Here is a 72,089-nt window from a genome sequence, read left to right as displayed (position 1 = left end):
CCTCTTTCATGATGGTCAGGTCTATGGCCAACCAGAGGAACAAGTACATGCTTGAAATGCATATGTGAATCGGTCTAACTGTTTTTCCCATTAACAAAGGCTACAATGTCCCTTTGAGTTCCTGAATGAAGTTTAGTGATTGATGTTAAGTGTCATATATTTTGGTCCTTACTTAGGACAGTAATGTTCAGGATTTGTAAGCGCCTTACAATGTTAACAAACAACAACATTTATTTGTGGTATGATTTGAAGGCCCTAGAATCCATTTGGTGTGTGTGTAGAGATATATCTATGTATATGTTGGATTTACTTGTGATACATTGAAAACTCACATCATGGAAATTAGAAAACATATTATACTCTAAACAACTGTACATAAATATGTATTCTGTATAAACTAAATGAAAATAATGTTAGCCATGAGTATCATTCCACAAATCCTTCAGACTAGATCAGAGCTCCCCAGACAGTTGTGTGGGAGCTACCAGTATCTCCCAGACCCCTGTGGAGTAGCACACAGCCCTGAGGTCAGTTATTAGATGAGCTCAAGGTCATTTTCTTTAATGGAAAAGTTAAGGGTAGGCTATGTTCATGTGACATCATGATCTTCAGGCTGTAGATAGCAGTGTCAGGCTCAGTCAGAATCTTGGGCCAATGTGGGGTTGAGTCTCAGAGACAAACAACTGAAGCACTGAGGTATTTCTGTCATAAATGTATAGCCTTGGCAGGTCAATATTGTCATTAAAAATATGCCCCTGAATGCTTTTAAATAAACAATAATTGAAAGGGAAAGTTACTTAACTCCTTGAGGTAACACTTCATTTCATTCTACTCCCATTTCAAAGTGTGTTATGCCCAAACTGCAGGCCCCTTACTCCCAGTGGCCATTATTAACAGTGCCTTAAGTATTTATGTCTAGTCTTCAGTAGTTCACAATGTTTTCCACTGATCAGAAGTAGGTTACTTCACAGATTATGTAGGAGCTCCTGGGCTAGACGAGTGTAGTCAAATGAGTGTATTAAGATATTTGTTTTGGTCATCATGTGGAAATACACATATTGTATGGTAACTCATGAGTCATGCTTGTGATAGCTGTAGAAACATTGTATTGCTGTAAAACAGACAAACATAAAGTCACAAGAAGCTTGTTTTTTCTTTCATTTCTTGTATCCCGTATGGCCCGCATTCTGGTGGTGGCCTATCAAGAGCTTGCTGGGCAGTTGAAGGCCAAACAGCAGCAACAAATGAGTAAGTTCTTGTCAGAGTTTCATGTTGCATGACCCATTTTTGATACAGCCAGGATTTTTCCCATCAACATTAAGGGTGACCCGTGTTCAGTGTGCAAGAGGAGTTCTTTAAGGTGTAAGTTTAGCACAATGAGTATGATGATGTGCTCTGTCTATTAATTGGTTAGAAAGGAACCCATCTGATTCCTGTTCACAACCAAAGGACTGTTCTGAGAAGACACGTGGCTGCCTAAACTCCACATATACTTCAGGTTCTTCGATGTCATGATGGACAATTGTACCAAACATGCCAATAGTCTTTGCTTTAGAATAGAGTAGAAAACTGAAAATGCTAGCCCTCAACCACTTATCTCACAATTTTTGTGAATACAAACAGACAAAAATGTTTTGTTTGTATGGGTGAATTTATTTTACCCTTTTCATAAATAAAAGGGTAAAATAAATTCACCCATACAAACAAAACATTTTTGTCTGTTTGTATTCACAAAAATTGTGAGATAAGTGGTTGAGGGCTAGCATTTTCAGTTTTCTACTTTAATTAGGTCCAGCTGCCCCTCTGTCCCAGGACAAAACTCCGTTTTGTTTACAAAAAAAAAAAAAAAAAAAAAAATAGTCTTTGCTTTGCCAGGGGTGTTACTCCTTCACTTTTATGTATAATGTCATGGTAGACCAATTACATGTGACATTGAATACTATGCAGCTATGACATAGAGGATGTTCCCAATGTCACATTATACTAATTTGAGATAATTTGGAGTCAATTGTGAATAAGTAGCTTCTCTGTATTGAAATGGATTACGGCAAACCCTATTTATTTACTTATGCTTTTGCAGTGATTTGGCAATCCACAATGACAATATGTCTTCAACGGCATAGGTAAATAAATATTGAGTGGTGTATTGATAAGCTACTTCAGTGCTGAAAACAAATCATATGTACATTTCTGCAATACTTGAGTTAAGGTAAGTGTTAACATTGTGAAATAGTCTCCCAAAGGAGTTTCTATTGTTACAACATTGCAGTATTTGTTGACACACACTGACTCATATTTTACTTTTAGTGTATGGGATCAATGCAGCTTTTGGGATTTGTACACTCAGGGGAAGATTTACAAGCCCCTTGCGCCACTTTTGCGTCACTTTTCCCATGTTAAAAATACCCCAAAAGTGGCGTAAGTGGCTTGTAAATCTGCCCCCTCAGTGTCCAAAGGTATATTTGGTATATATCCTTATGGGGGCATAAGTTCACTATTCTGGAGTACAAAGGCCAACCCTTCAGAGGTGTTCAAAGGCTCCTTTAGAAAAATGGTTATGTTTAAGAAACAAGATCATATTTGATGTAGGAGCTATCATGGGAGATGACATAACAATGAGCAAATGGTGTCTTAAGATGTTCCCTACAAGCATGAGATAATGATATAACAAACAAATGTTTGTGAGCCTTGTAGTAAGTGCATTAGGGAAACAAGGAAAATGTTTTTTGTTCAAAGTTGTTAATCAGTTCTATTAACACAGCTACAATAATACTATTCTATATGTCTTTTAGGCATCATCCAGAGAAGACGAAGGAGATGTTGGCCAAAAAGGTGGGTTAGCAGCTAGACACTGTGTCTCACCTGGTGAGACCACTGACACCAAGGGCCACAGTGCCACAGATGGTGAGGAGACCGGCATGGAGGGCTCCAGCTCAACATCTACTTTGGAGGCCTCCTCGAGTTACTAGTCCCAAGAGGTGGCAGACCCTACTGTTCTTGTTGCACATGCTTTCTTGTCTGCCACCCAGAGTACCATCTCCAACCTCTCTCTTGCTCCCCCCAGTGGCCCAACCCCACCCCCTAAAAAGGGTAGCATCTCCATCACTCCAGGAACATCACCCCTTGGCTCTCCAGCTGCGCTGAGTGAAGAGGCTATTGACCTCCTCTGCTGCATCTCTGAATACCATCCAGGGGCTTAGCTGCCATGTGCAACAAATGCTAGGTTACTTGGAAGGCATTCAGAGTGTTATGTTTGGCCTACACCAGTCTTTTCAAAGTCTCGCCTTCTCACCGCCCACAGCCCTTCAACCACCCCAACCTTGTGCCCCACCTCCCGCCCCTTCCTCATCCCAATTCCCTATTCCCAGCACACTTGCACCTTGGCACACACCCTTTCCAACACACACACACACACACACACATAATAAGAGACCGCAAAAAACAAAGGTGCACAACCAAACAAATGAACACCAAAGCCACCACCACACCCATATGCACCACCATCACCAGCACATCCACATATACTTCAGCCACCACAATACCCAAATGCACCACCACCAGCACATCCACAGAAACTGCAACCACCATCACCACACCACATGCACAATCCCACCACCAGCACATCAACAGACACTGCAGCCACCACCACCACCACATGCACCACCCCTACCACCAGCAAAACCACAAACACCACAGCCACATATACCACCATTCCCACATGCACCACCCCACCACTAATAGAACCACAGTCAATGCAGCCACCACCACCCACACATGGACCACCCCACCACAGCACACTCACAGTCACCACCACACACACATGTACCACAACCACACCTAGCACCTCTACAGCATACCCATCCACATACATTGCAATGCACAGCCACAAATCTCAAACGCCAACACTCATCCAAGCAACAGACACATATGACCCAAAACACACGCAAATGTGCATGACTTACACCAGACTCACATGTACCTGTACCCTCAACAGACGCATGCACATCAGACACTGCCACTTCTGTTGCCTCCCAAACCTAAATCCCTGCCGAACACAATACCCATTTTCCCATGGAAGATGTCCTTTGTACCCTTGCCCTAACCCCTTCCAAACCCTAACCCACCCCTGGCGAACACAAATCTATACTTTTCACACCCCAAGCCCACCCCTTCCATACCCCAAACCACCATTTCCACATCCTAACCCACCCCTAACAAATTCAAGTATACCCATTTCACACTCCTACCCACCCCTTCCACATTCTAACCTATCCCTTCAACATTCCAACCCACCCCAACCAAAGGTAAATCTACCCCTTTTACAACCCAACCCATCCCTTCCACATCCCAACCCACCATACCAAATACAAGAGCACCCCTCCCAAAACTACACCTCCCTCCTAAACCCAAGTGCACCCCTCCAAACCCAAACCACCCCTTCCGATGTCAGATCTTGGAGGTGCCTGATCTGTGCTCTAGATGAGGGTCCCCATTGGCAGTGGATTAGGAGGCAAACTGTGCCACTGCGCAAGTGCAGACGTTTAGACTTTATGGACTGCCCTCTGGCTTGATTATCATTTTGAGAGCCTTAACTCATTTGGTAGAATAAATCCATACTTTTCATTTCTCAAAATTCGTGCTGACATTATTTTTCCTTAGCAATTGTTTGATTTCAAGCAATGTTTCTATGTAAAATGTGGTGTACTTATTTTCCCTTACCATGACGGCAGGTAATACAAGTTTTTTTAATGACTATTTTGTTAAGTGCATACGCTGGTTAACATAGTATGTAATGGTAATTTGGATTTAGTTGTAGGCACTCATCATAGCAGTGGCCACTTGCTCCAATCAATTGATGTTACAATTTTTATTTGGATGTGTTACTACAGGTGTGTTTTTTCACCTTGATTACTCAACAGTATGAAATATTTTGTGACTTTTGAAATTGGATACAGTATTGGACTTGCACTAGACAAGGGTAAATGCTCCCTGGATGTATTTCAGACATATGCATTGCACATTGGTATACTACTGCTTCTAAGAGAAATGGATCAATGAACTAGTCCTGTGCAAATGTTAACAGACAAGTCAATTAGTTATGGGTAAAAGTGGAGCTTGGCTTCGATTGCGACCACAACGGTATTGGTTTTGTCCATCATCAAAAAGCAGCAGCAGGGGCAGGGCTTGGAAGATCAGATCCATGGAGAAACAGGAAGTGTGAAAGTGACAAAAGCTTTGTTTCAGCCTTATATTGCTTACAGTCCACCAACTCCTCTGTAGAGGTTTTACAGCCACGGTAACATTGGTGTTAAGAAACATCATAGCTGGCTCATTGGGAATACTGGTGGTCCTCCCTCTAACACGTGCTTTTACCTATTCCACCATCGACACAGTCAAGATTGCCTGGGGGTGATAGCAGGACCATGACAGTCTTTCATCTATGGACCTGCAAACATCTAAATGGGGTGGGCAGGCCTCCAAGCCGGCCGGCGGGTAGACCACAGAAAAAGCCACAGTGGGACGTAATCTGCCAAGTTCTAAATCAGACCCTAAGTCAATAATTGTGCATTCTAGCATCGAAAAGCTAAAAGCACCATTCCCTGCTGTCTGGTCACGCTGGACCAGGGCAATCTCAAAGTTTAGGCCAAACACAATGGAGAGTGGGTCAGATAGGTTGAGGGCTAGGTCCAGGTCAAATGTTTACTTTCTCCCTTAGTCTTTTTTATTGGAGATTTTCACTCATTGATGGGCTCGCTGGCGGGTCCTTCGGCATCTCAGATCCAAAGTTCGATTAGATGATGACAACCTGCTGCAGTGCTATGCCTCGGTGACCCTCTGGAAATCTTTGTCTTCTATGTCGATGGTGAAGGGATCCGGCACTTTCTTCTGGACAATCCAGTGTTCTCAGGCCAATTTGTGAGTCAATGACGACAACTTAACTTTTAACGTCAAACCAATCTCCTCCTGGAGCTTTTATGCAAAACTTTGCAGAAAGTTTCCAAACTTTAATATCTGGTTGTTTTTTAACTCCTTTGGGGGAAATAAGGGTCCAGTAGCTCAAGCCAAGAGTTCATAGACTCTGGTTTGCCTCTTGGTGGTTAGGACTCAATTCCCCCCATTGCACCAGTCCCGGAAAAATCATGTCAGCTGGGGTGATCCCCTCTTTGGCTTTGCAGGTGACTTCTTCCAGCTCTGTTGCACCTGTTGCTGATCAGGAAGTTCACTCCTTTTCCTTTGAGACATGCATGGTCCTTTCTTTGTGGAGACTTGTGAGTGGAGCAGGTACAGTCCTTCTGAGTGCAGGCCTTCTGTGGTGCAGTCCAGGTGTCCAGCTGGGCAGTCCTTCGTCTTCTGATGTTCCCAGCAGTGTTCTGAAGAGCTCATGCAGCTCTCCCATATGTATCCTCCATTTTGGGCTGGCAAAGGGGAAACGCCATTCAATAGGGGTAAAGTTACTTCAGTCTGCTATGACCATTTTTAAGAAGTGTGACACATTTTTGACACAGAACGCACTGTTCTCAGAAAAATTAAAATGGAAAAAATCTCTCCTTGGTGTGTGTGTGTGTCTGTTCAACCCAACTCAAAGATGTGGCTAACAACAGACTACACTCCTCTTCCATCCCCTCTCCTGGTCTAATTAGGCGGGCTCCCTTCTGGCTGGAGGTCAAGGAAGTGGAGTCTGGCTTGGGTCCTATGACATCTGGTCTCCTGTCTTTGAAGTCCAGTTATCTCCCTCAACCGCTTGTTCTCCATGGCTTCTCCAGAAAGCAAATCTCTTCCCACCAATTGGGTGCAGTGTTGCAGCCCCCATGTGTCTTTACTCCTACTGAGGGAGCAGCTGGGCTCAGGCCATCACAGGCTGACCAATCAGAAGAGGCTGCTACAGGTCTGCTTTAAAAAACTTCAGGATAGTAAGTTCTAAAACGAATTTACTGTAATAGTTGCAATAAATACAACCATGGCAACTTGTTGGATTTAATGTAAACATTATTTGGATTCTTTAAATGATATGTCTAGCTTGCTTCAATACGTTTAATAGAGCCTCCAGTGTCACGCCTATGTGGCTAGAAGCACCACTTTAGAGAAAACAACACTGTTTGTTTTTCCTTACCAGGGCATATAAAACATCTTTCATATTGTCCCTGCTTTTCAAAGCAATGTGGGATGGGGGTGGGAAGAGTCATGGAGTTTTACTCTGCTGATTTACCTGAAATCTCTGTGAGATTCCATGGAGTTTCGCCAGGTGCTGAGTTATGGCATGTTACGCTGCTCGCACTGAATTTTAGTTCCAGGAACTTGTACCACACTGTAAATCAACACGAATGGCACCACATGTGTGCCAGAGGGCACTGCTTCTTTCTGTTACTCGAGAAAATGTTCAACTCGAGTGCCAGTTTTCGGCACATGTAGTAGCGACCTGCCACGACTGCCCTTATTGAGAAATCTCACCGGGAGGTGGTCTATTGCTTAATTATCTCACTCGCACTCACCAGCTTACCTTTGGTGAGCTGTGTATGAGAAAATAACTCAGCTACACAGTGGTTGGCAGAGTTTTCCCTGAAACTTTGTGCTCCGGGGCAAAACTCCGCAAACCTTGCTGGAGGAATGGTGTTTACGACCCACTCCTAAACAATGCACGCTATTTTGGCACACCTAAGGAAGATTTTAGGGGCCACTTATAAGTTATAAAAAGGTCGTTTTGAGATTTAGAAGTACTTTAATTCCAAAGTTGAATTGTGGCATAGTTTAATTTTTAAACGAGCATGAAAGGCAGGTCTGACTTAAAATGATACCAGCCACCATTGCAGTGCACACCTAAGTCCATTAGGTCCACTGAGGTCTCCAAACCTACATGCCAAACCATACACTAAGGATTTACAAAGAGAATGTCCTTGCCAATAAAAATATACCAGTTACCATGCTATATACCATATATAATATAACTGGTTCGCAGAGCCCTGGACACTTCCAGAGTCATAAACCACCAGCATCAGTGTTAAAAGGGGGTGATCAGGGCAAAAAAGAAAACATTCCTACAGTATCAGAATATAGTTTACAAAATATTGTCTGACCAAAATATTGTGCCCTATATATTGCTTTCAAAGATTTGTACCCCGTTGGGGTACTAGTAGAAAATCTACATCCATTGGGACAATAACTTGGGGATCAATATTTAGGGCACAATATTTGTATCAGACAATATTTCTGCCAATGATATTCTGGCATACAACTCTCCATATGAAGCAATTAGCTCAAGCTAGAAACAGAAAATACTGAGATCTGGATGAGCACGGTACCTTAGGTGAGGAATCTTAAAAACATTGAGGTCCTGATTGACAATTATTTTGTGGTGGGTTTGCATCACAAAAGCGATACAAACCTCCACAAAAACTTGTTTTGGGTTGGAAAGTGGCCTTAAAGTAACACAAATCAGCATTCAGCACTGCTTTGCATTACTCTGTGTCAGAGGGTCATTGTATGGGTGGCACATTGGCATTCCTGTGCTAAAAGCCAAGTTTTCTGAAGCAGAATGCTCTCTATTGACAATAGTAGAAATGGTTTTTATGTCAAAACATTAAGCTACTTTGAGGCAGGGGCAAGAAGAAGAAATACTTTGATTTCTCCTTTCTTTTCTCATCTGTGCTACACTGCACAGCACACATACAAAGTAGCAAAAAATTTACAGTCTGGCTAGGCATAGTATATGATGTACACAGTTAATACTACCACACAACGTTCCACTGGTAATACAATTCTCAAATAATTCAATCAGGATTTAACAGATAGTTTGGCAATGCAGAGAACTGGTGGCATGAGTAAATGCATGATCAGAAATGTTTAATATTAGTTCTTACTATCGCATTTGTTTTCACTACACTACCTGGATGCGACTTCATTTGCAGTGAAGGCACATCACGCGTTTTATGTGTATTGTAGCTACACTTTCGTAACTATGCAACAAAATGTAAACGGAATCTTAAATGTGGAGAAAACAAACTTCAAATAAAACAGAGAATTTTATGTATACATTTAATTGTCAATTTCATGTTATGTAGCACATGTTCTAGACATCTGTATTTACCCTGCAATGATTAACTCAGCCTGACAGCATTATGGCTTGTACTTACAGGTTAACAAACTTAATTGCAGTTGAGGTTGTATATAAAATGGATATTTTGATTGTCTTTAAAAGTTGCCAAAAATAAAATACTCTACAAATTTAAATCATATAGCCTCATTGCAATGAATTGGTGCAAGGGTGTGTGCACTGTTAGCAGGATTATTTTTGTACAGGTAGAGACACCTTCCAGTGCAAAACCATATCATGGAGGCTTTTTCCTCTTTTTATGTGTGCTGCACAAAGAGGAACACATATATTTCTCCTTGTTACTCCCCCTGCCACTAGTGCTGCGTTGCCTTACACCATATCTTCGTGGCCAAAAAAAGCCAGGCAAAGTCCCTTTCCATGGCCTCTTAAATACGAGTCTTCACTCTTCAGTGGAGAAGTGTGGCTCAATGATTAGAGCAGCAGACCCTGATGCAGAGGTCTAGCCCGGGACCAGGGTTCAATTCCCCGCCTGATAATTCTCGCCTCGGTGCCTATTCCAATCATAGAGTCCCACTCTGCAACTCTAGGCAACAGCTTGCTTAATCTCCACAACGGCCCCCACAACGCTAAGGATGCCTGGCCTCCACCTTGGGGGTGCCCAGGAGTGGACGCCTCACAGGGAAAGCCAGGATGGGTTCCACAGAGGTATTAGTACAAGCACCTTGAGACCCTTGCGGCTGAGTAGTGCGCTATACAAGTATCAATTTACATTTACACTCTTTGCAGCTGGAGCGTCATAACAAGTGACGCATCAGTGGCCCAAGCAGCTTGTAAATAAGCCCTATAAGTTTTGATTGCTAACTCTTTTATGCAGAGGTATTGCATCAAAAAAGATCCAAAAGAGGTTTAGATTTCCATTTTCATTTAGGTTGGCCTGGATTGTATTTTACCAATTCAAAATTGTAATGTGGTGCCTGGAGTTATGAAAGGCTTTTGTAGTTTTACAGCTCTGCGTTTATGGCACTGTGCTTATCCTATGTTTAAAGAACTGCTGCTGAAATGCCCCAAAACGTTGTTCCTTTCTAGCTCGGCATGAATGGCACTGTGGTAATCCTATGCTTAAAAACTTTTCTAGGGAAATAGTCATTTGAGGGGAGGAGATTCACATTGTTGCTGGAGTTGTAGGGTGCCCCGTACAGGATCTGCTTCCACCTAAACCTACAAAGTACCCAGAGTTCTCTGCTTCTTTTTTGCATAATTTATGCAGTACTCTGACACGAAAAGGGTATTACTTTGGCTTATACTGGGCCCCCTGTTGGGTCTGGGCAAAGCTAAACCTCTCTGGAGAGCTATAATGGTAGTGAAGCACTTGTCAGAGGTTGCTTTGATTAATTTCTATTTTTTTTCCACAGTTGCAATGTAGGAGAGAACACAAAATCAATAAACATGAAACCATCAGATATAATACAGATACATCATACATCATCATCATGATGATGTATGATCATGGAGGGCCCCCCAAATATATATACACATTTTACGCTTTCTTACTCCCTTTATAGAATACAGGCTCCAGTCTAAATTAAATAAGGTATTCAATTTGGCTCACCAAAATTGAAATGCTGGAGGCTGAGATTGAAGCCAATCTGATGCTATACATAATCGTGCTAATGCCACTACTGGGTTTGGACTCTCAGCAGTAAGGCCAAGCCTCTTATAAACAACGAACAGGAAAAATGACAGTACTGCTACCTATGTAGCTTCGATTCATCAATGGATATATTGAAAATTCAACAATAAGCCTGAGACTTCTTTTTCTCTCTAGAATAAATCTATTTCAATTTCTTTTATTTTTTGTATCAAAAAAGTATACATTCTTTTTCAAATCTTATCACATTTTTATCATTGTTTGTTCAACACAAGAATATATTTCTTTTTTATAAACAATTCTCACATTCCATCTTCCACATCATCATCTTAGCTTCATCCTCTCTATATCATTCATTCCCCATTCAACATACTTACACACCTGTAATTAACAATAATCAAAACATCAAAAAATTTTGGGTGAAAATTTGGAACAACAGCTATGGCGTACACTCTAATTAAGAATTACAAGATTATCTACAATTGGACTACATTTTTTCGAAAACCTATAGCTGAAAAATGCTGGTATACGCATTTCGAACTCTATCTCATTTTGGAGTTCTCATCAGGACCACATAAGCTGGAAAACAAAAAAAAAAGATATATTCTTACATTCCCATCTAATGCCTGTGTTTCCCTCTTTTTACTCCCAGCTTTGATTTACAAATGCTTACCTCAAAGTTTTTTAGGCACTGTATTCCAGGGGGTGGAAGCTAGATTCAAAAGATATAATACAAGCATGTCAAGTATCTATTCCTCATATACCAACTACAAGTCACTGCTAAACAACATGAATGCAATTAACCACTCACATGAGTCTGTCCACGAATGGCGCCCGATTTTTTTCTTTGTATTTGTGAGGATCCGGAGGTCTGTCAAAATCAATGGCCATCTATTGACTCAGTGTTTCAAAAAATCTTTGCTCTAACAAATATGTTGTAACTGCACTCACTTTAAGTTCCGTGATCAGCTGGTTGTTCTCGTTTCTATGCAACGAGCACGCCGGGTGTATCTGCCCTCGACTTTTGCTATTGGCTCGCACACTCTCTGTAAATCAAAAAATCATTTCAATGTCTGGCTCATTGGTAGGTTAAACAGATAATATCAGTCCTCTGAGTACTATTGAATAGAAGCTAAATAGGTAGCAGTACTGGCATTTTTTCTGTTTGTTGTATACATAATCGTGCAGCAGTCATTGCAACAAATAAAAACTACCTATGTTTATACAAGGGATACCCCTTTTTAACAGCTTGACCTGTCCCTAATAACATAAGAGCCGTAGAGATCTTAAGCATAGTCCAAAGCAAAAAAAATTCAATATCATACAGATAATGAGACAATTTACCACAATTATAAAAAATGTGAAGACTATCTGCCTTATCACTCCCACATCGAAAACATTTACCATCCTGCCGTCCTCCCCATTTAAGCATTCGATCCGGGGTATAATACAAATTAAATGCTGTTTTAAAAATTGTGCCTTTAAATTAGCTGAAAGGAGAGCTTCCCCAGAGATGATAATAGCATTTTCTATTGATAGATCTTGTTCCCCCAATACTGACTGCCAGTATGCATTATCTTTATCCATATCATCCGGCCTAGTTGAATATAATATTTTATATAGCCCCCTAATTTTCTCTTGCCGTCGCACAGCCTCTACCAAACCATTAGGTGTAAGGTCCATATGCTTCCGACTGAGAAAGTCACACATTTGGATATATTTAAGAAATTGAGAGTTAGGTAAATCGTATTTCCTAGCAAGGTGTTCATACAACAGAATCAGTCTCCCAGCCTCAAAAAAATCTCCAATTTGCACAATGCCCTTACTCTGCCAATCCATTGCCGTCCTATCCCAGAATATAGAGGGGAGCAATTTTTAAGCATTCATTGGTGTATAATAAGTTAGTCCATCCAGAAACAATATTTTACGTAGTCTCCTCCAGACTTTAAAAGCAGCTTCTAAAACTTTGAACCTAGTCCTTTTCTAATAGTTACCATTGAGCTCTTTAAATAAACATCTTCTAGCCTCAGTCCCTAAGATTAACTGAAATATGAATGGTGCTTCAGCTATATTGCCAACTTGCTCCCCAGTCAATAATATACGCATTCTTTGCAAAAAGCAAATATAATAACAAAGAATAAAATTTGGTATGGCCCAACCACCTCTTTCAATTGGAAGTATCATTAGTCTCATAGCCCGTCGGAGTTTACCGGGAGCCAAAAGAAATTTAGAGCAGAGTGACTGCAACTGTTGCAATTGACTTGGGGATATTTCCAAAGGAATGGATCTAAATAGGTATAATACCTTTGATAAAATGCTCATTTTTATGATATTACCTCTACCTATTATAGTAAAATTAAGACGTCCCCATCTGTCAAATGATTGTCTTATATTCCGTAATAGTGCCATCCAATTTACTATTTTTAACTCTTTCATTTATGTTTTAATTTTAATACGCAAGTATGTAACTTCAGATACTGATCTAGTTCTTGTATTGAAATATTGTCAGTACATAACATTTGTGTTTTAGCGACATTGAGAGAGAGAGAAAATCTGTTTATTTAGACCATGGTCTTTAAACTTCAAGATCATATAAAATATAAAACTTTACAGATCGATCAATGACAAAGTGATACACAATAACCTCTAAAATCACACAATTACTTTTCCGGACTGTTCTACTTATATACATCCATAGTAAAACCATAACTATCATTGACCCATATACCTCAATATTTCTAGTTTTTAAAAATCTGTTAAAATATTAAAAGCGTCTAAACTTGGTAAAACGAGCATTACAAATCTCATACAGTTAAAAAGTCCTGTACATACACCATTTTTATTTCACAAAATTAAAACCATTTTACTAGACTTACATCAGTCTTTAGCCCTTATCTCCTGCAAGAGTAGGTTTAAAATGAACGGGTCACGGTATTTTCTTGAGTTTTTCCCTAGCCAATCGATTTACACCTCTCAAAAAATTCCCTAGTGCAATTGCAGTCTCCAATTTTTCCATTCCTATCAATAATGTAACAACTTGGGCTCGTAAACTTATGCCATATTTTATAAATAGTGGCCGTAAGAACTGCTTTCTCACTGCTAAACTCGTAAGGCAATCTAATAGTATGTGCATGATATCGCACGTGATCCCCAGACCATTTTCAAAATTTCCCACCTCAATCCATAATTCGGCAGGGTTTCTAAATATGGATACCACACATCATTTTCCCATGCTTCTATCATACATTGGACCAACTTTTTCTTTCTCAGATATTCTATGTCCTGGTTTCTTGATAGCTCCTTTCCTTGTGCTCTAAGTAAGCCCTTGGTGAAAGCAATTTCTAAGGGATTCTGAGTAACTCTCACCTTTAGACTAGCGGTTACCTCCTTTATTTTCCTTTTTGCTTCCACTGCCCATTTTAGGCTGCTATGCCGGATTTCATTACTACACCATTGGGACTCCTTCTGGGTTTCCTCTTGCAGTTGGCGTTTCCAGAATCTTGCCACAGCCATTTTGGCCTGGATGTTCCATGCTATTGTTCCAGTCTCTAATCTGATTGCCTGTATCATAGCTGACTTTGGCAGGGACAGAAGCATTTTCAGAGCCTTACCTTCCTCCTGATCCCACCCCCCTTTGCCGCTGAAATGGAGAACTTCTACCCCATACAATACTTGGGGTGGAATCATTGCTTCATAAGCCTTTAGCATGGGTTTATGTGACAAGTCGCCGTAATCTTTATTACATTATTTAAGACCACAGATGAAGGATGATGCTTTTGCCATTTTGGGCTTCGATATGTATGCCCTATTTTAAGGAGCTTTCAAACCATAGGCCTAGGTATTTATATTCCTTTACAGTTTCCAATTTTGTTTTACCTAGGTACCAGCTAAAGCTTTTGGACCTTTTACTGAAGCACAGAATCTTTGTTTTGTCCATATTTACTACTAAAAGTTTGGCCTTACAATAGTCACTAAAAACATTTAATTTTCTCTGTAGCCCTAGCTCCGTTTGGTCAATTATCACTAGGTCGTCCTCGTAGAGCAGGCTTGCCACCTTCCTGCCACTCATTATTGGGCTAGCACTTCTTTCTATTTCCAGTGCTGCTGGCAGATCTGCTAAAAAAATTGAAAAGAGGAGTGGGGCCAAGACACAGCCCTGTCTTAGCCCATTTGCTATGTCTATTGTCCTCGTCAGTGCCCCCTGATTGTCTTTAATTACTTGGGCCCAGTTACCTCTGTGCAATTCTTTTAGGATTTCTAATAGGTCAACTGGGATATCATATTTAATTAGTCGCTCCCATAGCCTCCCGCGGTCCAGCACATCAAAGGCTGCCCGGAAGTCGACGAAACAATAGAACATATTCCCCGTTTTTTCCGTCGACTTCCGGGCAAGTGCCCAAAGGGCGTAGCAATGGTCCACTGTAGAGTGCCCTTCCTTAAATCCCCCCTGTTCTAAAGGGACAATTGAGTTCACTTCTACCCAAGTTTTTAGTTTGGCTAACACTATCTTAGTAAATATCTTCTCCCCAATATTTAACAGATTAATTAGCCTGTAGTTTTTTGGGTGTGCTTATCCCCTTTCTTATGTATGGGACTTATTATTGCCCCATTCCAGTTATCGGGGAACCTCCCAGTATCTAAAATAACTCAGAACATATTAGCAAAAAATTCAGTCCACCAGTCTGTTTGGGTTTTGATTGTCAGCGCCGAGAGGTTGTCAGGGCCTGCTGCTCTTGTTAATTTCAGGCCCTTTATCGTTTTTTTAACTACAGAGAACGAGAGGTCGAGTTTTATATCTGCTACCAGACCGCTCCAGTCTGTGGACTGATTCTCTTCCCGGTTACTCCCACGGCTATATAAGTCCTGTAGGTATTCCTCCCAGGCTGCTTCCTCCACTACACAGTTCATTACAGCTGGCTGGTGGTCTGATGCTGAATGAACTAGTTTCCAGAACTGGCATAAGTTCTTTGCCTCAATAGTTTCCAATAACTTTAGCCAACAGCCTTCTTTTAATTCCCTTTTTGTCCTCCTAATTAACATATTATTTTCTCTTTTTAGGGATGCTAGGACATTTCCACCGCCCTGCCCACCCTTTAGGGCTTTACTGCGCGCCAATCTCCTCACTTCTCTTTTCTTTTCCCAACATTCCCTTGTAAACCATCCTCCTTGTTTCTCCACCTTTAAACTGATCCCTGTAGGGTTTTTTTTACCGGTTCTCAGTCCCTCACTGAGGATTTGAACAACCTCCTCCATTTTACCCACGTACCAATCTAGGCCCTGGCCACCTACTACGTCCAGATTTAAAACTCTGTTGTAGCTGCACTAGTCTGGCCACAAATTCTTCCGTTAACCTAGTTGTAAGTCGCTTTGGATAATCCATCCATTGTTCCATTACTTGGGTACGAGATTCTAGCTGTACATCAGGTATCTCCAAGACTACAATGTTATGGTCGCTTCCTTCTCTATTCAGGATCCTAAACCCTGTTATAAGTTGGAAGCTCCAGGGGGACGTAAAGACATAATCAATTGGACAATTTTGAGTACCCAATTTAAACGTTTTTTTTGCTGGACAGTCTAAGGGGCATTTTCCATTGAGACAGAAAATATTTTCAGTTCCCAAAAAGTTTCCCAACTGGGAATCCTTAGCACTTGTTATAAATTCTGGGAAGCTAGCTTGTGGTATCTCATAGGCCTCCAATATTTCTTGGAACCAGCAGTCTACATTCTTGGGGTGTAGTTTATGATTAAAATCGCCCGTTAACATAATCAAATCCATGCCATACTTTTCACAGATCAAATCTATGGCTTCAATAAATAACCCCATTTCCACAGCATATTCCTCCATGGTGTCCCATTGCATATATACATTTATAAGCAGTATCATGTTCATTTTCATAAATCCCGATAACATTATTCTACAGAAAAGTAACCATTTACATTTTACGGTAATTTCTGTCACTTTCTTCACAATTTTTGTTGACACCAAAGTCAGTATTCCCCCAGCAGGTCGGCCAAATCTTTGTTTCTTGGCTAATCAGTTTAGCTGGAAGAAGCCATCGATTGTAGGGGTTTTGCCACATAGCCAGGTCTCCAGGATACACATGATCTCTGTATTTTCACCTAAATCCCATATATTTTTTTGTTTAGCTTCATCTCCTAGGCCGTTTATATTCCAGGAGGCCAATCTTATGCTATGTGGCATACCTTCTACCTATTCGATGTCATCTAACCATCCTTCCTCCCCCTGACCTTCGAAAGCTCTAGATGAGGGATTCGCCTGGCCCGTAACCTTGCTCCAATTTCCCCACCAGTTTTTTAAGTTTGAATTGTTTGCTACTAATTGTATATTTCCCAATGGGGTTCCTTCATCTTCTTCTGTATCCCTTATCCTTACCTGTCTCTTTCCCAAACCTGCGTGACATCTTAGGAAGTTATTTCCTTGCCACCCCTTCCCATCTATTTCTCCTAGTACCTCCTCTTCGGCTAGTAGTCTAATTCCCTCTTTCTGTAACTCGTTTGCTGCTTTTTCAATCATATTTTTTACCAGTTTTGAATACAGCATAATTCTAGTGACCTCCTTCCCTTCTTTGTTTTGCCTAAAGCCCACTTCTCCTAGGTCATTCGATCATATAGCTTTCAGATTATGGCATTTGGCGAAGCCCTGCAGAAGTTGTGACCTATTAAGTGGCAACCTCTTTTCTAACTTCTTCCCCCTTTCCTTAAAGGTATTGGTTCAAGGTATAGCCTCATATTCTCGCTCCCCTCTTTCATTGTCCTGTTTGGTATTAGAGGTTCTATCATATTGGCCTTGTTTGTTTGAATGTTATGCCTGTTGACTCGCACCTCCCGGGTGACCCATGACTGCAAATTTCCTCCTAACGGTGTCCCAGAATCCTTGATCTGTCATGTAGTTTTCTTATTAACTTGTTTCATTTGAGGTGCTGGAGTATTATGAGGGGACACATTTTTTACCTGCATTTTTGGGGTTCTCTTCTTTATTGTACTCAAACGGGGCTTGGGTTCCTTTATTTTGTTCCCTTTTTCACCTACTTCCTTTTCCACCCTTAGCCATTTCTCTAGAATTTCCCTCCCTTTGCTTGGTCATCTCGGTAATCAGACATAATATCGAAAAAAACATATCGAAAAGAGAAAATATCGAAGTTTTAATATCGAAGGTCGATAATATTGAGAAACATAAATATCGAATACAAAAATATCGTAATTGGTAAGTATTATAAAATATCGCAATTAATAATATCGTATGACAAAATATCGACTATAAAAAATATTGTTTTATACTGGAAAAAAAAATTAGTTTAAAAAAGTAATGAAATTAGTATAAAAAGTTAATATAAAAATTATAAATAATAAAAAATAAATAATAAATAAATAATTATTATAAATTTAAATAATACATATCTAGTTTTAGGAGCGGGTTATTGGGTTTATAGGGGATAAGGGTGGGGAGTGTATTAAAATGTATGTTAAAATCTATTATTTATTTTTAGGAGCGGGTAATAGGGTTAATAGGGGATAAGGGTGGGAAGTGTTTTAAAATATATTTTTAAATCACAATAAATGAAGACAATTAATGTAGACTGGAGTTTGATTATTAATTATTCAATAATTAGTGTGCAGCAACCAAATCAATTTAATGTAGATTGGAGTAGGAATGGTAATTATTAAATAATTAGTGTCCTGCACCTACATCTATTTTATGTTAATTGGAGTAGGAATAGTAATTAATAATTAATTGGTGTCCAGCACCTACTCCAATTTAATGTAGACTGGAGTTGGAATAGTAATTATTAATTAATTCGTGTCCAGCACCTACTCCAATTTAATGTAGACTGGAGTTGGAATAGTAATTAATAATTAATTAGTGTCCAGCACCTACTCCAATTTAATGTAGATTGGAGTTGGAATAGTAATTATTAATTAATTAGTGTCCAGCACCTACTCCAACTTAATGTAGACTGGAGTTGGAATAGTAATTATTAATTAATTAGTGTCCAGCACCTACTCCAATTTAATGTAGACTGGAGTTGGAATAGTAATTATTAATTAATTAGTGTCCAGCACCTACTCCAATTTAATGTAGACTGGAGTTGGAATAGTAATTATTAATTAATTAGTGTCCAGCACCTACTCCAATTTAATGTAGACTGGAGTTGGAATAGTAATTAATAATTAATTAGTGTCCAGCACCTACTCAAATTTAATGTAGATTGGAGTTGGAATAGTAATTATTAATTAATTAGTGTCCAGCACCTACTCCAATTTAATGTAGACTGGAGTTGGAATAGTAATTATTAATTAATTAGTGTCCAGCACCTACTCCAATTTAATGTAGACTGGAGTTGGAAATGTAATTAATAATTAATTAGTGTCCAGCACCTACTCCAATTTAATGTAGACTGGAGTTGGAATAGTAATTATTAATTAATTAGTGTCCAGCACCTACTCCAATTTAATGTAGACTGGAGTAGGAATAGTAATTAATAATTAATTGGTGTCCAGCACCTACTCCAATTTAATGTAGACTGGAGTTGGAATAGTAATTATTAATTAATTAGTGTCCAGCACCAACTCCAATTTAATGTAGACTGGAGTTGGAATAGTAATTAATAATTAATTAGTGTCCAGCACCTACTCCAATTTAAAGTAGATTGGAGTTGGAATAGTAATTATTAATTAATTAGTGTCCAGCACCTACTCCAATTTAATGTAGACTGGAGTTGGAATAGTAATTATTAATTAATTAGTGTCCAGCACCTACTCCAATTTAATGTAGACTGGAGTTGGAATAGTAATTATTAATTAATTAGTGTCCAGCACCTACTCCAATTTAATGTAGACTGGAGTTGGAATAGTAATTATTAATTAATTAGTGTCCAGCACCTACTCCAATTTAATGTAGACTGGAGTTGGAATAGTAATTAATAATTAATCAGTGTCCAGCACCTACTCCAATTTAATGTAAACTGGAGTTGGAATAGTAATTATTAATTAATTAGTGTCCAGCACCTACTCCAATTTAATGTAGACTGGAGTTGGAATAGTAATTAATAATTAATTGGTGTCCAGCACCTACTCCAATTTAATGTAGACTGGAGTTGGAATAGTAATTATTAATTAATTAGTGTCCAGCACCTACTCCAATTTAATGTAGACTGGAGTAGGAATAGTAATTAATAATTAATTGGTGTCCAGCACCTACTCCAATTTAATGTAGACTGGAGTTGGAATAGTAATTATTAATTAATTAGTGTCCAGCACCAACTCCAATTTAATGTAGACTGGAGTTGGAATAGTAATTAATAATTAATTAGTGTCCAGCACCTACTCCAATTTAAAGTAGATTGGAGTTGGAATAGTAATTATTAATTAATTAGTGTCCAGCACCTACTCCAATTTAATGTAGACTGGAGTTGGAATAGTAATTATTAATTAATTAGTGTCCAGCACCTACTCCAATTTAATGTAGACTGGAGTTGGAATAGTAATTATTAATTAATTAGTGTCCAGCACCTACTCCAATTTAATGTAGACTGGAGTTGGAATAGTAATTATTAATTAATTAGTGTCCAGCACCTACTCCAATTTAATGTAGACTGGAGTTGGAATAGTAATTAATAATTAATCAGTGTCCAGCACCTACTCCAATTTAATGTAAACTGGAGTTGGAATAGTAATTATTAATTAATTAGTGTCCAGCACCTACTCCAATTTAATGTAGACTGGAGTTGGAATAGTAATTAATAATTAATTGGTGTCCAGCACCTACTCCAATTTAATGTAGACTGGAGTTGGAATAGTAATTAATAATTAATTAGTGTCCAGCACCTACTCCAATTTAATGTAGACTGGAGTTGGAATATTAATTATTAATTAATTGGTGTCCAGCACCTACTCCAATTTAATGTAGACTGGAGTTGGAATAGTAATTAATAATTCATTAGTGTCCAGCACCTACTCCAATTTAATGTAGACCGGAGTTGGAATAGTAAATATTAATGAATTAGTGTCCAGCACCTACTCCAATTTAATGTAGACTGGAGTTGGAATATTAATTATTAATTAATTAGTGTCCAGCACCTACTCCAATCTAATGTAGACCGGAGTTGGAATAGTAATTATTAATTAATTAGTGTCCAGCACCTACTCCAATTTTATGTAAACTGGAGTTGGAATAGTAATTATTAATTAATTAGTGTCCAGCACCTACTCCAATTTAATGTAGACTGGAGTTGGAATAGTAATTATTAATTAATTAGTGTCCAGCACCGACTCCAATTTAATGTAGACTGGAGTTGGAATAGTAATTAATACTTCATTAGTGTCCAGCACCTACTCCAATTTAATGTAGACTGGAGTTGGAATAGTAATTAATAATTCATTAGTGTCCAGCACCTACTCAAATTTAATGTAGATTGGAGTTGGAATAGTAATTAATAATTAATTAGTGTCCAGCACCTACTCCAATTTTATATACACTGGAGTTTTTCCCAATCATAAGATTGTTAGATTATAGTAATACAATAACATAAAATGTGCAACATGATAGTAAAAAGTTTTTTTATTATGTTTTGTATTTTTTCCAGAGATAACAATTTAAATCATAACAAATTCACATTTATGAAACATTTATTTTTATGATAATATTTCCTAAACACAATGACAAGCAAATTTACAGAAGCATTATATTTCTTTTTATTTCTCATTAATAATATGTAATAATATTTTGTATAGTATTACATATTATATATTACATAAAATAAAAATAATTATAACAATTTTTTTATTCATAATAATTTTTTTCACCTTTAATTGTTAGCATTAAAGTTTTATGAAATAAGGGAAATATTTTGTTAACATTTTTTAACATTTATACATTGTGTGACAATCTAGTAATATTTCTATACATTGTTTAAATAAATATTATTGTTTTCATAATATTTATTTATTAACTTTTTATACATATTTGTAAATAAAATCAGAATTGTACAAAAGTAAAACTTTATTTCCAAATCATATCAATTTTTAAATTATTTTAGGCATTTGTTTAAAGTATTGATATTATATTTATTACTTTGGACTATTTTAGTTCTTTTGGGTTCTTTATTTTGTAACCGGGTTAGGTCGTTTTGGGTCATTTGGATGAAGAGCTGATCGCGGTTGGGAGACACTTCACGTCGCTTCAGGTAAGGTTTATTTTATATGTTTTATGTGTCTTTTAATGATGTTTTGAGAGTAGTGTGCTTCTATTTAGTGTTATTAAATGTGAGGGAGTTGTGTTTTACATTTTAAAAACGATTATTTCCGTGTGGTAGATACACGTAGTTTTACTTACTTATAGGATTGGTTATAGAGTTACTTTTTGCAGGTTTAAAGTATATGTACTACCAAATTTATGTTTTTTATAATGTTAGTACTTAATTATGTGTTGGTTTATCTGGGTGGGAATGTCTGTTTTCTATGTTTTTGTTATAGGTGTTCGCTACATCGGAAGTTCCGTTTTTTTTTTTTAAAGGAAGTGTTTGTTGGTTTTATTCACCACTACTTTGCAAACACTTCTTTTCACTTTTCGGGTTTCCTGGAGCGTTTCTTTAACTTTTTACTATTTTTCGGGTTTTTTATGGTTATTCGATGGCTATTCACATCGTGGATTTGGTATTTTGGGAACAGTTGTATTTTTGCATTTTTTTTTGGGTTACTTTTGTACTACCTGGATTACTTTGGTGGAGAAGGACGTCATTGGATTTAGAACATGATTGGTAAGTCATTTCTGTGTTATCTTTTGTGGGTGGGTAATGTGATTATTAATATGGAATTGTTTTATAGTGCTTATTTTTATTTAATGTGTGCATATATGTGATTAATATCTCTATATAGTGCATACATTAAATACTTTTAAAGATCACGTTTGAAATGTTATGCATATTTAGGTGATAGTTTTAGGGCTTTATTTGGTTTTGTTAATTATTCAGAGTAGGGTTTTGGCAATGATGTTTAAGTATTCAATGCCTTTTGTACTAGGGTATACTTTTACTTGTTCTTCTAGGTATTTGTGCATTTGCTTATTTTGACAGTAGGGAAAGCGTTGGATAGCGTAGGGGTTAAAATTACTATTCCCACTCCAGTGGGTGCAACAGTAGGGAAAGCATTGGATAGCGTAAGGGTAAAAATTACCATTCCCACTCCAAAGAGTGCAACAGTAGGGAGAGCGTTGGATAGCGTAGAGGTTAAAGTTACTATTCCCACTCCAGTGGGTGCAACAGTAGGGAAAGCGTTGGATAGCGTAGAAATAAAATTTACTATTCCCACTCCAGTGGGTGCAACAGTAGGGAAAGCGTTGGATAGCGTAGGGGTTAAAATTACTATTCCCACTCCAGTGGGTGCAACAGTAGGGAAAGCGTTGGATAGCGTAGGGGTAAAAATTACTATTCCCACTCCAGTGGGTGCAACAATAGGGAAAGCGTTGGATAGCGTAGATGTAAAGTTTACTATTCCAACTCCAGTGGGTGCAACAGTAGCGAAAGCGTTGGATAGAGTAGAGGTAAAATTTACTATTCCCACTCCAGTGGGTGCAACAGTAGGGAAAGCGTTGGATAGCGTAGAGGTAAAATGTACTATTCCCACTCCAGTGGGTGCAACAGTAGGGAAAGCGTTGGATAGCGTAGGGGTAAATATTACTATTCCCACTCCAACGAGTGCATCAGTAGGGAAAGCGTTGGATAGCGTAGGGGTCAAAATTACTATTTCCACTCCAGTGAGTGCAACAGTAGGGAAAGCGTTGGATAGCGTAGGGGTAAAAATTACTATTCGCACTCCAGAGAATGCAACATTAGGGAAAGTAAATACTTCATATATTATTTTTTTTAAATTAAATTAATATCTATAAAAAATTATTTTAAAGTAATTACCAATTTAATATAACATAATAATTAATTTATTAAAATTACTAATTAACATTAATTATTACAATTAGTTACCTATTAATACGAATTAATTACAAATTAACAATTAATTATTTAATAATTAAAAATTAATTAACAATCAATTCGAATTAAATGCAATTAAATTAATTTAATTATTTAATTAATTATAAATAAATTACTTCCCACCCTATTCCCCTATAAACCAACAACCCGCTACAGAAAATAAATTAGTAAAATTAACATAATTAGCAAATAATCAATTAATTAAAATTAATTACAAATTAAAATATAATTAATTACCAAATATAAATTAATTAACAAATAATTAAAAATTAATACCAATAAATAAATTTACATATTTAATTAATTACAATTAAATTACTTCCCACCCAATTCCCCTATAAACCCACAACTCGCTACAGAAATATTGTTTGTAAAATAACATAATTAGCAATTAATCAATTAATTAAAATAATTTACCAATTAGAATTTAATTATTTACCAAATGTAAATTAATTAACAATTAATTAAAAAATAATACCAATAAATAAATTTACATATTTAATTATTTATAATTAAATTACTTCCCACCCTATTCCCCTATAAACCCACAAACCGCTACAGAATTAAATTACGCAAAAATTATAAATAAAGAAATCATTAATAGAAATTAATTATAACATAAATACACAATTTTCACACATATAATAACATAAAAACACTATAAAAAATCAATATTATTAAAAAATCGATAATTTTAATAACCTATATTATATACTTCGATATTTTAACTATCTATTTTTTTAACATTCGATATTACATTACTTACTTTAAAAACGATATTTTTGATATCTATATTCTGTCCATTCGATATTTTGTCCAATCTATATTTAAAACTCAATATGATGTCCATTCGATATTTTTGACTCGATATTTTGACTGTTCACCATATCCTCTACCTCGACTCATCCCAAACCTCATTCTATTAGTATCACCAATGCTCTACCCTAATTCTCACCCATGTCTCAATATGTCCTGTACCTCCACTCTCTCACTCATCCCAAACACCATACTATGATCCCCAAAATCACCCTTTTTATACTCTTCCCTCTGCTACCCCTCCTTGCAACATCTCATATTTCTTTCACTATTCAGCTCTCCCAAACAAGCCTTTTTCAACTCTTCCCTCTCTGACTCGTCCCCCACAAACTCCCTTTTACACATCCCAAACCTCTTCTTATGACTATGAGCTCCAAAAAAAGACTTTCTAGATCCTTACCTCTTCTATCCCTTCACTTTACTTTTTCATCCAAATTACAGATTAACATGTCGAATGCTCAAATTTCATATTTCCTTATGCTAATTCCCCACTAATCATGTTTGGATTACAGAGTGGCATGCTACACGTCCAAAAGCACTTCAACACCTCATTAGGGGTAGCAAGAGCTATATAAATGCAACCCCTTTCCCTCTTCTATCTATCCACTATCCTTTTTCAATACAAATATCAAACTCACATGTCCCACACTCAAATTAATTTCATATTCTCCTATACTAATTCCCCACTAATCCTGTTTGGGTTCCGAAGTAGCTGCTACCCACTGAAAAGCACTTCAACACTTCATCAGTGGTAGCAAAAGCTCTATAAATGCAAACCCTTCCCTCTTCTATCCTTCCACCATCCTTTTCACTCCAAATAACAGACTAACATGTCCACTGCTCAAATTAATTTAATGTTTCCTTATACTAGTTCACCACTAATCCTAGTTTTGGGATCCGGAGTAGTGTGCTACTCGCCTAGAAAGCACATTGACGCCTCGTCAGGGGGAGTAAGCCTATATAAATGCAATTACAATTACAAAAAATTACATTCAAAGTGTATCACCTACAAATTCTTAGACTTACTGCCCAATTATTCAGTGGTTAAATTTATGTTATTCTTAAAAATAAACCCCCAAAGTTATATTAATTTCTAGGAATTATGACCCTCAGTTGTAGTTCATATTGTCTATTCAGAAAGGATGCCATTTCTACTGGCGACAAACTTGCCATTATATGTTTTTCAGTGACAGGTATGCATCCTGTAAAGTCTTCTTTTTTGGCACAGATGCTCTTACTGTCCTGATCTAAATGCCAATCCTATTCTGCAAAACTGATCGAATAGAGGAGCCAAACACATATAGACATCAGCAGAGTTTTGTGACTTTGCCTGGTTCTGCAAAGCTGAGCTTATTTTCCAATCACACTGGGGACAACTGTCTCTGTTTCTGTAGCCCTGTGTATTGCAGCAGAAAGGTAACAATACCCTGTGTAGAGGCTATTGTTGACAGTAACAACATAAGGGCATGCATTGATGTAGGGGATGTTTCAGGGCAGGTCTCTCACAAAGAATGATGGCTAATTTTTATCAGTACTCCAAGTGGCCGTCTGCTTTCAGAAACCTATGCAGAGAGAGCGATTTCCTTTGCAAAAGGGATGCTCAAGCTAACAGTTTTGATACTACATGAGCATTGCACTTTTCAAATTCCGCTACAATTTTTCAAAAGGATATTTAACATTGTGAATTACTTGTCTTCACAACTTTGCACATCACTATTGTTAACATACCATGGTAAATGCTTTGTTAACACCTCAGTAGTGTTCTATAGTTTCTTTAACATGAAAAGGAACATGCATTGGAGAGTTAGAAGTTGTAAGGAGTGTATACTCAATGATTCATTTATGCATAACTTACAGTGGTATTCTCCCTCTTTATCTCTATGTTACTGGAACAGAGTACCAAGGACGTGATTGTAAATGTGGTGGTGTGGGATGCCACCATCATCCTCCAATACTGCCAAACCTCACCACCAGCTGCCCTCCAGATACAAGTTACTTCATGGTCTGGCTGGGTCTATTGCGTACCCTCAGCATTGCATATTAAAAAGGCACTGCAATGGGAGCATCAACGACTGTTCCTGCACGGCTTGGACTGTGCAGTCCATGCAGTGCGGGTAAGAGGGTGCATACAGATAGGGGGATAGACAATTTGCTCCCCTGCATGCATCCAAAGGCCCTGAGGCAACACCTCATCATCACAGTTTTCATGGCGGGCTCACTGCCATGAAAACTGTGACTGTGAGGAAACTCATAATATGCTTATTGCTGGGCCAGTCTGCCGTGCCACAGCCGAGGGATTATGCATCCCTGGAGGTTGTGGCGGTCCTGTGGCAGTGGCATACTGTACTCGTCATGCAGCAGTCGGATCACCAGGGTGGCTGTTCCGGCCACACCACCCCGAGTTTGGCGGTCCAACTCGTAATCAGGCCCTAAGTGTTTGACTTGGGCCACTATTGAGTCGGGTACAGAAAAGAGACTGGAACATGTGCAGTAGAATGACTTGATTATATACTTCTTAATAGTGACACCTATTTACAGGCCACAGACAAAGATGTGCTCCCTAGTTCAAGTTGTACTCTAGTGTATTCTTCACCCCCACAATGTCCATCCATAATGTTCCTGATGACTGTCCCATCAGCTTTGAAATAACATGTGCTCCTATACCAATATAAGAAGTTCTAATTGAACAATTTCTGTACACATCCAGAGACTTTAATGACAGACCCATACTTCAACATGACATAAGGGACAACAAACACAAACCTCCTGTTTAATGGGCGTACATATACATCCTTTGTAAAGTAATTGATTGAAGGTTACCACATATTTGTAGTCTCCTCAATTTCTCGAAAACCTTTAACAACCATAAACATCAACAACAGTGGAAAAATAATGGTATAGGCAAATCAGATTAACATTCTGGTATAACATCCATAAGCTAAATAACAAATTCACTAATATTTGCCACTAAAATCCACAATTGCCTACTGGCTAGTTCTTCTGATGAAACACCATTAACCCTTTGACTGCCTCCTCACACAGTTAATAACTTTCTAAAGGCATCCTCATCTATAGTCTGCCTTCTAGGAAGTTGGCCTCATCCTTTCACCATCCTTACATTTCCCCAACATATCTACAAATTCCAGGTAAGACAGAAACAACCATACCTTCGTGGGCTCCCTTTTTCCTATCTCTTGAGCACCTGCCAACTATAATCTAAGCTGTTTCTTAGACCCTTTACCTTGAGTAGTCTTTAGATTACTTCCAATAATATACCCCCCAACATTTAATAAGAATCATTCTCCTCTCCAACTGCTACTAATGTCTTAATAGGTGCCCTCTTTAATGTAAGAAAAGCAGTCAAGCACACCTGCAAACTCCATGTTCTCAGCTTAAGACATGCCTTTCACATACTGGCCAACAAAAAGACATAATTCAATGATTCCTTAATGCCTCATGTCTCCAATCTCCTCCCATCTAAATACATTTTCCTGAATATGAAATGAGGACAGGGTGGCACACTGCCATGGCTTACCATCATACAGTCTTCCTTAGGGAGAAACTCAGCTAATATGTTGAATCTTAGAGTTACCTATCAAATAAAAAGGTCACAGCAAAACCATCTTTTTTTTATATGCTGCCTGAAAATGCCTCACCACCTTCTCATATGGTCTTCTTCCCTTTGCTCAAAGTATACACATTGTTTCCTAATAACCTTTATTCTTGCTGCTCTTACCATCTGGATGATGTGTATCTAATGTGAGCAGTTCTTTCATCATTGGAGATATGTTATGGATAATAAACCAAAAAGATGACTCAAACAGGAGGTCATGGATCTAACCTTATGTTCTCATTAAACCCTGGACTCACACTAAATGGTTTCTAAAAGCTCTCATAGAAAGACTACCTATTGCTAATGTTCCTTACTTTACACTAAGCTTTGCTATAGACATAAGGCTTACCCTGTCCTATGTCATTCTGTGAGACATCAGTTGCATTATCTCTGATGAATAGACAGTAAATAATTCAAAAGAACTGACCTGACCTCAGTATGCCGCCTTACAGAGACGTTTGGACTCACCCTTACCCAATACTTACAGACCTTTCAGAATTTGAGACTGATTCTACGATCTCTCCGGGGTATGCGAGAGGAAGTGGTATCAATCTGGATCTCTCTTTGGCCTCTTTAAAAGGATGATCTTCACATTTGCTGAATGACTGTAAAAGGAAATGGGGTTTAGTGTCTAATAATAACTTGTATAGCATTTTCTGAGAGACTGAGATACTTGGCTATCTAGTTTAACCAGAATCAGTCTTCTTTCCATTTTGCAAAATATTTTGTATCCTTAGATTTATTTGAGACTCCCCTTCCCTATGAGGGAAGGAAGACAAATCAGTTGCATGTACCAAATGCTCTTCTAAACTCCTCAAAGTCTAAGCAAGAAAGACAGTTACCCATCTCACATTATATGTTTCCAGGGCTCATGAGTTACACACCCAAACAACACCTCACTCACAAATCTATACTTCATTCAAACCAACCCCTTCAGAATAGCCATACCCAAGGAACACCTAACTACTGAAGAGAGGTGGATACCTCATTTTGCCAAATACTCTTGAAAGGGATCCAAAAACAATATGCAATATTACAAGGAGTTAATGCCAGCATGCCACCACATCGCCACTTTTTTTGACACTGCAGGGTTTTTTTTAGTGCTATATTTACAAAGTGACGCTAGAGCCCGTTAACTTCACTGTTACACTGCTAGCTCCTATTTATTTTGACATCAGTTCTGCTAGCGGAATTTTCCAAAAATGATATACAAAGTATGCCTTCCCTCGGAAAAAAACTCACAAAACTGATGCTACCATATGTGCAAGGATTTTGGGAATTGCTGCTACTTTTCCAAAACTGCTGCTAAGTCTCATTAAATGCTGTTTTTTCCACTAAGCAAAAGCTGGTCTTAAAAATTACTCTAGTACACTGGTATACATGCAGAACAGAAATAAAGCAATTTACAAGCTCAACTATACAATGAATCTACTACTATTACAGCTAGGAGCACCAAGGAGACCACCACAGAGGCAGTGCAGGAGAAGGGAGCGGACATACAGCCAGAGGATAAACATCATTGACTTCAGGGAGGAGGCAGTCATTTCCCATTACAGGCTAGGAGAGAGTCCATTGTCTGACTCATGCACCAGATAGCACACAAGCTGCAGCCAACATCGCAGCGCTGCACCAACATCCCTCTGTAAGCCAAGCTACTGGCTGGACTCCACATGCTGGCATCTGGAACTTTTCAACCCACCATAGCCAGAGTGCCAGACGTATCCCAGGCATCTTTCTCCAGGGTCCTCCTCACCGTCCTGGACGCCTTCATAAGACTCACACCCCTGTACCTCTACTTCCCTGACACAGCACAGCAAGAACAGGAGTACAAGCAAACCTTTTATGCCATTGCAGGATTACCACATGTGTTGGGGGCAATGAACTGCACCCATGTACAACTTGTGCTTCCCAAATCTACTGCAGGAAGAAGCACACCTATTCCATGAATGTGCAAGCAATCATGGACCAGCTGGGCCTTTTCATCAGCATCCTTGCTAAGTGTCCAGGCAGTGCACATGACTTATTCATCTTCTGGCATTCCCCTGTCCATGAGCATTTGTTTAATGGGACCTACGGGAATAACCTACGGGTTGGAAAGTTCACCTCAAGCACATGGCAGATCACATCCAAATTAATTATGTAGGAATGGGTTGACATATCAATCTTGGTTTGAATGAGACAGTGCATACGTATTTAGTGCTGGCATACATACTTGCACCATATTACACTGTCTATGCGCAACAGAATCATGCAAGTCCCACGTATTGACACCACCTACTCCACTGTGGGCCACAAGAATAAGAGAGCTGTGCTGATGGGCTATCACTATTCATTATGCTTTCCAAACCACACCAATGTGGCAATGTAAAGTCTATCTACATGACATTGCATGGCCTCATAGGTTTTCAATAAAGCAAGCAACACCAAAGTGCAGCTTTCATTCACCATACGTTAAGGATGTCTACCATAGGCATTGCTGTGGCTTGTCCATTCCAACACCAATGATTACCTAAAGATAACCCAGCTAGGAGGCTTGCAACACTGCCCTATGCCAAAATAGGATTAAAATGCCAATGAGCCTTACATTGATGTCATGTCTAAGCATAGATGAGCCAGGTGCATACCGTTTGTCCTGCAGGCAGTGCAGCAGCGCACAGGGACAGAGCTGTCTTGACTGCAAAACATTACGTAGTTCCCCCCCATTTGTATTTGTATTTGTATTTGTAGAGCGCAACATTCATCCCAAGGGACATCACGGCACTAAGTACAAGCAAGTGCAACTTGATGTATGAGTGTGATATTCTATTTAACAGGTTAATAGATGGGGAATAAGTGAGTTTTAAGCTTTTTCCTGAACATTAGGTAATCTTTCGTCATACGAAGTTCCGATGGAAGTTTATTCCAGAGAACCGCTGCCAATTTTGAGAAAGATCGATCACCCATCCTGACTTTTGGCCCCTGTTAGGACTTACCCTGTTGGTCTTGTAGTTTGTCATAGTCAGCCTTTGCTTAATTTGTAGAATATTAAGTGCCAGGGCTCTGATCAGGAGGCCACTGCAGCTTGCACTACCCATCACTGCCAAAACAACTACTAACCATCTCTCTTGCATGTAAATGTGACAGTTCAGATTATTCCATGTCCCCAAAGCAAAAGGAATGGCTGGGGAGGCAAGTAATTAGCCATTTTAAAGTATATTGTATTCCTAAACAAGCGTGTTCTGCCCATCTCTAAATTAGATGAGCAGCGCCACCATGTGGTAGACTGTTCTATGTATAGTGTTGACAACTAGGTGCCAGTGCCAAGCACCTGAAACCATTTAAGTGCTGGTGCTTAGCACCAGAAAGCACCGTCTCAAATTAAGCACTGTAGTCAGCACTGTCCTGTCCAGCAACTCCAACAACTGACTCCTCAGAGATGACAGCGGACACCTGCTCCTCCAAGGGATCCAACTCCTTTTGGAGCACTGGATCAAGACCTCATTCACCTACTGACTGAACTAGCACTTCCTCTTCCCCTGGGACTCTGGCTGGTAGTAGGGTTGGAGAGTTGTTGCCCTGTACTGTGCTTACTCCTGGCTGCGCCATATCTGCTTTCAGGTAAGTTTAAAACGAATTACTCTTAGTGGCTTTTTTTTCCAACTATGCGCAGAAAAATTACTTTAGGCCCTCTTGCACGTATTTGCTCGCTGCTAATTGGCCGAACATAACTTTTTGGACTGTAGCATGCATTTTTGTATTGACTTGATGCTCATTTCAGCAACATGTAGCGCTGTACGGTAAATATGATGCTAACATGGCATTAGGAAGTGTAGTACTGCAGTGGTAAATTTGGTGACGCTCCGCTGCCAGAAAAAGGGAGTGCCATTTCTTGTAAATATATCCTCACAGTTTGCCACGGGCTAACAAAATCAGATAATAAGCCAATGGCAATGGGATCGCTCTAAAATGACCTGAATGGGTAATATGCAGAGTTACAACTCAAAGGTACATTCTCAGGTCCCTTTTAGGTGCAAAACTACTAAAGGGTGAGAACATACATCGGAATTACAGTATAAAATCTTAATCAAACTCTTTTATTCAGGGACTCCAAACAGGAAAACCCCTGTACCAAGAGAGGCTAGAATCTGATCTGAAGGGTGCACCAACTAACCGGTGAAGACAAGCGATTCACCCAGTAGCGGCCCGCATTTTGCGATGCAGCGCATGCAACAAAATTAGTTTTATTTATTTAAATATTTTCTTACCTCCGTTCATGCACATTACAGTGTTTACTACCCCCCCTCCTCCTCCGCCCCGCCTCACTGCACCATGGCACTCCCTCCACTGGCCTCTACTGGATCCACCCCTGAATCAGACTCAAAGACATACACAGAAAACAACCCTGCAATAATGAATGATAGATTTCAGTGAAGATAGGTGTCACCATAACTTTCACGTTCAACTTTATATTCTCCTTCGTTTACGTTTTGTTTCGATTCTTAAATGCCGAAATGACCGAAGGAAAACTTCCTTTAGCAAAAAACACTCGACTGCATTATACTGTGAGTAAATTCTTCCACAAATGTTTCTCTCCAGTTCTGATACACTCGCCCTCATAGAGAAACCTGCAATGTACTCTCATCTGCTTCTTGAAATGCCCCAACATATTCTGGAACACCTGCTGATATTCCAAGATAGCTAAATTCAAAAGTAATCACACCTCTTGAGTTGCTGGTTCCTAACCCCTCCCACAGACTTTACCCATTAAAACACAATTGGTTCAAAGATAGTCACTTTTGGACTTGGCCCTTTTGGCTGGTTCACTCTGAAACCTTTTGCATTCTCCTAGCCTGTCTCTGTAACCTGGTGTTGGTGATTTTTGGTCTCTGTGCATTTTTTCACTGTTGTCCATTGTAAAGTGCGTGCGCTCTCTGTGTATGTGTGGTGAGTGTGGCCTGCCCTCCCATAGGAATGCATGGGGATATGAGTGTCCATGGTAGGTCCTGATGTGTGGGGAGCGCATGGTCAAGTTTGGTATGTGCGAACTCGTGAGATGAAATGCTGTGCGGCGGTGTGCGCAGATTTAATGTGACTTGTGTAGAAGTGCCACTTTTAGAAGTTGCCATTTCTGTGTGCAGTGATGGTGAATTGACTGTCTGGCTTGTGATTGACAGGAGCTGGCAGGTGTGCAGGGCTCCAGGAGTCAGGATGGGTCTTCCCAGTGGTGAATGGGTAGATCTGAATGTAGATGGGGGGAGGAGTTGCACCTGGGACCTGAATAGGGCTGGGCCTTAACTCCACAATGCTGGCTCCACGCCCTGTGGTGGGCTGATGCCCCTGGCCTGTCCTGTGAATAGAGAGGGGAGCTGAGCAAAACAAAGTGCTCCAGAACCAGTTGCATCTGGTTCTCCCCTTGCCTGCACCTTTGGAGAAAAAGGCAATGTGTGTATTAAAAGGGGCTGTGACCCCATGTAAAAGGGGTTCTTGTTTTTAACTTGAAATTACATGGGGCGTGATGCTGCTGGGGCCCAGGGGAAGGCTTGCATAGTGCAAAAACAAAATGTACACCAAATGAAAATGCGTTTTTGCATATATTAATCAGTGTAGTATGACTGGGTTTATTGCGGAGCAGGCAGCTGCTCGTGCACAGCAGGTCATGTCACTGCTAGTGCTGCCTGTGATTATTAGTTCCAGAGATGGCGACGGCATCAACATCCACTGCTCAGCTTGCTGTGACCCTGCCTGCTACAGCACAGGCATTGTTGCGAGCAGTAATGCTGCCAATGCCGGTAAGTATGGCTGAGGTGCCTACTGGACTCACTCACGCTCACCAATTACCATGCTGGGGTTCAGCGCACAGATTCTACAGGTGTCGCCATGGCGCACAAAAGTTGTGTTAGGCCACAGTCGCATCAAGCACATTGACGATAACAGCAATGCAGGGCTGCCGGATATGCTACTCTGGCTACGCAACAAGTTTTAAGTCCACACTTTCATTTATTCTTCCTCAAGAGCCCTCACTCCCAAGTTCCAAATGCGCTCTTGCAGCTTCCTTGCCTCAACTCCGTCATGAGCCAGCCCCAGCTACAATTATCCAATGGGAGGTTTAGGCTCAGGTAGTGGCAGGGTGCAGCAGACTAGAGGAATAGAATGCAAGCCATAGTTTGTCGATAACTTCTTGGATTTTTGATCAGTGTGATGACATCATCACTAACGTGGTGATACACAATCATGCCTGCCTAACAGCCATATGCCGGCCTGCCTAAGAACATTTACCAGACAGTCACCATGCAATGTATGTTATTCTTTTTATTTTGAATTTGAACAATTCATATTGAGACCACCACCTGCAGGTTCAGAAATTGTAGCCCCGGCCCTGTAAAAGAAGTGCAGGTGCTGAGTAACTGAAAGCACCTGCTCAAATTAAGCACTGCTCCTCACAAAGCCATCTGGCAGGCTGCCCCACACTCAAGTGGGCCCCATCATGAGCGCTGATCCCAAGCAACATCAAAGTGCTCCCCTGTGCCCACATAGTCCTGCAATATGCACAGCAACTCTGTGCTCCTGTCTCAGGGGAAAGAGCTGTATGTTTTTTGAGTTGGGATCTCACTGGAAACGTTCGAAAGGCCCCACTGACCTCTAGAAGAAAGCCATCTCAAATCAGGACCACCTCCTCCTGCAGTGTTTTGGACCATTGGGCGCAGGTTCATGTATGCCAGCTGCTAGCCTTTAGTGCCTCAGATGGGTCCACAGGATTTGGTTTTCATTCGGGCTGCTGCTGGTACGTGAGCCAACTCCCATCACCTTTGTATAGATGAGTGGTGCCCCCATATGCTTAGGGATCCCCGGTTGGCCTGGCTATATGGGGCAGCTGGGCACCGTCACTGGGCACTATGGGGGGCATAACAGCGCTTACACTGGCGCCCCTTGTCGTGCTAACTTCTTGGTTCTCCTTCTATCGGTATCGGCACCGGGCTTCCCCCTTCGGTCGCCTTTCCTCACCACACCAAGGGCAGCCCGAACACATTCATTTTGTTAGGCACAGGGAGATTAAGTGATTTTCCCAGAATCACAGAATGTTGAGTGTCCCTCCCGAGACTCGAACCCTGATTCCCAGCTACGAGGTCGACAGTTCTAGCAGCTAAGCCACATCTTCTCCCCTGATTGTTTATCCTCCATCTTCAACGAAAAGTCTGAGATGTACTGACTAAAATCTACTAGTGATTCAGCTGACAATACAATACATTCAGAGAAAAATCACTTCACTTCACTTATACAACACTTCTTTGTGAAATGCTTGATCAATGTGACTCAGACCAGAAAATGACTTACAAATGTAGCAAATACCTAAAATCCCACCTCTATCACCTAACATATGACAGCCATCAAATGTTAGCTCATTACCAATCTATTGTACCTGATCCTTCTGTCCTGATGGTTGGATGCTGAGGACCCGCCATGCATTCACCTTCAGTGGTTCTTTTACTGGAGATATACACATTTTTAACAGAAATGCATGGTTTCTCATGAAAAAACAATTATTCTGGAAATGGAGTGATTGGTTTAAATACCTGCAGTTTAACAACTACTTTGTTCCTGATTTGTATCTGTATTGCAAGAGGCTCTGAGGCTGCTGAGGCTACTGCTGAAGGATATGTAATGCTTTACTAAAAATCCTAAAATAAGTAACTGAGCCCAATATGTACTATTATTTTGTGAAAATGCAAAATGTTGTTTGGTATTTACAAAGCCACACAACGGCCATGCATTATGCATCATCCATAGAAAGAGGATATTGCATTACAAGATAGTATTTGTGCAGGAAGATATTCTATGTACATCTGATAAACACTTTTCTGACAGTATTCTAACAAACAGTTGGACTTATGAATACCGAAAAGCAGCGAGAAATGTCTAACCAACTCTAACTCAAGCACACCTTGGCTAACATTTAAATAAGTTAGGGCTCATGTTTCCCCAAGGAAAAGATTGAAAGGAATTTAATAAACATCGACATTAAGGGGCATATTACCAAGGGCTAGTATCGCCGCTTTCTCTGCGAATTGTGCCGAAAAAAGCGGCGATACAGCTAGAGCCCCATTACCAAGGGCACTTAAAAGCCTGGGCCGAGCCCACTATGCATGTCGGCGATAAACATCGCTAATGACATGCAAAGTGGGCGTTCCCACGTCCAACCACATGTAAAATGTGGTTGGAGGTGGGAACACCCTATTACCAAGGCAGGCGTTGGAAGACAAAAACCTGCGATAAACTCATTTATCGCAGGTCTCCCAACGCCTGCTCTGACCAGGCGTTAGGCATTGTTAACATGGGGGTGTGGATCATAAAGCTGAATCCACCCCCCCCATATTATCAAGGCCCACATTAGCACATGAAAACAACGTGCCATATCGCCGACTATCGCCGGATTTCTAATCCCCTACCTGATGCGCATAGATAATTGTGCGCTAATTAGGCGATGAAATCGGGCGATAGCCGGCGATACGGAGAAGTGCGTTGTGCGTTTTGCAACGCACACCTCAGTAATATGCCCCTAAGTTTTTACTTTGCTGTGTAAGGGTAGATAAAATCCCTTGGAAAAAATCAAGTAAGATTTAAAAAAAATAAAACATAAACATCACTTCACAAATTAAATATGTTTAGATCATAAGCAACGAGGACCAATGATGCATAACAATAAGGGAAAATGTACAAAAACTATATAAAACTGTTTTTATCAAGCTGTTATACAAACAGATCAATCAGAAGAATCGAAATTCAACTCTACACAAATGTAGGCATTTCTACCAAAAATACATATCCATATATTGTTATCACAAGAGTAGCTGCAAGCTTTTGAAAAACATATGGTTTGCCCCAACTGAAACCGCTGATTTTCAATGCTAAGATGCACAATTAGTCAAAAACAAGTTGGAAAGATGGAGTGGTCACAATTGGGGAAGTGTTAAACTTTTGTAATTTGCTGCAATTTTCTATAGCGTAACTATGTAAAATTACTGCAAAATTATAAAAAAAATTGCACATAATTATGCCAAATGTAAATTTCGCTCAATAAAGGACCCCAAACGGGGGATAAAATCTCAACTCGAAATTGTAACTTCAAGTTGACTTCTAGTCATGTGTGTTTAAAAAACTGATGCTCTCATTCGGATTTGTGTTTTTGCACTCAAAAGTTACCTGAACTGTCGGCTCAGGCAAAACATCTACCTTAAATGCCACTCACTTAAATAATGTTCCTGAACAGTACATATTGTGCTCCAATTTCTCTCCACATTACGTGACTTGGTGTGACTTGTTGTGATGGTTTTATCTTGGTTATTTCACATAAATTGTGTTATACATAATTACCAAACTTACACCAATTACGCTGACGTGATTTCAATTTCTCGCAGACCTACTCAACACCAAGGGGTTCAAACCTCAGATGGCTAATCAGAGACCTAGAAGGTTCATCCTACTTGCATTTAAATTTTCAATCTTCAAGACTGATTTTGCATTTGTCATAATCCCTATGTCAATGTCATCATCTTCAGTTAGCAGTTTCGAAAAGGTTTGCCTGTGATAGCTTTGATTTAAATTTTAATTCATGATCAATTTAAGTTCTCCGCCTAAACGAAAAGGCTCTAAACAGACGCCCAGTGAATGAACTTCCAATCGCAAACTGAAATAGAAATGAACAATTACTTTTCTCTATTAAATTCCTTTACTTATGTATTAATATTATATAATTTTTAAAGAATGTATTTTTATTAATGTGTTTGAAGCAATGGTTTTAAGTAACTATGCTAATAAAATAAACTCCTAAACTTTGAACTTAATTTCTTCAGCATTCCTTGTCCTTAGGTTTGTTCCCATTATTTCCTTCCTCCTTTTTATTTATTTATTTATATGTAAAGCGCAACATTCATCCTGACGGATATCACAGCGCTATTTTGCAGAACACATGGTAGGTTGTATTAGGTGAATTGAGCTGCTCATACCTACATTGTGGGAAAGAGCTGGGTTTTTAGTTTTTTCCTAAAAGTTATATAATCATCCGTAAGTCGTTGGTGTAGGGGTAGTTCGTTCCAGTGTTTAGCTGCCAGGTATGTAAATGATTGGCCTCCTGATCTTACTTTCTTTATGTGCCTTAGCCTAGCTAGTGATTGGTGTCGTGATCTTAAGCACCTTGTGGGGACGTAGAATTCGATTTTATTTTGAAGGATTCTGGGTCCAAGATTGTGCAGTGCCTTGTGCGCATGACTCAGCAGCTTGAATCTTGCTCTTTTGCACATAGGTAGCCAGTGGAGCTATGTCATGGATGCAGACACTGAACTTATTCTACTTTTGTTGCACACCAGCTTGGCAGCCGCATTTTGCAGCACTTGCAGGCGAGAGAAAGGGTAATCTGCCATGCTCACATACAGTGCATTTCAACAGTCTAATCTGCTGATGAGAAATGCCTGTGTGACCGTCCTTCTACATTCTAGTGGGATCCAAGGGAAAAGCCTTCTTAAGAGCTTTGAAATAGAAAAACCTCTTCCACACAGAACCCGCACATGATCCTGCATGGACAGGGTGTTGTCAATGTTCATGCACAGATTTTTTGTGCATTGCTTAGGTGCTGGAGCATCACCCATGGATTGTGGCCACCAAGTGGCATCCCAGATTAAGTTGGCTCCTCCGAAAAGCATTTTTTTCCGATTTGCCTGCTCTAAGTTTAAGGCAGTGTTCGGACATCCAGGTTGTCATCTTTGAGAGGCAGTTATTTAACTTAACCCTTGTGTTCTCATGCCCTTCTTCAATGGCTATCATCAGCTGTGTGTCATCCGCATAGGAGCAGATGTTGAAGCCCCCTTTCCTGCTTATCAGTGCCAAAGATGACACGTAGGCATTGAAAAGTATTGGGCTCAGGGAGGCTACTTGGGGAACACCACAGCTGATGCTTTTTGGTTTTGAGGAGAACTGGCCCATTTGTACCCTCTGAGTGCTGTTCCTCAAAAAGGAGTTAAGCCATTGAAGAGCTTTGGCATGGATGCCCTTTTTGTAGAGAATTTCCAGCAGCAGATTATGTGAAACTGTGTCGAACGCCACCGACAGGTACAACAGGATCAAGGCAACAGCCTTTCCTTGGTTGGTCAATGATCTTATGTTGTCTAGGATGCCTAGGAGAGTTCCCTCTGTACTGTTAGTGGTTCTAAAGCCAGTTTGACACCAGTCCAGTAGTTCATTAACCTCCAGGTAGTTGGACAGTTGTCTATTTACTAGCCTTTCTAGGACCTTAGAGAGCTACTGAAGCTGAGAAATAGGCGGGTAGTTCTCTGGATTATGAACATTAGTTCTGGCGTGCTTGTGCCGGCTCTTCCACACCTACCCTAGTTGCAGGGCTCAATTTGTGCTGGTGCTTTCCGGTGCCTAGCACTGGCACTTACTTGACAGGGTCTACAGTCCACACCCATCTGCTGCACTGCGCGCACCTGGCGCACATTTTTCAATTGAACTTACTACTGTGTGTCTGCACTGTCAGACTCTCTGCACTGCAGCCGTGCCGCAGTGTGTTTTTCGCATCACATCTCCCGTCCCGAGGTCGGATTCAGAGTCACACTCACACTGTGAGTGTGACTGTCGTCTGTATTACAATATTCAAATTTCATATTTATATACATAAACATGATGACAGCATGTCGGCGGCAGCGCCGCATCGCACTGCGTGCCACAGAGGCCATAGCCACTTACGGTTGTGGGCGGACACTGGTTTGGCAGTTTTTGGGCTGGTTTTGTTCTGAGGCTAGCAAGCAAAAAAAGAAGAAAAGATGTGGAGGCAAGGGGGCGACAGGGAAGGAAAGTGGGGAGGAAAGGATTTGGCCGAAGAGGAATATAAACAATTTGTTTTAGCAACATTTTTAACTACCTATCTAAAACGTGCGGTAAAGAATTGCTATTAGCTTGGACAAAAAATGCACAATTTTCCATTCAAATTAACAGTCCATGCATTACTTCTGCTGCAGCAGTGCTTGTTTTCTTCGCCCTCAGGGCACCTTCTTTTGTAACAAACGGAAACTCAACGGCATTATATGCACTTTAATATTGGTACACATTATTGCTGATTAGACGTATTTGTGTGGAATCAATATTACCATATCCGAAGTATGTAACGTAGCATAATATTACATGCGGATTAAAATCCAAAGATATTACCAAAGTGTTTACTTTCAATTTTATTAATTTTGTATACAATACATCAATAATGTATTCGCTGATGTTAAAGGAATGATGGACAAATATGATAGTTAAAATCGCGGGTGAAAAATAATTGAAATTTTATAAGTATATCATGGCACGTTATTAAAATGAGTTTAATTGTACATATATACTCCAGGAGCCCTCCAAGGGCTTACTGCGCACAATCTAATGAATTCAATAATGATGAGTTTAAAAAAGGTCTAATTAGCAAGTAACCACTTTATTTATGAAAGAAAGGGGTAATGAATTTAATCGCTTGAAATCATTAACAATATTTAGTTTGCTGGTACTTGTTCTCTATTATCTTCATTAATACGAGCATTTAATATGTTTTAAAATGGATTTGTAATACTTTCTGTGCCATGGGGTTGCACTCAGAGAAAGAGTGTAATTACTCTTCTAATTGTTATCACTGTATGTTTATGTTCTCCATAGAAGCATAGTGAGGTGCTAATAACAGAACAAAATGGAAAGTTATTAAAGTAAAAGTAATTAAAATAAAAGACAATTTAAAACTTAATTTAAGAAATGTTCAGAAATTACTTCATGGTGAATCTTAATCATAAAAGTTTGAAAAAGTTATAGCTCCATGAAAGTTTGTTTAAATAAAATGAAGTCTTTGAAAATACTTCTGCTCTTCGTTAGAAGCTAAGTGCACGGACATGCTGTCGGCTTCACCTATGTTGGTAATGTATTTTTGGTGCACACAAATGTCTCTATTTTTGATTAAAACATATGTAAATCATCTCCTGCTATAATCAAAGCACGTCCTTCTGTTTCACACTCTAAATATGAATATTTTAAAATAGTGGCAAAGAATTTGGCATGTTGGATGATTTATAATGTTTTTTTTAAATTTGTGTTTTCACTAAATAACTGTTCTGTAGGAACTGGATCACCTTTCATATTTACTGTTTTCCTATATTGTAACTGCTAATAACGCATTTCTTTCACATTCATTATTCATCTACTGAACAATTTAGCTGATATAACGGATGAAGTGGCTCAAGGGTAGCCCATAGTGACGTTCCTGGAAGCATAGCACATCAATCAATGAATCAGGGGTTTGTGAAGTGTGCTACCCATCTGCAAGGGTCTCAAGGCGCTGGGGGGGGGGGGGCGGCTCTGAGTAGCCAAAAAGCCAGGTCTTGAGGTTTCTCCTGAATGAGTGTGGAGTGGGGGAGCATCTGATGTTGCTCCGTAGCTCGTTCCAGGCCTTTGTCGCGATGTAGGAGACGGATGCGCAGTGTTTTGGCGAGGGCAAGGTCGGCGAGCGGAGTTCCCCGTTGTTGTGGAGGTATTTGTAGGCATGAGTGAGTAGTTTGAAGGTTGCTCTCGTCTTGACTGGGAGCCAGTGGAGGTCTTGCAGGTGTTGGGTGATGTGTTCATACCCTGGGATGCAGAGGACGAGCATGGCCGCAGTGTTCTGGATGATCTGGAGCTTGCAGAGCTGGGATTTGTTGATTCCATAGTCCAGTCTGCTTGTTATGAGTACGCGATTGATGGTTTTTCTGGATTCGGGGGGAGATCCACTTGAAGGTCTTTTGAAGGATGCGGACGGTCACATAGGCTTGATTCACAATAGTCGAAAATGTCCTCCTTTACTTTTCCTTCTTTGTTGTGACTTAGAGCCTGATTATGATGGAGGTCAGACTTTCGCCTGGCCGCCATCCTATCAGGGGTGGGAACCCTTGACAGAATGTCTGAGATGGGACCTTCTGACAGGATGTCGGCAGTCCCGCTAATGATATTATAATTGAAGGCGGTTGCAAAGTGTATCTTTTGTATTGCGGCATGTGCACAAGCCTCAGTACAAAAAATAGACTTTCAGCATATCCCTGCACTATGTGGCAGGCACCATGCATTGTGTGCCACATGGTGCAGGGATATGTAGGGGGGCACCATAGGGGTCCCCCAAAACCCATAACTATGGGTCAGGAGGGAAGGGGTGTCCTCCACAGGCCCCAATGTCCCTTTCCGCCATCCTTTTCATGGCGGGTAAACCGCCATGAAATGGATGGCGGGGAGGGACATTATAATCCCTACGGCGGTGCCTGGCAGGCATGGCCACCACTTTAGGGATTTTTTTCCCTTTCGAGGGTACGACGGGTTCCCCGCCACCCATCCACCCACCATCCTAATGTTGAGGGCGGAAAACATAGTTACGATGGTGGTGGGACTGCCACCAACGGGCTGGCAGTGTCAGTGCCACCGTCATCACAATCGGCCCCCTAAGTTTCTATATACCATGATATTTCTAAAACCTCTCTTGCAAATTTCAAATAGATACCTTGAAGTAGTAGTATTCCGTGAAGTCAATGTTACTCACAAGTACTACAATGTACATGTGTAAGTATACATAGTGTGCATTTATCGAAACTTAAATTTAATGCTGAAGTGCATTTGTACTTTGTAATTTTTTTTCCACAGAAAAGATGGCGATTCTGAAATATTTTGATGTGGCTTACTCTTGTCAATTCTAGCAGTAATTCATGAGTACCTCTAGCTTAATCTCGTAATTCAGGAATAATATTAGAGTATGTCACACCTACTTGCAGGAAATGCTTTTGAATTGGGCTGAAAATATATTTCCTCTTGGGTCAACACTTCCCTTTAGTCCCACTAATTGTGTGTGGGGGGGTGCCCCACGTTCTCACTCCAAATGCATGTTTTTGCCTGTGTGTTACAAGAGCCCAGCAGTTACAAAATGGGTTACTGGTTGGGGGGGGGGGGTGAAACTCTACTCAAGCAGCAACCACATTTCTCTGTGAATTTGAATTTAATAAAGTGCTTTCGCCCCAAAATGCAAACCATAGCTGCCTTCCACACATATGATTAAAAACAAAATATAAAAAGTTCAAAGAGAATTCAAACACAAAGCAAAAATACTTTATACTCCAAATCAAAACCAAATATGCCAGGCCGAAGAAAACCACAGATTTAAAACATTAGCATTAGTCTGACAGCCGAAGCAACACACGCAATAAAAAAAAGATGACAGGGACAGGCCTTAACACTGAAAGTCTTTTTGTTTAGTGTTTGAAAAAAGGTCAAGGTGCACCACTTAAACGTTATTGAGAAACTATTATCTTCAATAAGGTAAACAGGAATGATCAGATCAAAAAAAAAATTCTTGTGTTCTTGAGAGTTCTTTATTCAATTCAGTTGGTAAAAAATATACACAGGATCTACAGCCGACGCGTTTCGTCCTCAAGGAACTTCTTCAGGGCTGTTACAAAAAAAGACAATGTACAAGACATACAATTAAAAAATATTTAGTTATTAAAATTTTAAAAAGCGACTACGCTAGTACACAGAATGCCAGGCTTCATCAACAGTACATCACAAAATTGAATTTAGTCCAGATCCTATATTTCTAATGCCAACAAATTAGGGTATATCTAGAGCTAACTTGATTATCTAGGACAGAGAATTTGTTAACACATTTTTTGAGCGAGAAAATGAACCTCATTTGTTGAGCTTTTCTGTCTAGTTTGGAAATAGCATCAAGTTTCATTTATTCTTCTCATTTACAATATTAACGTCTTTCACCATTTACAAAAGAAGCGACAGTACTGTTTTACATGACAACATGATACTGGGATTTGCATATCATTCTCCATATATTTGGTTGCCTATGTAACTTTGAGCTCATAATTCCCCATGGAAGTCTCAGGAAACAAGGCCCCAAAGTCTAAAGAAAGGGAAGTAAGGAGAGAGACTAACAAAAGTGTATTTAGCAATCCTACCAGGATAGTCACTAGCGATGATGTCCCTGGATCTTCTCCCGTTGTTAACGGATGCGTGAATATACCCGTATAGTTATATTATGGATCACATGGTATCTAAGAGTGATCAACGAGAGATCATTAATGAAAAAGAAACTGAAGGGCGGGAGATAAGCCACATGAGAACACATTAAAGAAGCCAATAGTGAGTCTATTGGCTTGAGTGAAGGTAATAACTTTAAACCTACCACGTCTATCAGAAACCTGTCCAATTGGGGTTCCGTTCCAGCAGATCACTTATTGGGCTGGTTCGAGCGGGAGCATGCCTGGGGCCGTCACTCGGCAAGGTGGTCGGACTACATTATTTTCTGGGGCAGGTACATTGACGACGTGATCATGTTGTGGAATGGACCTGCCCCGGAGTTGCTGACATATTTTGATTTTCTGAATGATAACCCATACAATGTAAAACTTACCATAGAGTATAGTGGACAACAAATGGACTTCCTTGATGTAACCTTTTTTATTGAGAACAACATGATTAACAGCAAAACACATAGGAAAAGTACAGCATTTCAAAAGTTCACATCCTCGTCATGTGATCAACAACATACCATATGGCGAGATGTTGCGGATGCGAAGAAACTGTAGCACTGAGGACAGTTTTCAGACAAATATCAGGGAGACCGAGGAACGCTTCTATCAAAGAGGTTATCCTCAGAAAATACTCAACAAGGCAAAGGAAAGATTAGCTAAAGTAACTAGGGAAAGTACATTGGCAAACAGGGCTTCAAGAGAAGATAACAAATTTCCCTTTGCTTTCTCTACGAAATTTACTGATGAAAACAGTAGGGTTAATAATACCCTAAGGAAACATTGGCACCTTTTGACGGAGATCCCAAGTATCAAAAATGATCTTCCATCCAAACCTAAAATCATCTATAGGCGAGGTTATAACTTGAGGAATATGTTATGTCCCAGTTTGGTGACTACTGAAAAACAGAAACCATGTTGTCTCCCACCTAAAACTGTGGGTTTCTTCACGTGCAGACGCTGCAATGTATGCAGACTGGGAAGGGACAAAACAAAAACCTTCTGTTTTAATACAAACAAAACACATAAAATCAAGCACCTCATAAACTGTAACACAAGCTATGTAGTGTATATCGTAGGCTGCCCATGTGATAAAATCTATGTGGGTAGTACGAAACGACCCCTGAAGCAAAGGATCCAGGAACATGTTAGGGCTCATCGCAATAATGATCACAAATATGCAATGACATTCCACATGCAGTACAAACACAAGCCAGAGGACACACTATGGTTCATGGGGATTGATCATGTCCCCCTGAACCCTCGAGGTGGTGACCGGACTCTAGCTTTAAGAAAACGTGAAGCAGAGTGGATATGTAGAATGAGGAGTGTTAAACTCGGACACAACTATGACAACGAAATGCACTACCTCATTTCATAGGTCTCACAATGAGATCGATTCAGTAACTCCTAACTTTATTTATAATTGAAACAATCGTGTAAATAGTAGTGCTTTCCTGAAACTTTAATTCCGTTACGTCAAGTTTAAGTTCAAACAGATGTGTCCCTCTCCAATGGCTGTTTACATCTGAGAATGAAACCGATATGTCATGTAGATAGATCTTTTCTCTCTAATATCTGCTATTTTCTATATACTCTGTTATAACGTATTTGAGATATATGTGTAAAGATCTATCTGTAATTTACTGCTCTAACATATTTGTATTGCCACCTCTCCCACCACACGGGGACACTATACAATAGGATGTCCGGTATGTATTTTAAAGGGGAGTTTCTTTGGAGAAACCAATATGTTATATTGATAGATTTTTTCTTGTATATATCATCTGCTATTTGTATATTTGTAAAAACGTTTTTGAGACATATGTTTTAATATCTATCTGCAGCATATTGTTCTCACATATTTGTATTGCCATCCCCCCTACCACATAGGGGCATTACACAATAGGATGTCCATTATGGACCTTAAAGGGAGACTTCTTTAGGGGGAAATTCATGCGTTATTTTTCTTTATTTTTCTTCTTCTTCTCTTCCTTAGTCCTCTTGAACTTTTTGAGTGTTTGCCACACAAAACTGTTTCTATTTTTAGTTTGCTACACAGGACTTGCTATATATATTCATGTTATTCAAATGACACATAATAACTTTTAAAAAACCAGATATGGTATAAAAATGAAATTGATCGATATTGACAGTCTGTCTTTTGCCTTTTATGTATGGAAGTGGCGTGGGGGCTCCTAGCAGGGACCTTTCGCCGTTGTGTTTATAGAATACATCTGCCCAAACCAAAATTGCCGCTGCGATTGGATACTTTTTTGATGATCGTGGCCAGGGACGCATTTCTCTCTTTTACATGTATCGATGAACTTATCAAAGATGGCTTTCTTTCGGTATTTTATCATGCAAAGAATATTGACTTAAGGAAGGAAATTTGATACTTTTTTGTTTTATGGAACATTTGCCCAAACAAAAATGGCCGCCGCAAGTGGATGCATTATTGAGGATCGTCGTTGCGAACGTTTTTTCCTGTCTTTCCGATGCGATCAACAGGATGGTGATTGCGTTGTTTTTTGGTGCTTACACTTGTATAGATTTCTGATTTGAGGCAGGACGAAAAAGGCCATTTCTATCCCATAACGAAACTCGCGTTCTGACACATCATGGCGGCCGTGTAACTTCGTTTGGCGGTCCAACACCAAACTCAACACTTAAACAATATGGCCACTGCGGTTACCGCCGAATTTATTTGGCGGATGGAAACCAGGTGTATGCAATTAGCAATAGCTTGTCGCAGGTATATAAACTGAACAGAAAATGTCAGTATTCTGCCGGTACTTGACGGAGGGGGATGTCGTTTTTTACGTTATCTCATCGAGCCACGCAGGAACCAGGGGATGCTGCAGTACGCTTTATCAAGGTAAAGGGGATACTTATATAGATTAGACATGGGAACCTTAGAGAGCTTGAGCCCAACAGATAGCTTTGGGGAAATATTGATTTGGTCATTTCTCTTGGTACAAACTTAGGGGTTATTTCTTATCACCTCTTTTGTTAGGTAGTTTTATTAAATCAACACAATGTATATTTTTTCTTGCTTTTTCCTCCTTTAACCTATGTAGATAAAGGAGTATCTTTTGATGAGATGGTATATAAAAACAGGAAACTCCTTAAGGATTTTCCTCACTTTTTTAATTTCTAACTCCTCCCTCTCTTCTTCTCTTTTTTCTTAGAGTTTCTTCGTAATAGAACTACCATACATTCCTCCTACTAAAAGAAGATATCAGTAGGTAAGACATGTATCTTGCTCGGGAATATTAACTGAGATGTAGTGATATACTACAGTTGGTTTGCCACATAATGGCATGTTAAACATGGGTGGCCAAGGGATGTAATTTAGGTCCTTGACCCTCACATTTAGGATTTAATAATGTTTATATTATCCATTTCCTTGTTTTTCATAGACGACAAACGGAGGTCCCCATTACCCTTCTACTCTGGTTCCACTGCTATTGGATTACTATCCTCATTTTTGGATGTAAGTGTCAGGATCCTGCCTTTCATTTATAGTGTCACACCCAGCAAACCCTATTAAAAACCTAGAACACACCAGCCCCTTTCTTTCTTTCATTAGGGGTATTTTCATATTTTGTGTTTATTCTATAGGTGGCTTGAACATACAATATTGAAACACCTCATATCACGGGTGTGATTCGGTTGCAGTTGAATTTTTGAGAACATTTTTTACAGCCTTTCAACAATAAGTGATCTGCTGGAACGGAACCCCAATTGGACAGGTTTCTGATAGACGTGGTAGGTTTAAAGTTATTTAACTTCACTCAAGCCAATAGACTCACTTTTGGCTTCTTTAATGTGTTCTCATGTGGCTTATCTCCCGCCCTTCAGTTACTTTTTCATTAATGATCTCTCGTTGATCACTCTTAGATACCATGTGATCCATAATATACCTATACGGGTATATTCACGCATCCGTTAACAACGGGAGAAGATCCAGGGACATCATCGCTAGTGACTATCCTGGTAGGATTGCTAAATACACTTTTGTTAGTCTCTCTCCTTACTTCCCTTTCTTTAGACTTTGGGGCCTTGTTTCCTGCGACTTCCATGGGGAATTATGAGCTCAAAGTTACATAGGCAACCAAATATATGGAGAATGATATGCAAAACCCAGTATCATGTTGTCATGTAAAACAGTACTGTCGCTTCTTTTGTAAATGGTGAAAGACGTTAATATTGTAAATGAGAAGAATAAATGAAACTTGATGCTATTTCCAAACTAGACAAAAAAGCTCAACAAATGAGGTTCATTTTCTCGCTCAAAAAATGTGTTAACAAATTCTCTGTCCTAGATAATCAAGTTAGCTCTAGATATACCCTAATTTGTTGGCATTAGAAATATAGGATCTGGACTAAATTCAATTTTGTGATGTACTGTTGATGAAGCCTGGCATTCTGTGTACTAGCGTAGTCGCTTTTTAAAATTTTAATAACTAAATAATTTTTTAATTGTATGTCTTGTACATTGTCTTTTTTTGTAACAGCCCTGAAGAAGTCCCTTGAGGACGAAACGCGTCGGCTGTAGATCCTGTGTATATTTTTTACCAACTGAATTGAATAAAGAACTCTCAAGAACACAATAATTTTTTTTTTGATCTGATCATTCCTGTTTACCTTATTGAAGATAATAGTTTCTCAATAACGTTTAAGTGGTGCACCTTGACCTTTTTTCAAATCCTTTCATAGTTCATGTTTTGAACCTACACTGTGACAGTGGGTGTTTTTGAAGTGTGCACACAGACTGCCCCATGCAATAGAGGGTGGGCCCAAAAGAAAGATATTTCTTGGAGAATATTTGACTAGGTGCTGTTCTCTTGGGAATCTTCCACTGTTGTCTTTTTGTTTAGTGGCCTGAGGTTTTGAGCAAATGTCCTAGCAGAGCCACAAGTATAGGCTTGTTGCCTTAATCACATATGCTGCATTGTTACTTAGCAAAATGAATATTTGGTCCTCCTTATTTCCAGGTAGGTCTTTGTGTAGGATCTTAGCTATTGTATTTGACCTAGCCTTGGGGTAATGGCCACAAACTAACATAACATTTTCCAAGTCCTCTTTTGTACTGCAAAGGCATTTTTCTGTGACCTCTGGGTTGTGTCTGTTCTTGACTGTATTAAGGAGCAAGCAACCCTCCACCCTCCTGGCTAGAGCGAACAGTCTAGTTTCTCTGTGGTTTGCTAGCAAAACAAGGTATTGTTGATCCTGTAGAGATGGGTCAAGCAAGCCCACATGAGAGTTTTCCACCTCTAGGAGATGGGTCTCCAGAGCTTTAAGAGATTTTGCAATACGAATTGACAACGTAGAGGAGGGCTGAAATCATGAAGCCATTAATTGATCGAACATCAGCTGACGCTTTCATGACTTTTTTGTATATACCATTCATGTACAGAGAGAACACAAGTGAAACCAAAAGGCAACCCTGCTTCGTCCCCATATTCATTAATAATTTCCTACTGACGTGCCCCTTTTGGCTAAGTCTCAGCTGAGTGGATATGCCAGAGTATAACATTTGAATTAATGGCAAAAGCCCTGGCTCTATACCGAACATACAACATTTTTCTCATATTTCTGCGTCTCTGCCTTGTGTTTCTGAGTTTTTCAGGCCTCTTTGCTAAAGCGCTGGGACACCCCTCGGGGTAGCCGTGCGCTCTAAAAGTACGGCTATAACATAACATAACATAACATAGGCAGTTTCTTGAAACCAGTTCAAACGCAGAATAAAAGTCTAAAAATGTCACATACAGGGGCATTTTCGTCTCTTTGCTGGTCTTATAAATCAACTGCAGGAAAGTAAAAATCTGGTCGACCATAAACAGCCATTCTCTGAAGCCGCCTTGTATTGGTGAAAGGATACTCTCATTACTGACCAATTCATCCAAGGCCATCTGTATTAATTTGGAGAATATTTTACAGTCAATGTCTATAAGACGTTTTGGTCTTTATGACTTTGGATCGTCTTTTTTGACTTTCTTATATAGGGGGACAAAAATACTATTTAGCCATGAATTGGGGCAGCAGTGAATAATTTTGATTGCCCTGAAGACTTCTGCAAGGATTTCCTCTTACTATTGTCAGAAAGAGAGATCTCAGAAGGAATCATATTAGGGCTCAGCGTCTTTCCTCGTTAGGGTGAAGTCACAAGCAACCCCAAATTAACTTGTTCTTAACCCTCTGATAGCTTGTCATGAAAGCAGTCGGCTAAACTTAGAGGCCATGTGTAAAATATTTATGTAGCTCTCCAAACAGTAATAAAGTAAAACATAACACTATAAAAAACCCACACCAATGTGTTCCACTGGAGAAGGATTTTGCCGGATTATGGCGGATTAATGGCTTGGATGCTCAGAGCTTCATCAGGCTACGCCTGAAATGTTGGCTACCCAGTGTCTTGACTTTTGCTTGTGCCATTAAATATACTGCTTTACTCAGATTGATGATAAGCATGTTTGGTGATTTTATACTCAGTAGATTTATTCCCATTCCATCTTGTAATACTGTGCCTTATTTTTGTGTAGCGGTTGAACCCACAAAACTCTAAGGGGCACACGCATCTAACCATTTTGCTATAGCAAACAGTGCGATTCGCAAAAATCGGCTGTTTGCAATTGCAAAATGACCTTTTCTGAAGCATGTACCTTTTTGGCAATTCGCAATTAAGGGAATCACACTTTTTTGCAATTTACTTAATTTATAATGCAAATAGGGAAGCACAAATTGCGATTCCTTAATGCAGATGCAAGAAGTCTTTCTTAAATGTGAACTGTGTATTTAGGAAACGCTAATTACCATCAATTTCAATTTGGTGGTAATATGTGCATACTTTGAAAAATGCACAAAAATGCATTTTTCAAAGTGCCATGTAGCACACACATGCCCTTAGGAATCTCTCTTTGCAGGAAGGGCACTGTGGCCCTTCGTAAGTGCCCCATCTCTTCGAATTGGAGTGCTTTTTTGACCGACCTCCAAATTTCTTTGTGACCTGATACGGAGACTGGGGCCCCAGCTGAACCACTGGTCACACCTGATTAGGTGCACCTGCATAACACTAGACATTGCAACTTATACCATATTGCTATATATACTGAAATTTGTTTTGTGCGCTGATTGATATTATCTGTAACAATGGAGGTACACCAAGGACAAATTGGGACTCTTTGGAGATATGGCAAAACCCCCTGTTTTCCCTTCTTTTTTCGTCCATTCTACCCCCTCCCATTTCTCACCTTAATTTTCTCTCCTAATCCACTTGTGACTATTGGCTGCTTACAGTTGACAAGTTATCAATACATTTGATATCCTTACCATGCAGTGCATTGGTTGCTGTAGCAATGCACCTAATGAACGGGTGGTATTTCTTCCCTTTTTTATTATAATTTTGGTGTATGATGGCTGTCCAATGCTGGCCTCCCAAGCCGAATCCAGATCTTTATGGGATGTATGCTTACAAAATATCATGTTGCGATCCTAAAAATGTCTTGCGCCATTGCTAATTACGCTGTAAACACCCTTGCGATTTTATTATGACTTTACACTGTAATGTCAACATATCTCCCTCGACCCGAAACAAGCATCTTGAGACTTGTTTCAGGGTTTCACCCCTCATCGGCCAGGCTAGATTTAATCCAGTTGCATGGAGAGCACGGGACCCACGTCTGGGGATACCCATCCCACTCGGGGTACCAAATGCAAAAGAACAATTGATGGACAGAATGTTGAAGAATGGCAAACATTCACCCCAGGGCAGAGATCTGGGCTTAAATTCTTAGTTTTTTCCCTCCCCATGCCATTCCAGTTTAAAGCCAGCCATATGCAAATCTGTCATGAGCCTGCTCCCCATGGGAACAGTCCATCCCGAACTGCCAGGCCACGTCCTCCCTGGACCTGAAACAAGCATCCTGGGACTTGTTTCAGGGTTTCACCCCTCATCAGCCAGGCTAGCTTGCCTCCAGTGGCATGGAGACCAAGGGACCCATGTCTGGGCATACCTGTCCCACTCGGGGTGACTAATGAATAATATTTTACACTGCACTCACACCACTCACCTTGCAATCACACTTTTTACCCTGCACTTACACTAGCAAACTACTCACCTTGCACTCATGACCTTCACTCACCTGTCACTCTGTCTGCTCACTCTGTAATCTCACTTAAACCAGCATATCACTCACCATGCATTATTTCCGAGGTGCTAGATTCCTACACTCACCATGCCTTATTTCCATAGTACTAGATGCCTACTTAATTCCATCTGCAACAAAAGGGCTGGTGCAAGAGGGGAGAGTGGCTGAAAATGTGGGATGGTGTGAGGAGGGAGACTAGTGCTGAGGCTTTGGGGTATGGTGATAAATTGAGGATCATGTGACACCTTCAGCCATTGCTGACTTTCCATTCACGATGCTTCATTCCGGGACCTGTAGTTTTTTTTTGCATTGTAAGTTGGTTCTCAAAAAACCAAAAGTGCATAGTGTTACTGTATAAAATCAATGGTTGCAGAAGAAGTCAAGCATTTAATAATTTCTGTTAGATGCTGTGATATTACATGTTAGAATGTGGATTAGTTAATTTCCAATACTGTAACTGCTTGATCCACAAATGAAACCAAATATAAGCCCCGTACATCTATTTTAAGGTAGTGCACTTTTCATTCACATAATACTGAGTGGCAGTGTGTCTGTATGTGAGTGTGACAGATTAGAAATGTGCAAAAGAGTGCAAGAGATATTGTGAGAATGTGTGTGTGTGTCAGTGCATGTGTGCTATGCATGCAAGTTTGCTGCTGGTTTAGCATACTGGAGGTTATTCTTGCCTTATGGACACTGACACTAATAGAATATGGATGGAAGGAGTTACCCATGGCAATTTTAAGAGGGGAATGTCTATGAGGGAAGTGAAATCTGGATTATGCTGTGGAATAATCAAGAATTAAACTTTAGGTTATGAATTTCTAATTTGGATCTGGAAGAGTATTGGATTGCCTTGACTGTAGTAAAGATTTAGAAATATCCATCTATCTTCATGATACAACTATTAAATGTTTCCCCTTTTAATGGGATGGGTATTATATATATTCGTTTTGGGAGGATGACTAATGGTCAGCAGGATGTCACATTTTTAAATCCGCAGGAGACAATAATTTTAAAAGCAAATTGTCATCATAGTTGAGCGGTTAGGAGAATTATAATGTACAGATTGGAGTAAGGGCCAGTTGTAGCACCATCCAATAAAGCAAGTGACTGGATAAAAAGCAAACAATGAAACATATATCCTGGAGCTCTGCAGGCTTAACACCACCTAATTATATGAAATACTCACTTTAAGATTTTTTATTTCAGAACATCATGCAATATGTTTAAAACAAACTTGCTACACAGAAGATATTGCTATCAATTGCAATTATTTATGATGGAACTTGGATTGTCTAAGGCCAGAGAGAAGAAAAGCATTCTAAACGTCTAGGGTAAAAGAGAGGAACATTGTGTAGGATGAAAAGACAAAACATAAGTCTATAGACAGAAACTTTGAGAAATTACAGGTGCAGATTTACAAGCGCCTTGCGTCACTTTTGAGTCACTTTTCCCATGTTAAAAATTATGCAAAAGGGGCGCAAGGCCTTGTAGTTGTAAATAAGCCCCCAAATGTTTAGTAAGTTATTTGATGAATTATTGATAATTCTAAGGAAAGTTTTAGATATCATAGATATATTGCAATACTTTACAAACATTGCTCTACCTCTATTAGCTATACAAGACAGAGGACAGAAGAGGTTAGCTGATCTGCATAGTGAATTTCAGATCACCGAGTGAAAGACCACAGAAAAGGTTAAAGAAACATCACACATGGCGGAGTGGGACCTCGGGGCACTGGAAACCACAATAATGTAGGACACGCACTTCCAGGACAATACTAAATATACACTAGCCCAGCTGCTACAGGGCTAGTAGGGATTAGTATCACTTTAATGTCAGAATAGTTTATGTCCTATGAAGACTCCTTTGACAACAGCGTTGGCTACTGGTATTTCGCTTTCATATAAGGTCACACCAAACCTAATTTCCAAATGTTTGTTGGTTTTTCCTTCTGAGTTTCCTTATTACTCTAGTTAATTGACTTTGATCCAGTATGATCTCCTGTGTTGTCTCTTGGACTCCCGAACGTGCGTAATCGAGCTTGTGTTCCTGTTTTGTAATCCAGTACAAATCAGTCCTCCCAAGATTGTGGAGTTCCCTCTTCTTGAGTTCCTGGCAAGTTCCCAGGTTTGCCTGTGGGCTAGGTACAGTGAGACTCCTCAGTCTATTGAAAAAATTGTGCCTCCTATGTTTGATGCTGTGCAGCTTGTAGTCCAGAGACTCCAGTAATAATAATAATAATCCACATTTGTAAAGCGCGAACCATCACCCGTTAAGATCTCTAGGTGCCGTTAGGAAGATTAAGCAAGCTATTGCCCAGAGTCACATCGTGCTGGGTTAATCTGCCACCGGCCCCGGGGATCGAACTGTGATCCCCAGATTTCGGAATCAGTCACCCTGGCTGCGGCGCCACACCTCTCCTGTCTCCATTTGGTCTACTATGTAAGGTGCCAGCACAAGTGTTTCCTCTCTCCTTCTCTCCCCTCCCTGTCCCCTTTTCTCCTTGCCCTGGTTACGTTATGGTGTCTCTATACAGGAGGGATGTTAACCCATAAGGGGAAAAGTTGGGATTGGCTTCACTATCCAGTGTCCGAGAATTCAAGGGTCGGGACGGAACATTTCTATGATGGTAAATTGCAAGCTTAGAAAAGAGGGATCTTAGACATTTTAACAAAGACATGGCAGAAATAAATGTAAAAATTCAATCCTCAAAAGTACAGGTTTGAAAGAAGCTATTCTCTCTTAATAAACATAGACAGGAGGAATCTTGGATTTTGTTAAAAGAGGCAAAACATATGGTAGTATCTAATCCTTCTTTTCTGCAACACCCAGAAGCATGGTAAAGCAAAGTGATGTTTCTGACTTATTTTGTATTCTATCTAATGTGTAGAGATTATTTGAAATTGTTATATGCCCTGAGACCAGCATCATTTATTCAGCAAGGCCTTGAAGCTTGGAGTGGTGAACCATGTTTGCCATCAAAAATACGGTTCTCAGAAGACAATTCGAAAATGTAAGATGTTTATGAATGGATTACCGGTTGAGCAAGAGTAACGTTATAAATACTTTGGGGGTATTGTTTAATTGACATTTTAATCATAAGCAACAAAATGTTCATTTTGCATAAATTCACCACACAGAGTAATCCCTACCGTAGCCAAACCTAGGGTTCACCTGCATATTAATAGGGTGGGCGGACTACTGTGTTGGCAGGAAGGGAACTTCGACACCTTTGCAACACAGTTCCCTCTCCACCAACATATAACTCGGCCATTAAGACTTTAACAACTCTGTGAGAAACTGGGTTGTTGGTTGAGTAGGGTGTTAACCCCGCTCAAACAACAGCCACAATCCCTGTTAGGGAGAAGCACAAAAGACACAAAATGAATCTGTGCTTAACCCTCTAGTAGCTTGAAAGAAAAGTAGTCAAGCTTAACTTAGAGGCAATGTGTAAAGTTTTCAAACAAAACACAAACAGTAATTCAGTGTAGACACAACACAAGAAAAATTCAAAACTAATTTAGAACGATAAATTATTCTGCACCAAAAAGACAAAAACTGCTCAGTAGAACTGGGGAGAATTTTTAAAGTTTAAGGAAAAACCTAGCACCTATATATTCAAAGCTCCAACTGCGGACATTTAGTTGCGTAAGACTGGGTCAAAGACTGACCGCGATGAGTGTTTATTGGATACAATAAGTGGATTTGGTCCAGTAAGCGCTTACCTTCTAACTTAAAAGAAGTTTCTGCACAAATGTTCAGAAAAAGTAGAAGTTCAGCGGGACAAGGCTGCAGGCGGTGTCCAAGGAGGAGGAAACATCACCGTGGAGCTTCTGGACAAAGTTGTGATGAAGATTTCCATGTTCAGACTCAGGGGCATTAACGGCGTTCTGGTGGCGATAAGACATTCACTTTATTTAAAAAGTGCTTTACGCAGCCTTGTAAATAAAGACCCTTTTCACACAGCACTAAGTGTGAAAGGCGCGGGCAATGGCTGTTACAGTGGGTGTTCCACTGCAACACACATTGTGTTTGACGCTGCCCCCTATTTAGAAGGTTGGTGTAAATATGTGGCAGCAACCAAAAATAAGACAAGGGAAACCCTGGCGAAACGAGGAGAAATTATTAGTGTCTCCTCATTTTTTTCTGTTTTGCATTATGCAGCACACATAGAAACAGAAAATCGCCATTAGTGCTTGTTCATGTGCAGGAAGGTTTCCTTCCTACACATAAACAATCATTTAAAAATGACGAGTTGCAACTTCTATGTGTGCTGCACAAAACAGCATACATAGAAGTTACACATCGCCATTATGGATTGTTTATGTGTAGGAAAGGACACCTTCCTGCACATGAACAATCATTCCTTGCAATGCTGACACCCTTGCACTATGGGGCTAGGGTGCCTGGGTTGGCGCTAGCCAGCTATATTTAGCACCAGCACTAAGGAAAACGGAGGGGTGCACCTCATTTTTGTGAATTCAGTGCATCCCTGCATTTTTAAATGGAAGGACGCAGTGTTAGCAATTTTGGAGCTACACTGATCTCTGCCAGTTTATTGTAAATATGCCCCTCAGTCTCTTTTTTGAAAGCTGAAAATCTCCAGCAGGACAAGGCTGATAGATATAGCCCATGAGGGCTCCACAAGGCCCGGTAGCCCTTCTGCGAAGGACTGCTGAACAGGATTTGCTGCGGAGAAAAATGTAGTGTGAGCTACCACAAAGTCAGTCTGCGATGACGCATAATGGGCAGATAGATACACAAGTTGTCCTCGTCTCCTCTTGGTACTCTGAATAGTTTTTAGTCAAATATTTTTTCAGTTTCTAAGATTTTGACTATGAGGGCATGTTTAGCACCACCACAAAAGGTCCAGAACTAGAGAGGTGTCACTCCAGGGTTAGAATTCCTCAGGCTAGGTCCAGGTGCAGGTTCAAATGGTTGGAGCCTTTTCTATCTTTGACGCTCTGATCAGGAGACCAGCCAACTAGCTCTTGGGGTCCCGTTGATAGTCATGTATTCAAGAAGTAGAACGAGGCTCAAGCAGCAGGGCTGGCCTCTGAGGGTTCAATGCAGGGTTCAGGCAGCAAAGCAGTATTCCAAGGTGCAGAAAAGCTTCTGAAGTACACAGCAAGCGACTGCAGCAGGCAGTCCTCTGAGAGTCCTTCCACAAATTCAGAAAGTGAACTAAAGAGGGGGTCTGAGGGTCCCATTTTTATACTTGGTGTCTTCATTGAAGCAGGAGAAGTTCCCATAAAATTCCCTTTGAAGTGCTTGGAGTTTCATGCCTGACTGCCTATAAAATGAAGTGGTGATACGTCCTTTGTGTGAAGGAAGGGCACAGCCTATTAAATTGCAAGTGGGGCCAGGGCTGTCTCCGCCCCCTCATCTTGTCAGTGATGGCCCATCCATGCACAACGAATCCATCAATTATGTCGCTGTCTGAGAGGAATAAACAAAAAACAACTGCAAAATAGACCCATCATGTGAGCCAGGAACAGGCTGCAGGCACAAAGTAGCTGGGGCTGGAAAATTCCAATTTTCTAAAAGTGGCATTATAACTTAAAATCCAGCTTTACAATTAAAAATGTTTTATAATTACAATTTCTTAGACACTAAACATGATCTCTTTACCTGTTGGCAATCAAATGTTAGAACGTATTAAAAGTAATACAGCATCCCAATGTCATCCTATAGGAGAGGTAGGCCTCACAGTAGTGAAAAAAGAATTTAGGATATTTTCACTACCAGGACACGTAAAACTTAAAAGTACATGTCTATTTTTTTAATTAAAATGCACCCTGCTCTTTGGGTTAACCTGAGCGTACATTAGATGTGACTTACATTTAAGAAAAGGGGAGTTTAAGATTGGCAAGTGGTTTATTTTGCCAAGTCAAATTGGCTATTTAAATCTTTGTCCAGGCTGTAATGGCAGAACTGGAACATGTTTAAAAGGCCTACTTAATGGAGTGGCACAATAAGTGCTGCAGGCCCACTAGTAGCATTTAATTTACAGGCCCTGGATTTATAGTATACCCCTTTACTTGGAACTTATAAGTAAAAAAATATTCCAACAAGGTATAAACCAATGTTACAGAGTGTTAGTGAGGGAGCACACGCTCATTAGCACTGGTTAGCATTGGTAAAGTACACGGAAGACTAACACTTGCAAAAACAATTTCTGAAAAGTGGAAGGGTAAAGGCAAAACATTTTGGGGAAGACCACCCTGAGGCTGACAGTTCTAACAAACCCTCTATAAATGTACAATAAATGCCAATCTCCTGGAGATAAGATTGAAACTGCAGCAACATGATCACCTAGCAAGGAATGCTCTGTACTACAATGGATGTATTCTCAAAGGATCTAACATGGATCTAGAGGATTCACAATGTGTTCAGTGTTAAGTGGATGAACAAACTCGGGTTGTAACTTAGAAGCTTTTACAAATTCAAATTATTGGTGAATAACCAGATATTTTCAGCTACATTGTATGTAGGTGCTGGAATTCTATTTTTAAATGAAAAGAACTTATAAGTAGCACTGACTTTCTCTCTAATGACCCTTGTGCAGACTTTTGGGTTCTGTTCAGCCAAATGCTCTTTTACTGAAGGTGATGCAGCTCCAGACATAACTTAAAGGACTACACAGCGGACTACATATTAGTTGCAGCTGTGTACAAAATGTAGAATGCCGGAGACTGACTTCAATAATACTTCCGACAATATGGTAATTGGACTCTGCTATACATAAAGCATCTTGTATTTTTATAAACACATTATAGGCCAGAGACCAATCCAAATTCACATCCACACCGGGCCAACCAACTTGATCAGTAAAACTGAAACATAATAAATTGATCTAAAGTTAAGAAAAGATCTACAAAATTAACGTGATAATCGGCTCCTCTGGCATAGTCCTCGTTTTAACCTACAAAGAGAGGAGAAACTCCTCCAATTGTAGCTCTTACTGACAAGCATCAGTAGCTTATTAACATGACTGTAGACACCAGTGATGGGGACCAATAACATAAGACATCGACAACCATATTGCGATAGGCAAGATGGACCTGTCACCAGGCAGGTCGCTCCCCCGCGACACCACACAGCCCTCCTGTGTGCCCTGAGCCGCTGCTGCCGCTCGATCTGGTTTGTGCCTGCATGAATAGCTTTTTCCCTTGTACTTTGTGCCCCTCTGTGCCTCATTGCCTTGTGTATCACCTGCTCACCCCTACCAACTTGGTTAGCATTGTTGTTGTTCTTTATTGTACTTCTTGTACCCCTCTGTGCCCCACTATGCCTTCTGAATCCCCTGCTCCATGCTCCTTTTCTGCTGATGTTTCCCCTGTGGCCCCACCCCCCAGAGCTCCCATTCGCCCTCCAGCTCCGGCCTCCCAGCTGCTCCTCCCTCCAACTCCCCCTCATATGGAGGCCGCGCGGTGGTGAGGAGAACAACCTTTGACGCTGTCACCAGGCAGGTCGCTCCCCCACGCCACCACACAGCCCTCCTGTGTGCCCTGAGCCGCTGCTGCCGCTCGATCTGCTTTGTGCCTGCGTGAATAGCTTTTTCCCTTGTACTTTGTGCCCCTCTGTGCCCCATTGCCTTGTTTATCCCCAGCTCAACCCCACCTGCTTTGTTAGCATTTTTGTTGTTCTTTATTGTACTTCTTGTGCCCCTCTGAGCCCCACTTTGCCTTCTGTATCCCCGTTCCACGCTCCTTTCCCGCCGCTGTGTCCCCTGCGGCCTCGCCTCCCAGAGTTCCCATTCGCTGGCCCGCTCCCACCTCTCAGCTGCTCCTTACTCCCACTCCCCCTCCAATGGAGGCCATGCAGCGGACGAGCACAGCGGGTGCTCAGCTGGTGCGCTGAAGGTGCATCAATGGCAAGCCCATCCGCGCCCGTCCGCGACTGGACTGCGCCCAGCACCAGGACCCCTTCCCCCCGCACTCACCACAACGCACATCATCGCTACGACTTCAGCACTCTCCACGCACTCAACGCCGGACGGTCATGCACCTGCTGCCTGGCCACCGTGAAGCGGACCCAAAGACCCTTCTCCTGCCGGAGCTGCAACTTCACCAGCATCCGGTCCGCCAACCCACCCACCGAAGAACCCAACTTCCTCAGATGCATCCTGCTCAACACCCGCTCCACTCGCAAACACGCAGTCGAACTCGGGGACCTACTCGACACCAACGCCCCAGACGTCGCCTTCCTGACGGAGACCTGGCTGACCCACACCTCGGTGCCCAACATTGCCATAGCCATCCCAGAAGGCTACAAGATAACCCACAAGGACCGCACCAACGGAGTAGGTGGCAAAATTGCCATCGTCCAAGAAACACCCTCAAAATCTTGACAGACGCCAACGACATCCTCAGCACCGCCGAACACCTGCACTTCAAGATCCACACCGACCCCAATACCACCCTCAGAGGCACCCTCATCTACAGACCCCCCGGACCCCGACCACTGTTCAGCGACTCCATCACCGACTTCATCAGCACAGACGCCCTCTCCTCCACGGACTATATCCTCCTCGGGGACCTGAACTTCCACATCGAGAACAACAATGACTCCAACACCTCCACCATAATTGAGAAACCTAGGAAACCTCGGACTCAGACAACTAATCACAACACCCACTCACTCTGCCGGCCACACGCTTGACCCCATCTTCTCAGTAAGCACCCACGTCTCCTTTGAACGCACCACCGAACTCCACTGGACCGACCACCGCTGCATCCACTTCACCTTCCGGAAACCCACCACTGCACCCACATGATGCCTCGCCGCAGCTGGGACAAGATCTTAGAGGACCAGCTAACCAACCCCCTCGCCCAGAGCCCACCCACAGACCTGACTGACCCCGAAGCCACAGCCCGAAACCTCAGACAATGGATCGACGTCTGCGCCAACACCCTCACCCCACTCAAGAAACCCTCCAACACCCAGACCAGCAAGAGAGCCAGCTGGTTCACCAAAAGCCTCCAGGCCTCCAAGCGAACCTGCCAAAAACTGGAAAAAAACTGGACCCGCGAAAGAACACCAGAAAGCTACACATCCCACAGGAACGCCACCTGCCGACACCACCAAATCATCAGATCCGCCAAAAGGACCACCTTCAGAGACCGCATAGACAACATCGCGCACAACAGCAAAGAGCTCTTCAGCATCGTGAAGGAACTTTCCAACCCCAGTTCCATCACCAATGACATCCCACCGTCACAAGATCTGTGCGACTCACTGGCCACCTTCTTCTATCGCAAGATCTCAGACATCCACAACAGCTTCGACGTCAGCACCCCCGCAACCGCCGCCACCCCCGCTCCCGTGACCACCACCCGCACCAACCGCCTGCTCGCCTGGAACAACATCAACGACACCATCAAGATCATGAACACCGTCCACTCCGGATTCCCAGAAGACCCCTGCCCACACCAAATCTTCAACAAAGCGAGCAGCACCATCGCACCCCACCTTCGGAAAACCATCAATATCTCCTTTGAGACAGCGACCTTCCCGGAGAGCTGGAAACACGCAGAGATCAACGCCTTACTCAAGAAACCCAAGGCGGACCCCAAGGACCTAAAGAACTTCCGACCCATCTCCCTGCTCCCGTTCCCAGCAAAGGTCATTGAAAAGGCCGTCAACAAACAACTGACCAGCTTCTTCGAAGAGAACAACATCCTGGACCCGTCCCAGTCCGGGTTCCGTAGCAACCACAGCACAGAAACTGCCCTCATCGCCGCCACTGATGACATCAGGATCCTGCACGACAATGGAGAAACCGCGGCCCTCATCCTCCTTGACCTGTCAGCCGCTTTCGACACAGTCTGCCATCACACACTAAAAGCACGCCTCCAGGAAGCTGGAATCCAAGAGAAGGTGCTGGACTGGACTACCTTCTTCCTCTCCGGGAGAACCCAGAGCGTCCGCCTCCTCCCCCTCTGCTCCAAAGCCACAGAGAGCAATTGCAGCATACCCCAAGGATCATCCCTCAGCCCAAGGTTGTTCAACGTATACATGGCACCGCTCGCCGACATCGCCCGACGGCACGACCTAAACATCATCTCCTATGCTGATGACACCAAGCTGATCCTCTCGCTCACCAAGGACTCCCACACTGCCAAAACCAACCTCCAGGAAGGAATGAAGGCTGTCGCCGACTGGATGAGGAACAGCCATCTGAAACTGAACTCGGACAAGATGGAGGTCCTCATCCTCGGTTTCACTCACACAGCCTGGGATGACTCCTGGTGACCGACGGCATTAGGAGCACCCCCTACACCCTCCGACCACGCACGTAACCTGGGGGTCATCCTCGACTCCACACTCTCCATGATGAAACAGGTCAACGCCGTCTCCTCCTCCTGCTTCAACACCCTCTGCATGATCTTCAAGTGGATCCCCATCACAACTAGAAGGACGGTCACCCAGGCCCTCGTCAGTAGTAGACTGGACTACGGCAACCCACTCTACGCAGGAGCCCCGGCCAAACTTCTGAAACGGCTTCAACGCATCCAGAACGCCTCCGCACGCCTGATCCTCGACATCCGGCGCCGCAGTCACATCACACCCCACCTAAGAGACCTGCACTGGCTCAACATCAACAAGAGGATAACCTTCAAGCTCCTCACCCACACACACAAGGCACTCCACAACACTGGACCAGCGTGCCTCAACAGCCGACTCAGCCTCTATACCCCGTCCGGCCTGCTCCGCTCTGCAGACCGCGTCCTCGCCATTGTCCCCCGCATCCGATGAGTGACCGGCGGCGGCAGATCATTCTCCCACCTCGCGCCAAGACGTGGAACACCCTCCCCATCTGCCTGCGGCAGACCGAAGACCTCCTAACCTTCAGGAGACTCCTCAAGACCTGGCTCCTCAAACAGTAGCAGCGTTCCCCCCCCTAGCGCCTTGAGACCATCACGGGTATGTAGTGCGCTTTACAAATGCTATGATTGATTGATTGATTAGGCACACTGTGAATCATAAAACACCAAAGGTTGCCATCCTGGCAGCTCAATCATAAAAACCGTTGCCATCCATCAACACACAATTGAACTTCCTAGAAAAAAGAGGGCCTCATCACCCACAAGATCGTAACATTAAATATTATTGTTGCAGCAATAAAATAATCTAGCACACTAATATAGACACAATTCCCTTATAATGGACGCAAAAGAAAAGAAAAATATGATAAGCATTATCATGAGCACAACTTCTCAATTAAGAAAGAGCCCTAAACTGGGCGCCATCTACAAGCATATTATCGTGATACCCCATATACTATTAGTTCTGGCTATCATTCGCAATAGGTAAAAGAGAGCACAGGAATTAAACATAAATTGACAAGTAATTGTACACACGATTGTGATATATGAACAATTCAGATCCAACGCTGAAATAGAGAACAAAGTAGCAAAGAGAAACAATCAAAAAAGAGTCCACTTATTTTGTTTAAAAAAAGTCTCAAAGCAAGAAAAATAATCAATTACAAAAATTTAAAAATAAATTGTATAACCCTTACAGAGACATAATAGACCTACTGATAAGTTGGCATGCTCCAGCTTATTGCAGAAACCTTATCAAATGGAAAAGCAATGGATATAGAACTGCCGGTGAATACCATTCCACTGCTGATTTCAAACCGTTTTTAACAGTGTTCAAATTTTACATCCATTTGTTTTCTTTTAGATAGAGGTCCTTTCTTATATTTGCTCATCGCTTCAACAGTCACACCACATCAGTAACAAACAGAAACATTTCTGTTCCACCAAGTGTGCATTCAAAAGAATTTGAGATTAATGCTCTTATATATGAAATCTCAATTCTAGCATATTTGTTTCCAACATATCACATTCCACATAGACCTCAAGCACAAAGAACTAGGACCTGATGCACAAAGGTAAACCTATGCTTTTGTGTAAGTTTACTTCTTTTCGAATTTTGCAAAGTATGTGTGGAGTTTTACGACCCCTCACACCATATACTAACGAATGCAGAGTTGAGGCAGATAATTCTGCACACCTAAATACAGGGAGTGTTCAGTCGTAAAACTCTGGATGTAGTTAGTGCATACTGAAAAGTAGTTAACTTAAACAAAGTGTAAATTTATCTTTGTGATTCAGACCCTAAGTTCTTAGTGTAGAGTGATGAATGTGTAAGAATAGTGTTTTTCTTTTTAATAATAAAAAGTGCTTTACGTTACTAGAAGTGCTGCACAGCTGCACAATTGCCACATTTAAAATGTTTAAAAAATGTATTTGTCCCCACACCTCTTTAATGTCGGGATTCACAGGGGGCTCTGTATATGCCTTGACTACCCTATCACAAATACTAGGTAATTTACAAATGGAAATAGAGGTTCTGGCATTTTAAAATGACCTGGAATAAGGAAGTGCCATTGCTTTTTTAGAACACTTCTTTGGTTATTGCTGAGGATGACAAAAGTGGTCATATAAACTATTTTAAAACTTTCTTTTAAGTTTACTCTTGAACAGAGCATTTCAAATATTATACTAGGTAATGTTAATGCTCTGCGCATTAATCACTTTATGTAACAACTAGCTACAAGTCGTTGGGCTAAGCAATCTGCTTCACTGAAATGGTCACAGCTTTTTGAGCAGTCTTTTTTTAATTCTGAGAAATTGGCCAAACAGCAGCTTATCTCTAATATTATGGAGATGTGAACTACTGTAGAGTAACAAACAGCATGTTCCTGTCAGTTTTTTTCTAAATAGGCTAGTATAAGTCTACCATCCTGCACTGCTATTGCTGGATCGAATGAACTGACTCTAGATTTATCACAATTCATAAGAGATTTAATATTATCACATTTATAGTTTAACCATTCAGAATGCTGCCTGAGTTGCTCTATCAACCTTTTCCAAATCACCAAAATGTTGTTGATGTAACTAAGGGCCTGATTTCGATCTTGGATGATGTATTACTCCACCACAACGGAGAGGGATATCCCGTCAACCGAAATATAAATCTCATAGGATATATTGGGAATTATATTTTGATGGATGGGATATCCGTGACCGGCGTGACGGAGTAACCCATCTGACAAGATCTAAATCAGACCCATAGCCAAATTCTTATGCATTCCTGGAGTGTGTTGCCCTCATAGTAGATGTTATCCCCAAACTGTGCTTCTTAAAGAATGGATACATTTGGGGCACATATTTTCGAACATAGCACCCTTTTTAATTTGTTGGTAAAAGCTGTGTTCTACCAAGAACTAGTGAACCAGCAGTAGAATATCAGCACAATCAACTACAAAGGGAGTCAGAGCCGTATGTGGTCTTAGTCTGTGGTCTAACACAGAGGCCCTCCACCACCCGCAGGCTTCCACCTGCGCCTCATCCCTGGTGGCCAGTGGTGGCCTACGGTTTGTTTCCGCTGTGCCTGTTGCTTTTGTTGCCTGTCTGCCCGCTCCTCCTCTGTACCCCCCTGCCCCCCGCTCGCCACCTTGCTTTCGTGCCCGCTTCTGATTTCTGTACCCTTTGCCAACCTCTGTGCCTCCTTATATTCTGTACCACTGACTTCTGTGCCTCTGTGCCCCTCTGATTTTGTGCTTTTTTGTACTTCTGTCCCCCCTGCTTGAGTCCGTGCCCCACGCCGGTATCCTTTCCCCCATCCCCGCCGGTGCTTCCCCTGCGGCCCGCCCCCTCTGTGCCTATTTGCTCCACCTGTCCTCACCTTCTGCCTCCCAGCTGCTCCTCCCTCCCCACCTCCCCATATATGGCAGCCGCTGCGCGGTGAGGAGAGCGACCCTTGACCTTCTGGTAGGTCGCTCCCCCCGCTGCAGCTTCGCCTGCTCCCCCGCTGTCTCTGCTGCCGCCGGTAATATTGAGGCCCTCAGGTCGCCCCCCCTGCTGCAGCTCTGCCTGCACCCCCGCTCTCTCTGCTGCCGCCAGTAATATCGAGGCCCTCCACCACCCGCAGGCTTCCACCTGCGCCTCATCCCTGGTGGCCAGTGGTGGCCTATGGTTCGTTTCCGCTGTGCCTGTTGCTTGTGCTGCCTGTCTGCTCGCTCCTCTTCATTGTCCCCCCGGCCCCGGCTCACCGCCTTGCTTTCTTGCCCCCTTCTGATTTCTGTACCCCTCGCCAACATCTGTGCCCCCTTATATTCTGTACCACTGACTTCCGTGCCTCTCTGCCCCTCTGATTTTTTGCTTTTTTGTACTTCTATGCCCCCTGCTCGAGTCTGTGCCCCGTCCCCGCCGCTGCCTCCCCTGCGGCCCACCCCCTCAGCACCCATTCGTTCCACCCGTCCCTCGCCTCCCGCCTCCCAGCTGCTCCTCCCTCCCCACCTCAACATATATGGTGGCGGCTGGCACGCCGAAGGTGCCCCCAAGGCAAGCCTGTCCGTGCCCATCTGCGCCGGGACGCGGCCAGCGCCAGAACCCCTGGCCCCCACAGCAGCCACGAGGACCGCCGCCTCTGCTACGACGCCAACATCCTCATCGCTCTCAACCCAGGAAGGACCCACACCTGCTGCAATGCCGCCCGAAGAGCACCCATGGTCTCTTCAACTGCCGTAACTGCAGTTTCTCCTGCCGTGAAAACGCCAAGACGCCTGCCACGACGGAACCCAACCAGCTTAGATGCATCCTGATCAACACCCGTTCCACACACACAAACACGCCGTTGAACTCTGGGACCTACTCGACACCGCATCACCGGACGTCGCCTTCCTGACCGAGTCCTGGATGAATGAAGTCTCCTCGCCAGACATTGCCATCCCAGACGGGTACAAGATCACCCGCAGAGACTGCACCAACAGGGCCGGAGGAGGAATCTCCATCGTCCACAAAAACACCATCAGCGTCTCACCAAACACCAACGACACCCTCAGCACTGCCGAACACATGCACTTCCAGATCCACACAGACCCCAAGACCACCCTAAGAGGTACCCTCGTCTACAGACCGCCAGGACCCCGGCATCAAATCTGCGACTCCATCGCTGACCTACACCGACTACATCTTCTTCGGAGACCTGAACTATCAACTGGAGAACAACTACGACAACAACTCCTCCATCCTGATCGACAACCTTGCCAAGCTCGGACTGAAACAGCTCATCACACCGCTGACCCACATCGCCGACCACATGCTAGATGCCATCTCCTCCTCAAGCCCCCACGTCATCTTAAGCCACGCCTCCGAACTCACCTGGACAGATCACCACTGCATCCACTTCTCCTTCCGAAATCCTCTCACACACCACCACACACTACAGACCCCCTGCCGCTGCTCGGGCAAAGTCACTTAAGAACAACTACAGACAAGCCTTGCACTCAACCCTCCGACTAACCCCACCAACCCCGATAAGAGTGCACTCACCCTCGAACGCTGGATGAAGGACTGCGCCAACACCGTAGCCCCGCTGAAAAAAAAACACCAGCAGAGACACCATTAAAAGAGTCAGCTGGTTCACCCCGGAACTCCTCGACTCAAAACGTACCTGCCGGAAACTGGAGAACATATGGCACAGCGACAACACGCCAGACAGCCGCGCTGCCCACAAAGACGCCATCCGTAACCACCACCACCTCATCAGGAACGCCAAAAGGACCTCCTTCACAGACCGCCTCAACAACAATGCACACAATAGCAAGGAGCTCTTCACCATTGTGAAGGAACTCTCCAACCCCAGCTCCAGTGCCAACAACATCCCACCATCGCAAGCCCTGTGCGACTCCCTCGCCACCTTCTTTCACTGGAAAATAACCAAAATCCATGACAGTTTCAAACCCTGGACGACCCCTGCAGACCTCGCCGCACTGAACCCACAGCACCCCACCGCCCATGACACCCTGATAACCTGGGCCAACGTGAGCATCGAGGACACAATTAAGACCATGGGAACAATCCACTCTGGATCCCTGTCAGACCCTCTCCCACACCACATCTTCAACAAAGCCAGCAACTCCATTGCACCCCACCTGCACAAAATCATCAACCTCTCCTTCGAGACCGCTAACTTCCCTGAGAACTGGAAGCACGCAGAGATCAACGCCCTACTCAAGAAACCCAAGGCGGATCTGAGCGACCTCAAGAACTTCCGACCCATCTACCTGCTTCCGTTCCCAGCAAAGGTCATTGAGAAGATAGTTAACACCCAGCTCACCCGTCACCTCGAAGACAACAGCATCCTCGACCCATCCCAATCAGGATTCCGCAGCAACCACAGCACCGAGACCGCCCTCATCGCCGCCACAGACGACATCAGGATCCTTCTAGACAACGGTGAGACGGCGGCCCTCATCCTCCTGGATCTCTCCGCCGCCTTCGACACCATCTGCCACCGCACACTACGTACGCGACTCCAAGACACAGGGATCCGGGAGAAAGCCTTGGACTGGACCACCTCCTTCATCTCCGGCAGACTCAGAGAGTCCGCCTCCCCCCGTTCAGGTCCGATGCCTCCGAGATCATCTGCGTCATCCCTCAAGGATCTTCCCTCAGCCCGACGCTGTTCAACGTCTACATGGCACCACTAGCACGCATCGCCCGACAACACGACCTCAACATAATCTCCTACGCCGACGACACTCAGCTGATCCTCTTCCTCACCAAGGACCTTCTCACCGCCAAATCCAAACAACACCAGGAAATGAAGGCTGTCTCAGACTGGATGGAGGATAGCTGCCTTAAACTGAACACAGACAAGACGGAGATCCTCATCCTCGGGTCCAACCCCTCAGCATGGGACGACTCATGATGGCCCACTTCTCTGGAAACCCCCCAGCCCCCATCGACCACGCACTCAACCTGGGAGTCATCCTCGACTCGAAACTCATCATGACCAAACAAGTCAATGCAGTCTCCTCCACCTGCTTCAACACCCTCCGCATGCTCCGCAAGATCTACAGATGGATCCCGACAAACACAAGGAAAACAGTCACCCAGGCCCTAGTCAGCAGCATACTCGACTACAGAAACGCCCTCTACGCTGGAGCCTCGTCCAAGTTCATCAACAGACTGCAGAGAATCCAGAACGCCTCTGCACGCCTGATCCTCGATGTCCCGCGCTGCGATCACATCATCCCCCACCTGAGGAACCTGCACTGGCTCCCCGTCGACAGGAGAATCTCTTTCAAGCTCCTGATCCACGCACACAAGGCACTCCACAAGACCGGACCAGCCTATCTCAACAATCAGCTCTCCTTCCACGTACCCAACAGGAAACTCCACTCTGCTGACCACTCCCTGGCCACGGTCCCACGCATCCGTAGAACTACTTCCGGAAGCAGATCCTTCTTCCATCGCGCCGCCAGGACCTGGAACACCCTCCGCCTCTACCTACGACAAACCGAAGACCTACTGACCTTCAGGAGACAACTCAAGACCTGGCTCCTGGACCAAAAGCAGCAGGAGACTCCCCCCCCACCCCCGCCTTGAAACACTCACGGGTATGTAGTGCGCTTTACAAATGACTTGATTGATTGATTGATTGAATAAGCTTGAGAGCTTGCTTGTTTCAATGGTTTATTTCTATATACACTTTCAATATTTGAAGTCATCCAAAGATCATAGTTCCACTCATATTGCATACCATACATTGGTTAAATTGCCTTGGAACTGTTCCTCACATACAACAGTGTCCGAGAGGTGAATGTTTTTAGAAACAAATCAACATATTTTGACCTGGGCTCTAATATGTGTTGGTACCCTGTCACAATGGGGTGGCCTGGGGATTTAATTTCATTCTGGTTTAGTAGGATATACAAGGCAGGAGGTTTGTAACCTACATTGTCAAAGTGATAAGAAATATGTGATATGTAAGGTCATCTGTAAGATCATTTTCAACATTTCTAATTTCATCTGTTTCATTAAGGGTGAGGTCATGAGAATTGTATTTGGTATAGACATTATGGTTTGCATGGCTGGTGAGCCATTTATGAATTGTGGTCCTAACCATAACTCTTGATTGTCAGTGGGCCTGTGAATTTAATTTGAAACCAAATAGGGGTGAGGGATCCCAAAACCTTGATTTCCCATGTTAATTCCCACAGGAAACGTTGCTGTTTTACACAGAAAAAATGGCCAAACAGAAATACACTGAACTTGTCAGAAAGTTTGAATTTTACTCAGAAAGTGTGCCTTTCGGTATTCAGTGTAAATTTGGGATTGGCTGTCTGTGGTGGATTGACCACAGAATATTCGGCCAACTAGCCAGCTGGATATGATTAATAGCGACAGAAACGCACTGAAAATCAAAGGTTAAAGTGATGTTGTAGTTAAATATGACAATAATATCTCTTACATTAAAAAACCTGAAATTTACTGAAACTCTGACTGGTGAAGTCAAGTATTTTTTTGTTTTTTAAACGTTAATTGTTATCTTATTTCAACATCTATCTACAATTTTACATTGGATTCTTCACTGAATTTCTAGGAATCTTTTAACATGAGGTTAGATTACCAACATACCCACATTCACCATGTCAACAGATACAGACCCCTCCCAGCATTCACGCAGACAACCCGGCAACACCCACAGAACCCTCTACAACACCCAGAATCCACACAGACACACACCACAGCAATAACCACAGACCCCTCCGCAACTCCCATCATTCACACAGACACCACAGCAACAGCCACGGACCCCTCCACAACACCCATCATTCATGCAAACACGACAGTAGCCCCCACAGACCCCTGCACAGCTCCCACATTAATGCAGACCCCACACCAACAGACACAGACACCTTCACAACACCCATCATTCACACAGACACCACAACAACAGCTACAGACCTCCACAACACCAAGTTTGTCCACATCACACAAACAAAAAAAGGCAAGTGCTCACAGTCACCCACAGAACCGACACCTCTAGAACATATAGGAGATACAGCACTCACACCTCTCACCTCCACTCCCTCTACCTCCCAAACTCCCTCCCGAGCATCCTACATTGAAGATCTCTTGTTTGGCCTTGCACTATCCCCTATGACATCCAAACCCCTCCAAGTCATAAAATCATTCCCAAACCCCAACCCACACTCCCAAACCAAATCCATCCCTTCTTCATCCCAATCCACCCTCGAAAAACCTGATCCCCACCACCCTAAACCCAGCCATACCCCCAAGAATTCAAAGAAAACACCCCCCAAAACGAAACCCACCCCTTCCTAAACAAATCCCCCTCTCCCAAGTACCATTGTTGAGGTGCTTGCTATGCCCAATGGATACCCCTTTGTGAGGAGGTTCACTGGCAGTGTCAGTAAGGGCAAGTTTGGTGCCACAGCATTGTGTTGTGGCACATAGTTTTTGTTTCCAAGAACATTACAGTACGATACAGTACAGTATATATGTCATATTTGCAAATGGAGAGAAAAAAACTGAAAAACACAAGTACAGAGTCCAGGTACATGAATGAATAAACATGGCCAATACAGTGTGCAGCATTTCTGGGCAATAAGCGCCTAACTTTGCGCATAGAGCATACAGTCTCGAAGGTTGTGAGGCCCAGTAAACCCAACATTTACACACCCGTAGTGCTCCCTGTATTACTCTGTTGAGGCTGTGTTGTATTATCAGTTTCCACTTGTGCCATCTGTATGTAAACACGAAAGGTTGCCAAATATCAAGAGGTCTGGCAGATGGTGGTTGCAATTGAGCATATGTATCACTAGTAGTGTTGCAGAATATTATGCTCTGTAGCCATGCCTGTAACGTGGGTGCGTACCGACCCACCCAGTTAATGGCGGCCTCGCACTCAGTAATGAGGAGTGA

This window comes from Lissotriton vulgaris, chromosome 6 (assembly GCF_964263255.1).
Source record: "Lissotriton vulgaris chromosome 6, aLisVul1.2, whole genome shotgun sequence".
Classification (NCBI taxonomy): Eukaryota; Metazoa; Chordata; class Amphibia; order Caudata; family Salamandridae; genus Lissotriton; species Lissotriton vulgaris.
This window is presented reverse-complemented; position numbering follows the sequence as displayed.